At 42.1% G+C, this 72,089-nt stretch overlaps 1 protein-coding gene and 1 pseudogene across 1 annotated transcript; both read left to right on the forward strand.

Annotated features, from left to right (window-relative positions):
* The window catches only part of LOC133754850 (vacuolar protein sorting-associated protein VTA1 homolog), a 1,912-nt pseudogene extending 768 nt beyond the window's left edge, over positions 1-1,144 (forward strand).
* A 23,413-nt stretch (positions 1,145-24,557) lies between these two features.
* LOC133754832 (uncharacterized) lies at positions 24,558-39,351 on the forward strand. The gene is given in 10 exon segments (XM_062185220.1): positions 24,558-24,567; positions 33,529-33,965; positions 35,677-35,867; positions 36,242-36,356; positions 36,656-37,225; positions 37,603-37,796; positions 37,827-37,914; positions 37,916-38,328; positions 38,330-38,965; positions 38,967-39,351. Coding segments are annotated over 10 exon segments (3,039 nt in total).
* The last annotated feature ends 32,738 nt before the right edge of the window (positions 39,352-72,089 follow it).

Raw genomic sequence — 72,089 nt, forward strand, 5'->3', positions numbered from 1 at the left:
AAATCATCTCATGCTGTGAGAATTTAAAGAACATCTCTTAAAATTGATTAGTAAATCCAGTGGTGGGAATAGACCTAGTAAAGGTGGTTATATGGCTTTGGGGTTGATGCTTTTTAAAATGATTGGCTAAAGTGTAGGGTCCAAGCCATGAGGGTGTATATTCCAAACTGCAGGGTTTTGGGATGTTATCAATCACCTTAATGGCCTAAAAAGACACCTGTAAAAGACAGCTGGATAGCAGGTATTTCCCTGCTATCTGCTGATTGGCTGTTGCTAGGGGAGTTTATCACAAGGGGAGTTTATTTTTCTTCTTTTGGGAGATTTTGCCAAAGGGTTCAGGGTCTGGTCAGGCCTGAGTTACAAGATGGAGGCCTAGCCTAAAATAGCTGTGCCTTGATCCAGGCTCAGATTCTTCACAAAAACAACAAAAAGAAACAGTGGGGGTGATAATGAAGCTATTACCCAAGGAGTAGTTGGTTCTGCCCATTTGGGGAATTATTCTTGGAAAATGTTTATATATGCAGACAATGAACATTGTGCTGGAGATTTCACAAAAAACATGATCGTGTTCTTCTATACTGCAAGTCTTTTAACAGATGTCATAACTGTGCTTGACATAACACTGATGAAAATGTGAAACACACAAAGTATGCAAGGTGGAAGGCAACATATATCCATAATTGCTTAAAGAATGAGGAGACTACTCAAGCAGGCCCTATTGCAATTGAGGAAGATACTGATGGTGAAGAAAATGAAGATGCTGTAGTAGCATCTCTGCCCATTCAACACACCTCTGCCATTATCATCTTCAGCATTTGACCCAGGCAGCATGCCATCAGACAGCTATAATTTAATACAGAGTCCTCTGGGTGCACATGCCCCAGCCAATACACCAGCAAAAGTGCCCCATAGCATGGGTGTAACAAAGAATACTATCCAACCTACTCTATAGACTATTCCAGCCATTGATCCTGCACTTTTCAGTATAGTTTCCCAAGGCCATATCCACCTCAAACCTGAGGACTTTGTGAGAGCTCAGAAATACTGCAAATATGCTAGCAGTGCTTTACAATATGAAGATGTAAACACTGCCATTCAGAATATACAGAAAGACCTCAAGTTACTGATGACTGACAGAGAATGAAGCCTTTGTACAACAAATCCATGTCTCTTTGGCATAAAGAATTAACTCCATTACTGTCTTCAGCCTATCAAGAGTACAGTTTCAAGAAAGACTTCAGTTGAGTTGAATATGACAATAAAATCTGTGTGTATCAGATTCCTTTTGAAGCATTCATCAGTAGCCTCAACCAGTTTTTATTGTCCATTTAATGGCTTTGGTAATTTATGGGTACAGAGGGCTGATGTTGGCAAGATCCTAAAAACACCCTTTGAACCCTGCTCCAGCAAATGAAAACACAGAAAATATATATTGGAAATAAGCTTTATTAATTTACATACATGAAGAGAATTTTTTAAAAGGCATACTATTTGGACAAACAGATCATATTACTTTGCTTTAAAATTCTAAATCTAATGAAAGATTCCAGAATTGTCTAGACTAGAGATTATCTTTTTGTTTTCCTTAAGGCTTATAAAACAAATACAAATGTCCTAAAGTGCTAGATTAACCTGAAAAAATTATGTTCAAAACACAATTTTTATTCATTAGAGTTTAACATTGACAGAAAGGAAAGTTATTCAGTAAAGAGGTAGAAATGCTTTCAGACTTAGTATTAATAATGTTGGTTTCCCAAATGCTTTTTCTTATCCATTAAGCTTAAGGTAAATTGGTATTTGCTGCATCAGCAGTCTGACTGCATGTCTTAGAGAATGAAAAATAGAGGCATGTAGAGATGCCTGAAGAGTTAGTGCTTTTAAGTTAAGATCCTTCTCAGCTGCTGAGGAGTTCATTCCATTGAGTGCATAACTATGAATGATTCAGAAGATTTATAAGACTTAAGATACTCAGTTGTTAAGTTTATGAATTTTGTGGTAAATTATGGACTTACTGTGTCACCCAAATTTGCTGTGTTAAAAAAATAAATACAAAGATTCTTTTTAAATAAAACTTAAAAAAAGTATAGGCTTGTATTGAACAAGATGTATCTAAACTTCATAAAATGCTGTTATTTTAATACAAAACATACATAAGCATATGTTTTAAACATAATTAATTGATTATAAAAGTTTGTATTTCTACTCAAATACACTTGTGAAAAGAAATTACAATTTATCCACAAAATAATCTAGAATTTCCTAATAGTATCTAACTTAAATAATGAAGTAAAACATCCTAAAACATCTTTTGTTTGTGTGAATTTAATTACAGTACCTTAAATTAGTATTCTCCATCCCAAAGGTTATTAAAAGTTTTGAAAGGGAGATAAACTCCATGAGGTTGGTAGATTTTCTGTTCTAAATTCTTCATGTACTTGGGGCTGGTGATGTGGTGCAAAGGCTAATCCTCTGCCTGAGGTGCTGGCATCCTTTATGGGTGCCAGTTCTAGTCCCAGTTGCCCCTCTTCCAGTCCAGTTCTCTGCTATGGCCTGGAAAAGCAGTGGAAGATGGCCCAAGTGCTTGGGCCCCTGCACCTGCATGGGAGACCAGGAAGAAGCAGCTGGCTCCTGGCTTTAGATCTGTGCAGCTCTGGCCATTGCAGCCACCTGGGGAGTGAACCAATGGAAGGAAGACCTTTCTCTCTGTCTCTCTCTCTGTCTGTAATTCTACCTCTCAAATAAATAAATAAAATCTTAAAAAATATATTCTTTTTTTTTTTTGACAGGCAGAGTGGATAGTGAGAGAGAGACAGAGAGAAAGGTCTTTCTTTCTGCCGTTGGTTCACCCTCCAATGGCCGCTGTGGCCAGCGCATCTCCCTGATCTGAAGCCAGGAGCCAGGTGCTTCTCCTGGTCTCCCATGCAGGTGCAGGGCCCAAGGACTTGGGCCATAGCAGAGAGCTGGCCTGGAAGAGGGGCAACCGGAATAGAATCTGGCACCCCAACCGGGACTAGAACCCAGTGTGCCAGCGCCGCAAGGCAGAGGATTAGCCTGTTAAGCCACAGCGCCAGCCAAAAAATATATTCTTTATATATTCATATTAATTACAACCTCTTATTTTAGAAAAATGAGGGTTAATAGTTTATGACTTCTGCTAGTCTGTGATTGTTACAAAGTAAAACTTCTAGTCAAGGTATGATTTTGTAAATTCCTTATTAGCAATCAAATTATTATAACAAAAATTGTGGTACTAAGTTAATAGTCTTTAAATAAACACAAATTAGGAGAATATTTAGCAACTTAAAAACACCTGGCTATCAAAATTATTCAGATGCAGACAAGATAAGCCTCCTTGTGGGGTAACCACATGCTGAATATCTGTTTTTTTTATTTATATGTCTCACTGTCACAGGCTGAACAGCAACAGAACACAGTATGAGAATGATGAGCACTCCTCTAATTCTAGAGACATATGTGCCCTGTCAGGACTTCATTGGCCTAATTCATCAAAAGACTCAGGAATAAATGTTTCTGTTTTCAAGAGCATTGTGGGGCCGGTGCCATGGCGCAGTAGGTTAATCTTCCACATGTGGCACTGGCATCCCATATGGGCACTGGTTCTAGTCCCAGCTACTCCTCTTTCACTACAGCTCTCTTCTATGGCCTGGGAAAGCAGTAAAATATGGCCCAAGTGCTTGGTCCCCTGCACCCATGGGCAACTGGAAAGAGGCACCTGGCTCCTGGCTTTGGATCAAGCAGCTCTGGCTGTTGTGGCCATTTTGGGAGTGAACCAATGGTTGGAAGACCTTTCTCTCTGTCTCTACCTCTCACTGTCTATAACTCTGCCTCTCAAAGAAATAAATAAAATCTTTCAAAAAGTCTGTTAAAGTGAATTACAACCACCATTGTATGTTTTCTTTCACAACTTCAAGTGGGCATAGCTCATAAAATAAAATAAATCATAGGCTGATGCCATGGCTCACTTGGCTAATCCTCTGCCTGTGGCACCAGCACCCTGGGTTCTAGTCCCAGTTGGGGTGCCGGGTACTAGTCCCATTTGTTCCCCTTCCAATCCAGCTCTCTGCTGGGCCCAGGAGGGCAGTGGAGGATGGCCCAAGTGCTTGGGTCTCTGCACCTGCATGGGATACCTGGAGGAAGTACTCTGCTCCAGGCTTCAGATCTGCAGAGCACTGGCCATAGCGGCCATTAGAGGAGTGAACCAATGGAAGGAAGACCTTTCTCTCTGTATCTCTCTCAATGTCTATAACTCTACCTGTCAAACATAAATAAACAAATAAATAAATAAATAAATAAATCATAGTTTCATAAATACTAAAGCTTAGACAATTGGTACCAATGAATAGCTTCTTTCATAGTGTCTCTTTATAAATACTTAATAAACCAATTATTTTCTTCCTACTCTGCAAAGCCAGTCAACACAATTGATTTCAAATTTAGAATTTTCAAATCACCCAGAAATGCACAATGTTAATGCTTTTGCAGCTTTAAGAACATAAAATAATAGCAATTTTTAATTCTTGCACTTTTTAACAGCAGGCAATGTTCAGCCTGAAGCCAGGATCCCAGAATTCCATGAAGGCCTGGGTGAGTTCAATTAATTATGAGGACACACAGTCTTCAGTGACACCTGTCTTTATAAAGACACATCTCAATACAAAATAAAACTCCCTACTCAGGACTTTTGAGATCCAAGAGAAAACTCAAATATTTTGCAGATGAGTGCAAAGCAGAAATCTGGAGACTCCTGTGAGCCAACAAGTTCCCTGCCTACCTGAGAATCAGCTTGTCACCAGGGAGATCAAGGGAAGAGGACCAAGCAAAGCCACTTGGAACCTGTGCCCAGAGTCTTATCTCTTGAGTGAGCATAAAGGCAGCCAAGTCATTGGGCACTGGCAGTTTTGGACCACCTTAATCCTGAAGTGGGTACACAAACTAGTCCAACTCAATTTGGGCTGAGTTATCAGACTGGAAATTTGGACAAAGATTGTCACCCATTAAGGAATCTGGACACAGGAATGGCCAAAAAAGAACCATCAGGAGATGCGCACAATAGGAGTCAGAGTACTAAGTGGGTAATAAATGCACAGATCCTAGACCAAGGCAACAGGCAATGCCAACCTTCTCTTTTGTTGCAAAGTTTTCTTATTTTATCTTAAAGGCCTTGAGAAACAGATCTGTAGACATCTCATGTGTAAGACAAACATGGATCATTCATAATTGGCCTATAAATATTAGCATTCTTACCCTGATCAATGAGCCTCAGGAACTAGCTCAGGGAGGGGCAATTAAAGAGAATCACTTCAGTTTCATTTCTAGGGAAGTATACATCCTCTATGAACTGATTATTATAAAATATTTCTCCAATTTTCCAGGAGAAATACATCAACTCTGAAGAGGCTACTTTTTTTTTTTTCCAGAGAGTCCAACACCTGTCTTGGGAATCACCTGTGATACCAGGTAGATGGATAAGAAAGCCAATTGGAATCATCAACTAGAAGACATGATACTTTACCCAAATCACTATATTTCACTCTACAGAAAAACACAAACTGAATCACAAAGAACTCCAGTCAATCAATCCCCTGGTTTAATCAAAGGGCATATTCGCATTACTCCAGATATGCATGCCTCTCTTTCTGTTGTACCCTCATGTGGACTATCTGCATAGGGATACAGAGTGAGGGGGAGGCTGCAGTAGTAAAAATGGTCAATGTTTCAATTATGAAACTGATTTTTAATTATCTCAAATTCAGTCATAAAAATTCTGCTCTAAGCAAGACACATAAAGCCAAGCTCATCCCTTTCTTAACAAAAATTTAATGCTAACTGCATATTTAGGAGTGTACTATTGCATTTAATTCCAGTACTTCTCTACATCTTATTTTTTAAGATTTTATTTATTTGAGAGGATGAATTATAGACAGTGAGAGGAAGAGACAGAGATAAAGGTCTTCCATCTGCTGGTTCACTCCCCAAATGGCTATAACAGATGGAGCTGGACTGATCTGAAGCCAGGAGCCAGGAGTTTCTTCTCTGTCCCCTCCTTGGGTACAGGGGCCTAAGCACTTGAGCCATCTTCTACTGTTTTCCCAGGTCATAGTCATAGCTGAGAGCTGGACCAGAAGAGGAGCAGCTGGGACTAGAACCGGTGCCCATATAGGATGCCAGTGCCACAGGAAGAGGATTAAACTACAAAGCCACAGTACCAGCCCCTCTACATCTTATAAGCATATCTTATCTGTAAGAAGAAAACTGAAAAGTGAGTCAAGTATATCACAAATTATGTTAGAAATTATCTTTAATTTAAAAAAAAAAGGAAAACCCTATAATAGAAATCCTCACAAATGACCTGTGTCCTATTACTTTATCCTTTGGAATACTTTTCAAGATTTCTTCTGGTCTTCTTACCTTCCCTTGTTCCTCATACCCTTTCAATATCACTGCCCTCTCTGTTCCTGCAGCTCTCTCCCTTTGGAAGCAGTCTTGTAGACTGTCAATCATTATTTCAAAATGTTTTGTAGGAAGGGCCTGAATGGCCTTCTAATATCCCTTAAATATATATTTCCATAAAATAGATGATAGAGGGACTGGTACTGTGTCCCAGCAGGGAAAGCTGCTGCCTGCACTGCCGGCATCCCATGTGGGTGCTGCTTTGAGTCTCGGATGCTCCATTTCTGATCCAGCTCTCTTCTAAGGTCTGGGGAAGCAGCAGAAGATGGCCCAAGTCTTGGGCCCCTGTGCCCATGTGGGATAATTGGAAGAGGCTCCCGGCTCTTGGCTTCAGTTCAGGGTAGCTCCAGCCATTGCAGCCATCTGGGAGTAAACCAGAAGATGGAAGGCCTTTCTCCCTCTCTCTCTGTCTCTGCCTCTGCTTCTCTAACTCTGCCTTTCAAATAAAAATAATAATAAAAAAGACAGTAGAGCATACTGGGAAAGCCATTGCCTGTGATGCTGGTATTCCATATTGTGCATGAGTTTATGTCCCAGCTGTCTACTTCTGATCCAGCTCCTTCATGTGCCTAGGAAAGCTACAAAAGATGGTGGTTGTGCTCCTACTCCCACATGGGAAATGTGGAAGATACTGGCTCCTGACTTTAATCCAGTCCAACTGCAGCTGTTGTGGCCAATAGGGGTGTGAACCAGTGGATAAATGATTTATGTCTCTCTTTGTAACTCTGCCTTTCAAATAAATAAATATTTTTAATTTTTTTAAAAAATTTAACAAATGTCCCTATATATTCTGACTCATCTTGACATGTAACAAGAGCCAAGAAAGTTGCTGCTGACTTTATGTAGTGCCTCTTCAATCCGTTCTATAAGAAAAAAAAAATATGTATTTCTTTTGCTATCCGAGCACTCAAATCTAAAAGAAATAATACTACCCAGTACAGCTCTGTTTAAGGCTGCTCCTGCACTGAAGAAAAGTAAAGAAGCAAGGGGCCCAAACCCTGTGTGGCAAGCTGGCAGTCCCCTCCTCATTCTGCATCTGAGTTTCTGGTTAGAGATGGAGACAAAGGCAACTCCAGATACTGCAGCTGTACACAAACAGCCTCAATCACAGACACTCCTTGTGCTGTGCAACAGAAGGAGAGCACAGAGCACTATGTAAGGGAGGAATACATTGAACAAAAAGGAAAGGATGTGAATGGACATAGCTAAGAATTTCCCCACTCTGCTGATCATGATCTCAAGGATGTCCAGGCCAGAATTCCATTTCACTTTGGAAAGCCCACTCCATAAAGTTTTCTCCACCTAGGTGTATTCTTCTGTGAGGAATCTGTCTTCCTGTGAGAGAGGGCACCACCACAGACTGAAAACCAGTCAAAAAGCAGAGTGATGGCTTTAATTCTCAGAGGTGAATGGACAACCACATCTATGAATTCTGCCTTGAAAAATAAGCTTCCTTCTACTCTAGGAATCTGATATAGGTTTGGGCTAAAATGAGAAACACAGAGACCAGTTGGGTCTGTTAGGTGAGAAGAAAGGAAGCTTGATTTCCAGTTGTTACTTTGTAGCATGTAAGTTTTGAGAGGATTTCATTTTCCACTCCTATTTGAATAAATGGAAAGGTAGAATCAGTGCCAGCCTAACACATGGCAGCTGATGACATCACAGCTTGCTACCCAAAAGTGGCAGCCAAAATAAACTCAACAAACTAGAACCAAAATAAAACAGGAGTCTAACATAATACCAACATTTGTTCAGCAGATATTACCAAGATCTTGACACACAAGTCACCAGGATAAAGGGTGGGGCTGGCCTTGTGGCACAGTGGATTAAGCCACCACCAAATAAAATGCTGGGATCCAATATGTGTGTCCACCCTTTAAAAAAGATTCATTTGAAAGTCAGAATTTTGGGGGCCGGTGATGTGGTACAGCTGGTTGAGACACTGGCCTGCATCCCATATGGTCACTGGTTTGGATCTTGGCTGCTCCACTTCCAATCCAGCTGCCTGCTAATGTGCTTGGGAAAGTGGCACAGTATGGCCCAAGTCCTTGGTCCCCTGTATTCATGTGGGAGATCCAGAAGAAGCTCCTGGCTTCTGGCCACAGATCAGCTCAGATCTGGCCACTGTGGCCATTTGGGGAGTGAACCAGCAGACTTAAGACCTCTCTATCTGTCTCTATCTCTATCAGTAACTCTGTCAAATAAATAAAATAAATCTTTAAAAAATGTCAGAATTATGGAGAGGAAGGAGAGTCAGATGGGATGGCATTGTGGACTAGCAGGTAAAGCTGCTCCCTGCAGTGCTGGCATCTGCTATAGGCACAAGTTCATGTCCTGGGTGCTCCACTTCTGATCCAGTTCTCTGCTAGTAGCCCTGGAAAAGTAGAAGATGGTCCAATACCTGGGTCCTTGACACCCAAGTGGGAGACCTGGATGAAGCTCTTGGTGCCTGGCTTGGGCCTGGCCCAGTCTTGGCCATTGCAGCCATCTAGGGAGTACACCAGCAGATGGAAAAACTCTTTCTCATTCTCTCCCTTTCTCTATCTCCTCCTTGCAAATAAATAAATAAATGCTAAAAAAGAGAGATCTTCCATCTGAGATGACTGCAATGGCCAGGGCTGAACCACACAGAAACCAAGAGCCAGGCACTTCATCTGGGTCTCACGCATGGGTTACAGTGGCCCAAAACACTTGAGTCATTTGCTGCTGCTTTTCTCAGGCCATCAGCAGGGAGCTAGGTTAGAAGTGGAGCAACTGGGACATGAACTGCTGCTCATCTGGGAAGCTGGCATTGTAGATGGTGGCTTTCCCCATTGTGCCACAATGCCAGCCCCATGAGTGCCAGTTTGAGTCACAGCTGTTCCACTTCTGATCCAGCTCCCTGCTAACACAACTAGGGAAGCAGAAACAGATGGCACAAGCACCAACATGGGACACTGAGTTGGACTTCCAGGCTGGGCCAGGATTATTCATTGCAGTCTCTTGAGTGAACCAGCAGATGCAAGATCCCCATCCTTCTGTCTCTGCCTCTTTCTCTGTAACTCTGCTTTAAAATAAAATTTTTAAATCTTAATAAAATAAAGAGAAAGTGTGAGAGAGTAGCCACAGTAAAGTAACAGAGCAAAGCTACAGTTGTGCTGTCCCTCAGCAGGCTTCTGCCTCAAGTGAGAAGTCTCCGGCTTACAGACACTGACATAAGACACATTCACAACACATTTCAAAACAAAGATGAGAGGTTTACAAGGCACATTGATTTTATGATGACTTTCATTCATTAGGTACACTGGGTTTAGGTATATGCCTTTTGTGCAGCCAAGTTAACCCAGGGTCTAATTCAAAGAGATGTACTGAGGAAGATGTGCTGCCAGGGGAGAGAGCTGCAATGTCCCATTGCTCTTGTAGCATCATAAAGGGAAGGAAAAGGGCTACTCATGTCCATGGTTATAAGGAGGACAGAAGCACAAACATTTCAGAAGGCAGGAGCAAATTTCAAATATAGTTACTTTAAGAAAATAAAAGAAAGTAAATTTCAGAATATAACGTGGGGTAAAAACACACCATCAGTTCATCAATTCTCACAGGGATCCAGGAAAACTGCCCTGTCTACCCATAAACCAAATGTTTCAAAACACATTTTCTGATTAAATTCAGAAGATTACAGGACTCTGGGTGTTCAAATGCCAAATTAAGTTTTAGTTTCCACTACGGGCAGATGTAGCCCAATCACTCAGAACATGAGAAAAACTTTTCCATAAGGAATATGAAATATTCAGTCACACAGAATAACTGTGCTTAGTGCTCAAAGTGAACCCCAGGATAAGCACCTCCATGGTGTAGCATGTAAAAATTTATTTATTTATTTAAAAGGCAGAGTTACAGAGAGGCAGGGCACAGAGAGAAGTCTTCCATGCACTGATTCACTCTGAAAATGGCTGCAATGGCCAGAGATGGATCTATCTGAAGCCAGGAGCCAGAAGCTTCTGTCAGGTCTCCCATGCAGTGCAGAACTCAAGAACTTGGGCCATCTTCCACTGCTTTCCCAGGCAACAGCAGGAAGCTGGATCTCAAACCAGCACCCATACAGGATGCCAGCACTGTAGGTGGCAGCCTCACCTGCCATGCCACAGTGCCAGCCCTCAAAATAAACCTATTTTAAAAAGCATTTTAAATGAGGGATGGGAGAGAGTTTGTTTATCCAAAGCAAGGATAACATAAAATAACATAACTACTACACAGAAGAAGCTCCTGGCTCCTGGCTTTGGATCAGCACAGCTCTGACCACTGTAGCCAATTGGGGAGTGAACCAGCAAATGAAGACTTATCTCTCTCTGCCTCTCCTCCTCTCTGTGTTTAACTCTGATTTTCAAGTAAAATAAATAAATCTTTAAAAAAAAGTAAGATAACTACTAGTACTCATTAACTTAAAAAATATAGAAATTTAATGAAACTCAAAATATAACCAAAATCATCATCTACTACAAATTATAATCTTTGAGAGTCATATAAGAAAAAATTTAACTCCTCCCCCCCTTTGAAAAATGCACATGGGACTGGTGTAGTAGGTTAAGCAGACCCTGACAGTGCCAGCACCTCACATGGGCACTGGTTTAAGACCTGGCTGCTTCATTTCCAATATAGCTCCCTAATTCACCTGGGAAAGCAAAGGATGATGGCCCAAGTGTTTGGGCCCCTGAAATCAAGTGTGAGAACCAGAAGAAACTCCTAGCTTCTCATTTTAGCCTGGCCCAGCCCAAGTCATTGTGGCCATTTGAGGAGTGAACCAATGGATGGAAGACCTCTCTCTGTCTCTCCATCTCTCTGTAAATCTGCCGTTCAAGTAAATAAAATAAATAATAAAAAAAAAAACCTATACAATGTTGTATTTTGGTTATTCCCTCATACAAAGAAAGCTCAGATAAACTGTAGATGAATCCTCCTGGCTTGATGCAATTCAGAAGGAGGATTGCTTTCTGCCACCCTGTGCTAGACATCAATGAGAGTTATTAATGGGAAGATGAGTGGACACATCAGACTGCTTCCTCACATGGCACATTTTCTTAAATACATCACTGCTACATTATCAGATTATGTCTCTCATATGAAACATGTCTCCCCTAAAAATTTTAAAGAACTTGCCAGAAACTTCTAGCAGAGCAGGGAATGATGTGCCAAGAACAGTGAGTTAGCCTGAGTAGTCCAGGAATCCTGTTCTTGGCTGTTTTCAAGTTCGTATTAATGTACACACAACATAGTTGCTGAGAAAGTGTCTTACAGTTGCTTCCTGGGTATGAAGCAACTCTTTTCAGCAGAAACACATAACTGCTTGTCCACTCACCAGCACTGTGATAGGGAGTACATGGGAGAAAAGGTCAAAAACACACTGGGTTTGAGAGGAAGAATGCTGTTACCCTAGCAACCTCTATCCAGGATTCCCTTTCTATTTTTACTTCCTAGGTAACCTTACTATGCTAAATGAGTTTCACAGATTAGTAATCTGGTGACAACAGGACTCTAACAGAATCTGTGAATAACTCAGTTAATCAAGTGAAAACTTCATTATACTGAAAGTTAGTCTATAGCAATAGTTTTCAGGGCCACATTGCTCTTTTTTTAAAAGATGTTTTATTTATTTATTTGAGAGGTAGAATTACAGATAGTGAGATGGATAGACAGAGAGAAAGGTCTTCCTTCTGTTGGTTCACTCCCTGGTTGGCCAAAATGGCCAGAAGAACTGCACTGATCTAAAGCCAGGAGCCAGGAGCTTCTTCTGGATCTCCAACATGGGTGCAGAAGCCCAAGCACTTGGGCCATCTTCTACTGCCTTCCCAGGCCATAGCAGAGTGCTGGATCAGAGGAGCAGCTGGGACTCAAACAGGTGCCCATATGGGATGCTGGCACCACAGGCAGAGGATTAACCTACTGAGCCACAGTGCCAGCCCAAAGCCACATCTTTTATCGTACTGTGTGAGCATCTCTGTGGGGGGAGAGGGGCACATTTTCCCTTTTCTTCCTTACCCCTCTTCACATTAACACCTTGTACAAAGGCTTCCACAGACCAGTCATTTTGAAAATCTATCACTAACATCCTCCCATGTTGAAAATGCCATGGGGTTAAACACAGAACCCAGAATAAGAAAAGTAACTTGAAGCTGGTGTTGTGGCTGAGCGGGTAAAACCATATGGGTGCCGGTTCAAGACCTGGCTGCTCCACTTTTGATCCAGCTCTCTGCTATGGCCTGGGAAAGCAGTGGAAGATGGCCCAAATGCTTGGTCCCCTGTACCTGTGTGGGAGACCTGGAAGAAGGTCCTGGCTTCTGATCCATGTAGTTCTGGCCATTGTGACCATCTGGGGAGTGAACCAGCAGATGGGAGATCTCTCTCTCTCTCTCTCTCTCTGTCTGTCTTTGCCTCTCTCTAACTCTGCCTTTTAAATAAATAAAAAAAAAAATTTTTAAAGTAACCGGCCGGCGCCATGGCTCACTTGGTTAATCCTCTGGCCGGCATCTCATATGCACACCAGATTCTGTCCCAGTTGCTCCTCTTCCAGTCCAGCTCTCTGCTGTGGCCCAAGTGCTTGGGCCCCTGCACCCACGTGTGAGACCAGGAGGAAGCACCTGGCTCCTGGCTTCGGATCAGCACAGTGCGCCAACCATAGTGGACATTTGGGGGGGGTTAACCAATGGAAGGAAGACCTTCCTCTCTCTCTAACTGTGCCTGTCAAATTAAAAAAAAAAAGTAACTGGCCCTCTTAATTAAAACCATATGGACTGTAAGATAATCAACTTGGTGGAGCATTGAGTGACTGTAAAGAACTAGACAAAAAAAAATTGATACTTTTCTGTATTTATGTTTTTGTAGCTCTCCACTATGAAAATCCAGATTGAAGTAGCTCATTATTAACTCACATGGTAGACTTGCATTAATTTCAGTTCACTTCTCACTTTACAAAGGGATTGGCAGCAGGTAATAAAAGTTGACATCCCTAATAACATAAGAAAGAAGGGTTGAAGACAGAAATTGAAAAGCAGGAAAATAAATCAGCTACGTTTCCATGGCCTCAAGCTCCAGATTAAAAAAGAGTCTGTTAATTATACACAGAAGAGAGATCACTCCACAAAGCTACTGCACAAGCTTCACGTGCTGCTGGGAAAGTCAGCCAAACACATAGCGCCCCAGCTGTCAAATGTGTCCCCGGGGTCCAGCATGGGGGCCATGAGCCAGATCCTACTCTGATCTTCCATCTCCACCTCTCCACTGCCTCAGGCTCCGGCTGAGGGCCACCGAGCCCCACCCAGCTGGAAATACCAGGGGATATAGCCTGAGGCCCAGCCACAAGGCATTCTCTGACCCACCCAAAGTGAGAACTGGGCTTATTTAAATGGGAATCCTTCCTTCGCCATGCTCTCAACTGCCCTGCTTGTTCCTCGTCCAGTGTACTTTAAGGAGAATTTGAGCGAGGCAGCCGTGGGACCGGCCATGCGTCGGGAGACTAGGAAGTGGCTCTGGGAGACACAACACCTGGGCCCCAGCCTTGACTCTGCCGGAGAAGCTCCCAGGATCACTGAGAAGCAAGTGATCGAGGTCTGAGAGCCGCCACCCGCCATCGCACCCACCCCTCTCCCACACACGCATAGATGTCCCTTCCTGGTCTCCATACTTGCCGTGGAAAATCTTGGGAGCATGTCCTCTTCAGGACACACAGGGAGCAAAGCGGAGAGTGTGGGACAGGAGAAGTCGCTGGAACTTGGGACCCACGGGTGGCAGATGCAGAGGCACAGAAGCAGAGGGTGGCAGGTCAGGGGTGCGTGCTCCCGAACCGCCTCCAATTGTACTTGCAGAGCAAGACTCCCCAGTGAATGTGGGAGAAGGAGCAGCGCGGCCTCTCAGGGCCCTCTCAGATCAGTAAATGAACTTCTGTTCCCAACCCCAAGCCACGTGGTAAGGAACGCGCATGAGCACGTTCTCCCACATTCACATGCACAGGCGTTCTGAGCAGGAAAAGTTAGAGCACCGGGTGACTCTGGGAAATGAAGTCCATGCCAGGGCATTCCTGGATAGACTTACTGGCCCTCTCCTAGGGTTGCAGTGTGGGGTGGGTGGAGACAGGCTGGGAACCAGAGCTTTTGCTTTTGTTTACATCCCTCCTTCCCTTCCTTCCCACCCCAAATCTCGAGGGTCAGGTGCTGTTCTTCCTTTCTTGAACAAAATCTTTAAGAAGTAACAGCCACTACTGCTGAGTCCCAAATCACAGGTCCCTCACACATGCTGTTTCTCAGAAAAATCCCCCTGCTGCTTTATACCTGGACAGCTTCTCTCAACTAATGAATGACAAGGATTTCAATGTAACTCTTAGCACAGGTGCACACGGCATAGTTTAACATCTAGATTTGAGAATACAATTTTTATTTGTGTCTTTTATTTGTGGTTCTTTTCAAAGTATTTTACACCACCCTCTAATTCACCAAGTACAAAAAACAAAGAAAGAAAGAAAAAAAAAAAGAGAGAGAGAGAGAACTGGATACAGGACTAACATTGCCAAGTATCTTCTAGGGGCCAGATTACCAGAGTAAATGCCTTACTTTGTATCAATTATACTTCAGATTAATTCTGGAGACAGTATTCTCAATTTACAAAGAGAAAGCTGAGGTGGAAAGAGATTAGATGCCCATGGAAGTATGGTAAAAATGTCTAGGTTAAAGGCCAACCAAAGTGAAATATTGGTTTAAGAAATCTTTTGGGACCAGCACTGTGGCATAATGGGCTAAGCCTCCTCCTTCAGCATCGACATTCTATATGGGGGCTGGTTCAAGTCTCTGCTGCTCCACTTCCAATCCAGCTTTCTGCTCTAGCCTGGGAAAGCAGAAGATGGCCCAAATGCCTGGGACCCTGCATCCACATCAGAGACCCAGAATTTCCTGGCTCCTGGCTTTGGATCAGCTTAACTATGGCTATTGTAGCCATTTGGGGAGTGAACAAGTGGATGGAAGACTTTCTCTCTCTGCCTCTGCCTCTCTGTAACTCAGCCTTTCAAATTAAAAAAAAATCTTCTTTAAAAAAAGAAATATTTCTTTTATCTTGGGACTGAGTTTCTAAAACCCCAGATTTCTCATCTCTAAAATAAAAAGTGAGGAAGAGGAAGAGTGTCTACAATCCTCACTACAATCTTCACTGTAGAGAAACACATAGGATTATAACTTATCTAAAAAAGAAAGGAGGTTCAAACTTGCTATTGCTGTATGGTTATTTTTCTCATGTTTAATATCAAGATAGCATATAAATATTATGCATTCTTAGGTATATGTGTGGTGTTTGATTTTTAAGATTTTAAGTAGAAATGTAAATGGAAGCAGGATGACATGGAGTTCTGTTTGTGGTTACTTCTGTCAATTATAATTCAGGGGATTAGAATTGCTGTATTAGGAATGCTTAAATGTATCCATTCATTTCACACTAATGTTTATTATGTCTTTGTGTAGACTGCTTTTTCTTGCCAGATTGAAAATTCAGGAGGGCAAGAAACATGTTTGCTTTGACATTAAAACTCAGCATCTTGATATTCATTCTTTTAGTTTAATGAATAAATGAGGCTATAAAAATTAAACAAATACAATTTCTGATCCCCAATAACTACCTAGTTGAGGAGACAATGAAATAGATATCTATTTGATAACAGACATAATTAGATGAATGTATAATTTGTTGCTCAGAGACAACTTTGATAATAAAAAAGACATGTTAATGATGACACAGGGCTGAAATATATAAACAGAAACCATCCAGGGCCAAGCAGGTTAAATGTTCACCCTAGCTTTGTAAGGCTTTCCATTCACTATTTAGTAAGCATTTACTGAGCATTCTTTTGTGTGGTGTGTTGAAAGAACTACCAGCCACATGATTTTCCTAGATATTGGAATAAGAGAACCTGAGCAATCAGAAAAAGGTTGGGATGAACTGAGAGGCTTTTGATACAAAGGTAAGAAAAACAAAAGGCAGAGGGGTCAATTAAAAAGTATATCAATGGTAATTTAGTAGGATCTGAACCAAGGTATGGTGGTAGTAGGAATGAAGAAGAGGCAACAGATTACAGGGAGATCCAAAAGGCAGAAACAACAGGATTTCAGTGGTAGATGAAGGCAGGAGGGAACTCATGTGTAAATCTTCATTTGGATTTTATTATCTAATGGACAAGGAGTTCTCAGTACATTCATGTTCATCAGTAATAAAAGGCTACCTCCAACTGACTTATAAACTTCCCCTAAATCCAAGACACAATCTCATGGGTAGCTACTATCTATAAGCCTTATGTTGATCATCAAGCCAAATATTTTTAACTGTTACAATCTACAATGGTCCTCATTGTGATGCAGTTACTTAGAAACTAGAAGACATAATCCATGTCTATAAGAGAGGTCTAAATAAAAAAGTAAAATTCAGGGGCTGGCGCTGTGGCGCAGCAAGTTAACACCCAGGCCTGAAGTACCGGCATCCCATATGGGCCCCTGTTTGAAACCCGGCTGCTCCACTTTCAATCCAGCTCTCTGCTATGGCCTGGGAAAGCAGTAGAGGATACTTGGTCCCCTGCACCCACATGGGAGACCTGGAGGAAGCTCCTGGCTGCTGGCTTTGAATCAGCACACCTCTGGCCATTGTGGCCAATTGGAGAGTGAACCATCAGATAGAAGAGCTCTCTCTCTCTCTCTCTCTCTCTGTGCCTCCCCTCTCTCTGTGTAACTCTGATTTTCAAATAAATAAATAAATGAATAAATATTTTTAAAAAAGAGTAGTAATGGTCAATATTTATTAAAAAAAAGTTAAGTTACAAAACCAATAAAATCATATAATTCAAAGCTAAATTTGGCATACCTCACTAATTCACAATTTATATATTCACCAACTTTAGGTAACTAAAGCACAATTAAGCAGGAAAGAAATTTAAAAAAAAAATTTCCCTAGAGAGGGGCCGGCACTATGGCATAGTGGGTAAAGCTGCCACCTGCAGTGCCAGCATTGGTTCAAGTCCTGGCTGCTCCACTTCTGATCCAGCTCTCTGCTATGGCCTGGGAAAGCAGTAGAAGATGGCCCAAGGCCTTGGGCCCCTGCACCCATGTGGGAGACCTGCAAGAGGCTCCTGACTCCTGGCTTCAGATTGACACAGCTCTGGCCATTGCAGCCAATTGGGAATGAACCAACGGATGGAGGACCTTTCCCTCTCTTTCTTCCTCTCCTTCTCTCTCTGTGTAACTATTTAAAATCAATAAATAAATCTTTAAAAAAACAATTTCCTGGAATAGCCAAAATGCACATTATAAAGTCCAAGTAAAGTGTCTAGCCACTGGCTCACCATCCTGACTCATAAAAACTCACTCTGTCCTGGCTACTCTGATATGAGTGGATGGACACAAAGCAGAAAAGAAAGCAATAGGTTTGAGCAGTGAATAAATGGAAAGGGCTCCAACAACAATGCTGCAGAGCTCTGTGGCTCCTAACTGAATGTGATATGCAGGCAGGCATTTCCTTAATTTCTGCCATGCTCTCACTTGTTCTAGGACCATAGAACTGAGCACAACAATCAGAGCTTTCAAGTCCAACATCCACAATTCACTTAGTGATAGTGGAGCACTAAGCTTTGTTTCATGAGTACAACTAAACCTCCACACTTTATATGTCATCCTGTTTGGATCCACTGGAATTGGAGAGCATATGGGGTTAGAGGGAGTATAGGAGCATGGTGTGTGAGGGTCTCATGGTGGTGGTAGCTGTGCAGAGGGAGGGGTGGAGGAGGAGGAGAAGAGCAAGAGCCCCTAGCACTGTGGGAATGAGGAGCCGAGGATGAATGGAGACAGGGATGACTTGTCTGTATTATGCCTGGTACTCTCCTGGGTATAATTGATGCAACACAAATAATGTGAATATCATGATTACCCTAAAGGCAATTTCAGTCCTGGTGTATGGATGACAAGGACATAGATAATTAAAAACAATGTGACAAAAATTGTAGGTGCACAATACAATCACCTACATCATTTGTGGATGCCATGCCCATCAGGCAGGAACCACCAGGTTAAGGTCAGATCTTAGGGCTGGCATTGTGGTGTAGAGGGTAAAGCCACCCCCAACAGTGCCAGCATCCCATATGGGCACTGGTTCAACTCCCAGCTGCTCCACTTCTGATCCAGCTCTCTGCTGTGGATTGGGAAAGCAGATGGCACAAGCCCTTGGGCCCCTGCACCCTCATGGGAAGACCTGGAGGAATCTCCTGGCTCCTGGGTTCTAAGCAGTGCAGCTCTGGCTATTGCAGCCACCAACTGTGAAGTGAACCAGTGTATGGAAGACCTCTTCTCTCTCTGCCTCTCCTTCTATCTCTGTGTAACTGACTTTCAAATAAATAAATAAATAAATAAATCTTAAAAAAAAAAACAGTCAGATCTCAGAGGTAGCAGAGCCCAGAAATGACAACATTGTATGAAATGAAAATAGGCAGATGGTAGGTAGAAGCTTGGTAACTAAAGCTGGGATCAGCACATGAATCTTGACTGGCAGGCTGTCAAAGCAATCATTAATCTGGACTAGGCTGGGATCTCCCAACTTCTATCCCAGTGCCCATGTCTTTGCAGAGAGGCATAACCAAGAAAGAGAAAATCATCTCTGGCTTTGGCTGAGGGGACTGTGGGAGCTCCCCACATTTGAAGCCAGAATCTTTTTAACCCTGAGATTCCCTCTTTCATAGGAAGGCTCTTTTCTGGCCTTGTCTTCTTAGCATAAACCTCTCAAGCCACTAGACCTCCCATAGCCCCACATCACAGGGCACATGTGAATGTGAATGGCTGAATGAACAGAATCTTGAGGTATCATGTAAATGGAAGACTCATGAATCTATTCTCACCTTATGGGTATACTTGAAGGGGAGAAAACTGAGGCAGAGGACTTTGGTCATGCTCAACCATAGAGTCCTCCTTACAAAGCAGAAAAAAAAATCCTGTTCACACTTCAGAAGTGCCCAGTCTCCCACCCCTGAGTACGTGCTCTAACAATGACAAATCCCCTAAGACCAGAGTTGGGCAGGCACTGTCTTGACTGTGTAGAAAACATTTGGGGAGGAAAAGTCCTGCCCCTCTAGAGCCCATTGGTCAAAGGACCCAGCAGAAGACTAGGAGGCTTGCCGCATCACACATCTGCCCACAGAGAAGGATGGTCACAGATGTGCTGTGAGCTGTGGCCTCATGGTACTGGCTGCCGCTGTTGACACATCAGGGATGACTGGTGGCAGTGGTTTGAGCTAATCCTGCCTCTGCCTGGCCAGCACTGCAGTATGCATGGAGCGAGTCTGCTCCTGGACTGCCAGATGAGGCCAAGGGATGTGTGTAGACCTACAGTCAGAGGAAGTGTGAAGCACTGGCCTCAAGGTTGGAAAGCTGCCATAGCAACAATATATTCAGAAGGTGATGTGGCAGGGGTAGCCCTGAAAGGCAGCGTGGCCTCCTGACTACTCCTTCCCCTTATGCACCTCTGAACTTAGATGAGCCTGAGTTGAGTGCAAGAACCTGGGTGGGTGATGCTGAGAGACCACCAGATGAGATTCTGGTTAATGTATGCAGGTTGTGGGTCATAATGACAATCAAATGTGCAATGTTGGGTGCTGTCCCATGTGTTCACTCACATGCCTGATATGAGTGAGGGTCAGACAGAGGGAGAGTGGGCCAAGGGATTTTCAAGAAGGACCTGTGAGCAAGTGAAGCAGGCTGATTTCTTACCTGGGGCTACTAGAGAAGAAGAAAGGTTTGCAGGCTAGAAAATGAGCAAAGAGATAGGAAACACTGCATCTCTTTTGCTCCTTCCCCAAGATGCACACCCAAGGTTAGCAATTGACCTCTTCTTAAATCTGAATTGATGGTAGTAATGATGTTGGAACTTGTGAATAAAGGCCCTAATGTGGCTAATATTCTGCTTGTCTTTCCTACAAATGGCTCAACAAATGATATTTGCTTAAAACAAATATAGGCATGCACATAGCTTGAGACTTGACTGAGAGTTCTTGCAAAATGTAAGTACTCCTTGCTGACTTGAAAGATGCTAAATGTGTGGCTCCATATTGAGGATTTGGAGTTCTGTCATTAGAGCTGGATTTTGCCTTTGGTGGTGCACATCATTTTCTCTACTAGGTCTCTGACAACTCCTATGGCATTTACCCTTGCTAGACATTTCCTCAGGTTACCAGCTGAAAGGCAGCCAAACATGAATCCCATTATCGAAAGACTGACATCTGTGGTCTTTTTGTGTGAGACCCTCAGCTGTCGGGATGGAAGAGCAACAGCATCTCTCCACAAGAAACACTGGAGACAGGCCTGATGAGCCTGTCTGTTTATTAGCAATCAGGCTCAGAATTTATAGGCTAAGAGGGGAAGAAAAAAACCTTGGGTGGCAACAGCAAGTCTATAGAGCAGAAGGGGCAACATGCCAAAAGGCCTCTAACTAATTGACTTATAGGTCACGTAGGACACATAGGCCCCTGGGCTCCTTTGTGCAACCAGCCCACGTCTGGGAGTTGCTTATCAGCTCTCTGTTTATGAACCACAAAAGCATAGCCACAAGGCTTCCAACAGGAAGAGGGGATGGAGGAAATGGGTCTGGAGCTCCTGCCACCTGCCAGCAGCCAGGCTGTGGGGGTCCCTCCTGGGATAGCGCACCATGCCCTCTCAACCTCCCACATGGACAGGGCAGGCAGTCCCATGGGATCACCCACAGAAATCTATCCGAACTGCAAAAGATTGTGATTGGCTAAATTGTTATTATAGAATTTATATCAGAAATTTCCCACCAAAATCTGCTTTATTCTGACTTTGTCATACACATTGATGGAGAAAGGACAAAAACTCTTATGTCCATGTTGATCTCTCACCTACACAACAAGCAGTCCCCCATTTCTCTGACTTGCTAATACAGCCTCTCCCCCCACCAACCCGCATTGACCAGCCTTGCCCTGCCTCAACTTTTGGGCACAGCACTATGTGAAAACTCTGCTATCAGCCTGAGATCTCCCCCACTCCTCCCAAGCTGTCTCTCTCTATCTCAGCACTCAGCCTCAGAGTCCAGCCTCAGCCCAAACCCCTCCCAGCTCACACTGTGACCTCAAAGGACCTTTAAATCTAGCCCAAGCACTTCTCTATCTCAGCAGCCCTGCTTTCGCTCAGACCTCCAAGCTCCTTCTTACCACTTTGTGCTATATAAAGCACTAGCCTGTAAGACAGGGGGTTCTCTCTTTGCTGTGTTTGCTGGGATCACTCTGCCATGCCTTGGAGTGAATCAACCTTCTGAATAAACATGGACTGCCTGTGGCTCCATGCTCTGTCTCCTCTTTCTTGGCACACAGCTTGTCTTGTTTTGTTTTATGGACCCGTGCTTGAAGATTTAAGATTACTACCCCAATCCCCGACCATTTAAAAGCTAATTTATAAATATGGACTTAGAATGTGGCTCCATTAATGTCTGTCTGTGATCTTAGAAGTTCTTTTGGCTGCTTTTATTGGGAGGTGACTGTCAGGAAATAAACTGCTAGGAAGAGATTGATGAAATTTCCTTTGAATTCTGTGGTGCTTCACTGAAACTTGGAACATTTTGGTGATCTAAGATTAAAAGCTCATTAACAATTCTTACTCAAAGATGCTAAAAATAATCAGCTATCTAGATCATAGACCTTGGATAAATGTTCTCTCCAACTTGAAATTTCTTTTCTTTTCTTTTCTTTTTTATTTGACAGGTAGAGTTATAGACAGTGAGAGAGAGAGAGGCAGAGAGAAAGGTCTTCCTTCTGTTGGTTCACTCCCCAAATGGTCACCATGGCTGGAGCTGCACCAATCTGAAGCCAGGAGCCAGATGCTTCTTCCTGATCTCCCTTGTGGGTTCAGGGGCCCAAGCACTTGGGCCATCCTCTACTGCCCTCCTGGGCCACAGCAGAGCTGGACTGGAAGGGGAGCAGCTGGGACTAGAACCTGGTGCCCATAGGGGATGCCAGCACCGCAGACAGAGGATTAACCAAGTGAGCCATGGTGCCGGCCCATCCAACTTGAAATTTTTAAAGACTTCACTTAAATGTTTTTAGCATTGATGTTTTCAGAAAGGAAATACAAAGAGCTACCCTTTCTCTTTGGCTTAGCTGAACTTAGTTGTGGGAAGGAAGGGGAATGTGGAACCCAGTGACTGGTGATGTCTGGAGACCTAAGCTCCTAATGGCTACTCCCATGATTTCCTACAGCTTTTATATCTGAGTGAAATCAGGTGAGAAACTCTAGTGTGCAAGCAAAGCACTCTGACAATCAATATGTTGTCCACAGTAGAGACTAGTAACTGAGGAGTCAATATAGTCATTTTTCAGCATGGTGATTGCCTTTAGAGCCATGAGCTTCAGCCCCCTGGGTGTAAGAAATTCCCAATTTTTGGTCCCCCAAATCCAGAGAGGATTCCATACAGCTCACGACAAGAGAAGTTTTGACCAAACATGTGAAGCCCTTTTTGCATTCTTGATAGAATTTCTCAGGATCAAGGTTCTAAGCATTTTGACCTTGATATTTCTAGCTGTACCCTTGGATATGTCAAAGGATATGCATCTCATCTTATAGAGATAATAGCTACTTTGTCTCTTTGGATTTTATATAAAGTTCTGTTATACAAAATCATGCTAAATGTTGTTATATTAACATGGATATGTTATTGATATAAATGTCATAGAAATTATATAAAAGTGGGCTGGCACTGTGGCATAGCAGGTGAAGCCACTGCCTGCAGTGCCAGCATCCCATATGGGCACAGCTTTGAGTCCCAGCTGCTCCACTTCTGATCCAGCTCTCTGCTATTGCCTGGGAAAGCAGTAGAAGATGGTCCACTCATCATGCCATGAGACCTCTCTGGGACACATATATGTGAATAATCATGACATTCAACAAGTGTGTACTAGCAGGCTGGATCTAAAAAACGTCCCTTTAGCAGGAGTAGGGAACATCCATAGTGTAGGCCATAAAAAGCCCATGAAATCATCTGGTCTGACCCTGCTAAGGCAACTGCAAATGGGATTTGAAATTCAATAAACTATAGCAGGCTAAATCTTTTTTTAAAATATTTATTTATTTATTTGAAAGGCAGAGGGATGGAGAGAAAGCAAGAGAGAGAGAGAGAGAGAGAGAGAGAGAGAGAGAGAGAGGTCTTAGATCCACTGTTTTACTCCCCACATGGCCACAATGGTAGGAGCTGGGCTAATCCAATGTCAGAAGCCAGGAGCTTCTTTTGGGTCTCCTGAGCAGGTGCAGGGGCCCAGGGATTTGGATCATCTTTTACTGCTTTCCCAGGTCATAACAGAGAGCTGAGTCAGAGTGGAGCAGCCAAGACTTAAACCAGTGACCATATAGGATGTTAGCACTTCAGGCAGTGGCTTTACCCACTACACCACAGTGCTGGCCCCCGGGCTAAATCTTACATTGATAATTTTGTATGGCCTGTGAATAATGGTATAGATATACAGATGGCCCTTGGAAGAAACGTCCTTTGCTTTAGAAACTGTCGGGGACCATGCAACATGTGGCCTCTTAGCAGAAAACTACTGAAGTAGAGCTAAGCAGCCCAGGCCAGAAAGTACTGATAATGCCACCCTGTGTCTAAAGACTTTATGACCATTCCCCCACCTGCACAAGCATTGCAGCTGCAAGATAACCTTGTGACCTCCCTCTGCTTGCACAGGCATTGCAGCTACAAGGTAAACTACCCTCCTTCCCCCGCCCAACATCCTGCCTTTACGATATATAAGTGTGTGGTTAAAAAAAATAAATACACAGCTTGATCAGGACTTGACTTTCTGTCATCTTTGTGTCTCCTGTCCCTTTCATTCCCCATTCTAGGTACTTGGCCCTAGTTGATGTCCCGCAGGGCAGGACAACTGGCGCCCAACGTGGGGCTCGAGTGCGGCCCTTGGAGATCGAGTGCCTGTAAGATTGGAGGAATGCCGCCTTCCAGGAGGAAAACTTGGATCCAAGTGATTGTGTGACTGGGCTCAGAACTGCCCACCCAAGATCATTAGCATTGGTCGATGCTGCGGAGTGAAGATGGCGCAAGGTAAGTGATGGCCATGGGACAGGCATTATCGTCATGGGAAATGTTCATTTCGGGTCTCAGGGAGGCCCTCAAGACACAAGGAGTTCGGGTTAAAAATAAGGATCTAAAGGCATTTTTTGAATATGTAGAAAAATTGTGTCCCTGGTTCCCCAAGGAAGGAACAATTGACGAGGTCAAGTGGCAAAGAGTTGAAAATTGTTTAAAGGATTTTCATGATTTCAGTTGAAGTAGATGTTACCTTTGTAAAGTAAATATTACTATGTGAAATGAGGAATTGTGAGGCCGGCGCCATGGCTTAACAGGTTAATCCTCCACCTTGCGGCGCCAGCACACCGGGTTCTAGTCCTGGTTGGGGTGCCGGATTCTATCCCGGTTGCCCCTCTTCCAGGCCAGCTCTCTGCTATGGCCCGGGAAGGCAGTGGATGACGGCCCAAGTGCTTGGGCCCTGCACCCACGTGGGAGACCAGGATAAGCACCTGGCTCCTGGCTTCAGATCAGAGAGATGCGCCGGCCGCAGGGGCCATTGGAGAGTGAACCAATGGCAAAAAGGAAGATCTTTCTCTCTGTCTCTCTCTCTCTCACTATCTACTCTGCCTGTCAAAAAAAAAAAAAAAAAGAAATGAGGAATTGTGGTGAGAAAGTGTCTGGACTGCCCATTCTGTTTTTGTATTATGTACTAACTCTACCCTTATTATTGATAGGAATGCTTGGGCAGATTATGCTTGGTTTGCTTTACAAAAAAAATGTAAATCCAAATATTCCACAAATGGTTAAGATTCCACACACCTGCAAGAATGTAACAATTACGGGGGTGCAGAGCCAAGATGGTGGATAGTGAGGACGTGTCTGGGAAAATATAGTTTCATAAAAGTGGAATTACTGTAGCCTCAGGAAAAGACTCAAGAAAAAAACGGCAGAGGAAACGCTTCTGGATATAGTGGAAATGACACAGAGGACCTACAGGGAGCCCACCGTGTGGAAGCCAAGCCATGGGAGCCGAGCCGCAGAATCTCGCCAGCACGGGAATGGAAGGGGTAGATCAAACGAATACTCACAGAGGCCAGATTTCAACTACCCTCAATTCCACTCAGCTGTGTGGAATTACTTCCCAACTGAGTAAAAAAAAAAAAAAAGATCAAGCAAGGAGCAAGGGAGAGAACAATCTGGGTGGGTGAGTCACTTTTTGCACAGCCTTAAACCTGAAGAATCAAGCAGAGCTCTCTGGCCACACCCATCACAGCCTCTAAGGATCCATCAAAGCAGACAACCCACTTAGAGGCATAGTATAACGAAAATAACCCACAACAGCAAAAAAAAAAAAAACACATAAATTATCTCCAACATGCCAAACAACAAACGTAGAAGCCGAGGTAACAAGAGCAAGGAAGACACTATGATGCCCCCAAATGAACAAGACACCCCAATTCAAGATTATGAAGATGAAGAGATAGAGGAAATGCAAGAAGCAGATCTCAAAATATTGATAAGAACATTAAGAAGTTCTCAAAAATAAATTCTTGAACTACAGAAATCCTTAATGGATAAGATAGAAAATCTCTCTCGTGAAAGTGAAATATTAAGGAGGAATCAAAATGAAATGAAACAACTACTAGAACATGAAATTGTGATAGTGACAAGAAACCATAATGAAATGAAGAACTCAATAGATCAAATGGCAAACACATTAGAGAGCCTTAAAAACAGAATGGGTGAAGCAGAAGAGAGAATATTGGAATTAGAAGACAGAGAACAGGAAAGGAAACAGGCAAACCAAAGAAAAGAAGAAATCAGAAATCTAAAAAATACTGTCAGGAATCTACAGGATACTATTAAAAAACCCAACATTCGGGTTCTAGGAGTTCCTGAAGGCATGGAGAGGGAGAAAGATTAGAAGGTCTTTTCAGTGAGATACTAACAGAAAATTTCCCAGGTTTGGAGAAGGACAGAGACATCCTAGTACAGGAAGCTTATAGAACCCCTAATAAACATGACCAAAAGAGATCCTCACCACGACACGTCGTAATCAAACTCACCACAGTGAAACATAAAGAAAAGATCCTAAAATGTGCAAGAGAGAAACGCCAGATTAATTTCAGAGGATCTCCAATTAGACTCACAGCAGACTTCTCATCAGAAACCCTACAAGCTAGGAGAGAATGGCGAGATATAGCCCAGGTACAAAGAGAGAAAAACTGCCAGCCCAGAATACTATATCCTGCAAAGCTCTCATTTGTGAATGAAGGTGAAATAAAGACCTTTCACAGCAAACAGAAATTGAAAGAATTTGTCTCCACTTATCCAGCCCTGCAAAAGATGCTTAAAGATGTGTTACATACAGAAACACAGAAACATGGTCACCAATATGAAAGAAGGTAAAGGAAGGAAACCTCACAGCAAAAGATCACAGGAATCTCAAACCATATATTAGAAAATATCTTTGGCAAATGACAGGGCAAAGTTACTCCTCTTCAATAGTCACATTGAATGTTAATGACCTGAACTGTCCAGTTAAAAGACACCGATTGGCTGATTGGGTTAAGGAACAAAACCCATCTTTTTGCTGCTTACAAGAAACTCATTTTTCCAACAAAGATACATACAGACTGAAAGTGAAAGGCTGGAAAAAGATATACCATGCCAACAGAAATGAAAAAAAGAGTGGGCATAGCCATCTTTTATCGGACAACATAAACTTTACCACAAAAACTGTTAGGAGAGACAAAGAGGGGCACTATTTAATGATTAAGGGATCCGTTCTACAGGAAGATATAACTATTATCAATGTATATGCACCTAATTACAGGGCACCAGTTTATTTAAAAGACTTGTTAAGGGACTTAAAGGGAGACTTAGACACCAATACAATAGTTCTGGGGGACTTCAATACTCCACTCTCAGAGATAGACAGATCAACAGGACAGAAGATCAACAAGGAGACAGTAGATTTAAATGACACTATAGCCCAAATGGATCTAACAGATATCTACAGAACATTTCATCCTACACAGAAAGAATTTACATTCTTCTCAGCAGTACATGGAACCTTCTCTAGGATTGACCACATAATAGGCCATAAAGCAAGTTTCCGCAAATTCAAAAGAATTAGAATCATACCATGCAGCTTCTCAGACCACAAAGGAATGAAGTTGGAAATTAGCAACTCGGGAATCCCTAGAGCATATGCAAACACATGGAGATTGAACAACATGCTCCTGAATGAACAATGGGTCATAGAAGAAATTAAAAGAGAAATCAAAAATTTTCTGGAAGTAAACGAGGATAAAAGCACAACATACCAAAACCTATGGGTTACAACAAAAGCAGTGTTAAGAGGAAAGTTTATATCAATAGGTGCCTACATCAAGAAATTGGAAAGGCACCAAATAGATGAGCTTTCAAGTCATCTCAAGGATCTAGAAAATCTGCAGCAAACCAAACCCAAACCCAGTAGGAGAAGAGAAAAATTAAAATCAAAGAAGAAATCAACAGGATTGAATCCAAAAAAACATTACAAAAAATCAGCCAAACGAGGAGCTGGGTTTTTGAAAAAATAAACAAAATTGACACCCTATTGGCCCAACTAACTAAAAAAAGAAGAGAAAAGACCCAAATTAATAAAATCAGAGATGAAAATGGAAACGTAACAACAGACACCACAGAAATAAAAAGAATCATCAGAAATTGCCACAAGGACTTGTATGCCAGCAAACAGGGAAATCTATCAGAAATGGACAGATTCTTGGACACATACAACCTACCTAAATTGAGCCAGGAAGACACAGAAAACCTAAACAGACCAAAAACTGACACAGAAATGGAAACAGTAATAAAGGCCATCCCAAAAGAAAAGCCCAGGACCAGATGGATACACTGCTGAGTTCTACCAGACATTTAGAGAAGAACTAACTCCAATTCTGCTCAAACTATTCAAAACAATCGAAAAAGAGGGAATCCTCCCAAATTCTTTCTATGAAGCCACCATCACCTTAATTCCTAAGCCGGAGCAAGATGCAGCATTGAAAGAGAATTACAGACCAATATCCCTGATGAACATAGATGCAAAAATCCTCAATAAAATTCTGGCCAATACAATGCAACAACACATCAGAAAGATCATCCACCCAGACCAAGTGGGATTTATCCCTGGTATGCAGGGATGGTTCAATGTTCACAAAACAATCAACATGATACACCACATTAACAGACTGCAGAAGAAAAACCATATGATCCTCTCAATAGACGCAGAGAAAGCATTGATAAAATACAACACCCTTTCATGATGAAAACTCTAAGCAAACTGGGTATGGAAGGAACATTCCTCAATACAATCAAAGCAATTTATGAAAAACCCACGGCCAACATCCTATTGAATGGGGAAAAGTTGGAAGCATTTCCACTGAGATCTGGTACCAGACAGGGATGCCCACTCTCACCACTGCTATTCAATATAGTTCTCGAAGTTTTAGCCAGAGCTTAGGAAAGAAAAAGAAATTAAAGGGATACAAATTGGAAAGGTAGAACTCAAACTGTCCCTCTTTACAGATGATATGATTCTTTATTTAGGGGACCCAAAGAACTCTACTAAGAGACTGTTGGAATTCATGGAAGAGTTTGGCAAAGTAGCAGGATATAAAATCAATGCACAAAAATCAACAGCCTTTGTATACACAGGCAATGCCACGGCTGAGGAAGAACTTCTAAAATCAATCCCATTCACAATAGCTACAAAAACAATCAAATACCTTGGAATAAACTTAACCAAGGATTTTAAAGATCTCTACGATGAAAACTGCAAAACCTTAAAGAAAGAAATAGAAGAGGATACCAAAAAAATGGAGAAATCTTCCATGCTCATGGACTGGAAGAATCAATATCATCAAAATGTCTATTCTCCCAAAAGCAATTTATACATTCAATGCAATACCAATCAAGATACCAAAGACATTCTTCTCAGATCTGGAAAAAATGATGCTGAAATTCATATAGAGACACAGAAGACCTCAAATAGCCAAAGCAATGTTGTACAACAAAAACAAAGCCAGAGGCATCACAATACCAGATTTCAGGACATACTACAGGGCAGTTGTTATCAAAACAGCATGGTACTGGTACAGAAACAGATGGATAGACCAATGGAACATAATAGAAACACCAGAAATCAATCCAAACATATACAGCCAACTTATATTTGATCAAAGATCCAAAACTAATCCCTGGAATAAGGAGAGTCTATTCAATAAATGGTGCTGGGAAAATTGGATTTCCATGTGCAGAAGTTTGAAACAAGACCCCTACCTTTCACCTTACACAAAAATTCACTCAACATGGATTAAAGACTTAAATCTATGACCCGAAACCATCAAATTATTAGAGAGCATTGGAAAAACCCTGCAAGATATAGGTACAGGCAAAGACTTCTTGGAAAAGACCCCAGGAGCACAGGCAGTCAAAACCAAAATTAACAATTGCGATTGCATCAAATTGAGACGTTTCTGTACTTCAAAAGAAACAGTCAGCAAAGTGAAGAGGCAACCGACAGAATGGGAAAAATTTGCAAACTATACTACAGATCAAGGGTTGATAACCAGAATCTACAAAGAAATCAAGAAAATCCACAACAACAAAACAAACAACCCACTTAAGAGATGGGCCAAGGACCTCAATAGACATTTTTCGAAAGAGGAAATCCAAATGGCCAACAGACACATGAAAAAATGTTCAAGATCACTAGCAATCAGACAAATGCAAATCAAAACAACAATGAGGTTTCACCTCACCCCGGTGAGAATGGCTCACATTCAGAAATCTATCAACAACTGATGCTGGAGAGGATGTGGGGAAAAAGGGACGCTAACCCATTGTTGGTGGGAATGCAAACTGGTTAAGCCACTATGGGAAGTCAGTCTGGAGATTCCTCAGAAACCTGAATATAACCCTACCATACAACGCAGCCATCCCACTCCTTGGAATTTACCCAAAGGAAATTAAATTGGCAAACAAAAAAGCCATCTGCACACTAATGTTTATTGCAGCTCAATTCACAATAGCTAAGACCTGGAACCAACCCAAATGCCCATCAACAGTAGACTGGATAAAGAAATTATGGGACATGTACTCCATAGAATGCTATACAGCAGTAAGAAACAATGAAACCCGGTCATTTGCAACAAGATGGAGGAATCTGGAATTCATCATGCTGAGTGAATTAAGCCAGTCCCAAAGAGACAAACATCATTTGTTTTCCCTGATCAGTGACAACTGAGCACCAAAGGGGAAACCTGTTGAAGTGAAATGGACACTATAAGAAACAATGACCTGATCAGCTCTTGTGCTGACTCTAGATGTACAATGTAATACTTTATCCTTTTTAGTATCTGTTGTTGTTGCTGTTGTTGTTCTACTACTAGTGGTTGAACTCTATAATTAACACACAATTATTCTTAGGTGTTTAAATTTTAACTGAAAAGTGATCCCTGTTAAATTTAAGAGTGGAAAAAGAGAGGGAGGAGATGTACAATTTGGGACATGCTCAATCGGACTTGCCCCAAATGGTGGAGTTAGAAATGTGCCAGCGGATTCCAATACAATCCCATCAAGGTGGCATGTACCAATGCCATCTCACTAGTCCAAGTGATCAATCTCAGTTCACAATTGATGGCTCTGATAGGTCTAAGAGTCAAAGGGATCACACAAACAAGACAAGTGTCTGCTAATACTAACTGACAGAATCAAAAAGGGAGAGAAGGATCCAACATGGGAAGCGGGATACACAGCAGACTCATAGAATGGCAGACGTCCTAAACAACACTCTGACCTCAGAATCAGCCCTTAAGGCATTCGGATCTGGCTGAAGAGCCCATGAGAGTATTGTAAGCATGGAAAACCAAGACACCATGGAAAAGAAAGAAAAGAAGACCTAAATGAAAGATCTCTGTTAGTGAGATCCCAGTGGAAAGAACGGGGCCATCAAAGAAGGAGGTACCTTTCTCTGAAAGGAGGAGAGAACTTCCACTTTGACTATAACCCTATGGGGATAAGATCAAAGTCAGCGAACTCTAAAGGCTTCCATAGCCCTGGCAACTCATGACTAGAGCCTAGGGAGATTACTGACGCCATGAACAGGAGTGTCAAATTGTTAAGTCAGCAGCAGGAGTCACTGTGTACTTACATCCCATGTGAGATCTGTCCTTAATGTGTTGTCTAATGTGCAGAGATGCTATAACTAGTACTGAAGCAGTATTTTTACACTTTGTGTTTCTGTGTGGGTACAAACTGATGAGATCTTTACTAATTATATACCGAATCGATATTCTGTATATAAATATAATTGGAAATTTAAAAAAAAACCTGGTGTTAAATTGGAAATGGCATAGAAAATTAATTTTTTAAAAAAATATTATGTAGGATCTCTGTCTTTAATGTGCTGTACATTTTGATTTAATGCTATAACTAGTACTCAAACAGTATGTTTCACTTTGTGTTGCTATATGGGGGCAAACTGTTGAAATCTTAACCTAATATATACTAAACTGATCTTCTTTATATAAAGAGAATTGAAAATGAATCTTGATGTGAATGGAAGGGGAGAGGGAGCGGGAAAGGGGAGGGTTGTGGGTGGGAGGGAAGTTATGGGAGGGGGGAAGCCATTGTAACCCATAAGCTGTACTTTGGAAATTTATATTCATTAAATAAAAGTTTAATAAATGAAAAAAAAAAGAATGTAACAATTACGGTACTGTTTTTTATGTCCCTGACATGGGTGCCCAAGAAGCTAATTCCCCCTCAGATATGTTTCAATTTACCCTCAAAACACCTTAAATATTATTGTGTTTGATTTCTGAATGTATACTTGTATGAAAAATTTGTATTGTATTCTTATGATGATGTGTTAAGTATGCCTACACCTCGATGCAGCCTTAGGGCCAAATGTAAGGACAGATTTTTGGAATGGAGAGGCTTGTATCTAGGTTTGGCTCTGATAAACAAGCAACTTGTTTGCCAGATAACCTTCTCCTGCTCCTTGGGAGATTTGCCAGTTCCCGGGGAGGAGGATAAAGGAATGTTTCTGATAAACAGGTAGGCATGCTTCCTGTCTCAGCTCTTTCGCCAAGATCTGGGACGGGACACATTGCTTACCTAAAATCTTGGCAATGAGCCACCCTTGTCCTTAGGGGCTTTAAGAGGGAGCCACAACAAGCCTCTGCTACTGCTGTTTCATCCCGGGGAAACACACAGTCAAGCTGAATGTTAAACATGCCTGTGATAATTACTAATAATGTTTAATTCTCAGTATGGATTGAAAATTGCCTAGTGATGCCCACAGTACTGTAAATTCTACCAAACATAAGTACAACACAGGCATGGATCAATTGGCTACTGTGGCTGAGGTGTTCTGTGACGGTCCTTTTCATGAGAGATTAACAAAATGAATTCATTTAAAAACAGGACATTCAGGACGTGTCGTTCTGCATGGTATGTCATTACAAAAATCAACAAGAAGGGTAATGCTCAACAAAATGAGGGTGCTATAAATGTGGGCAGCAGGGACATGTGCAAAAATCATCCAAAAGCTAAAAATCAAAATAAAATTCCTCCTGGGATTTGCCCCCAGTGCAAAAAGAAAAGGCATTGGGCCAATAAATGTGGCTCCAAAACTGATAAAAAAGGTAATTCATTAAAGAACAAAGGTCGGGAAACTGGAAGAGGGGCCAGCCCCTGGCCCTGGTATCTCAAAGGACAAACCCTGGGGCAGTACGGTTTGTCCCTTCCCAGCCTCAGGCTCAGCAAATACCTCAGCAATCGCTTCCCTCCAATGAGCAACCCCAGGTAGTGCAGGACTGGACCTCTGTGCCGCCTCTGATACAATATTAGATTCCACCCAGGGCCCACAAATTATCCCTACAGGGGTGCAGGGCCCCTTACCTTCAGGTACCTGTGCTTTTATTCTCCATCAATCATCAGCCACGCTTAAAGGCATTCCAGTTTTTCCCGGTATTATTGATGGTGACTTTACCGGGGAGAAAAAAATCCTAGCAGCCGCTATTAATGGAGTAGCTGTCGTTCCACAGGGCACCCGTCTAGCACAACTGGTTCTTCTGCCTTTAATTACTGGAAATACATCCTCAATTTCTTCCAGGCCCCGAGGCATTACACCTTTGGGCTCCTCAGATGCTTATTGGGTCCAGCCAATTACAAAAAATAGGCCTATGTTAACCCTTACTATTGAAGGAAAGGATTTCAAGGGTATTTTGGATACAGGGGCAGATGCCACAGTCATATCTCAAGATCATTGGCCTGCCCATTGGCTGCTGACCACATCTCTCATCGATTTGCGAGGTATAGCCAGTTCAACAACCCCCAAGTCAGCTCAAGGGTATTACACTGGAAAGATAAGGAAGGCAATCAGGGCACTGTGACTCCTTTTGTATTACCAGGCCTGCCTGTTAACCTGTGGGGATGTGACATTCTCTGCCAAATGGAAATTATCCTGTGCAGCCCTAGTGCTGTGGTCACACAACAAATGCTGCGCATGGATTATGTGCCTGGCACAGGACTTGGAAAAATGAGACAGGGCATAACTCAACCTATTACAGCCCCCTCTAAAACAGATAGACATGGGCTCGGATATTTGGATTTTTTTTTTTTTTTGACAGGCAGAGTGGACAGTGAGAGAGAGACAGAGAGAAAGGTCTTCCTTTTGCCGTTGGTTCACCCTCCAATGGCCGCCGCGGTAGCGCGCTGCGGCCAGCGCACCGCGCTGTTCCGATGGCAGGAGCCAGGTGCTTCTCCTGGTCTCCCATGGGGTGCAGGGCCCAAGGACTTGGGCTATCCTCCACTGCACGACCTGGCCACAGCAGAGAGCTGGCCTGGAAGAGGGGCAACTGGGACAGGATCGGTGCCCCGACCGGGACTAGAACCCGATGTGCCGGCACCGCAAGGCGGAGGATTAGCCTAGTGAGCCACAGCGCCGGCCGGATATTCGGATTTTTAGTAACGGCCACTGGCCTTCCTGTACCCCATGCAGATAAAATCACATGGAACACTCAAACTCCTGTTTGGGTGGATCAGTGGCCGCTTACCCAAGAAAAGCTAAATGCCGCTACAGCGCTTGTACAGGAGCAGCTCACGGCTGGACACCTAGAGCCTTCCAATTCTCCCTGGAATATGCCCATTTTTGTCATAAAGAAAAAATCTGGTAAATGGCGCCTTTTACAGCATTTGTGCACTGTTATTAAGGTCATGGCACCTATGGGAGCCCTCCAACCTGGCATCCCAACCCCTGTGGCCATCCCAAATGGTTATTACAAAATAATTATAGATCTCAAAGACTGTTTCTTCACTATTCCTCTGCACCCGGATGATCGGCTTTATTTTGCCTTCAGTCTCCCCCGTGTTAATTTCCAAGGACCGATGCAAAGATTTCATTGGAAAGTTTTGCCCCAGGGGATGGCCAATAGCCCCACCCTTTGTCAAAAGTTTGTAGCACAGGCTGTGGACCCAATTCATTTACGCTGGCCGCACATTTATATTCTACATTATATGGATGACATTTTACTGGCGGCTCAAAAGAAGTAAGACTTACAAGATTGCTTTACAGCACTTTCTAAAGCCTTTCTTGCTCTTGGTTTACAAATTGCTCCTGATAAGGTCCAGTTACAAGACCCCTTTACCTGTTTGGGTTTAAAATTACAACAGGAATTGGTTTTTGTGCCCCACATCCAGTTCCGCTTGGATTGCCTCCATACCCTTAATGATTTTCAAAAACTTCTAGGAGATATTCAATGGCTCAGGCCCTATTTAAAAATGCCTAATAATGTCCTTTTACCCCTCAATGACATTCTGCGAGGAGACCCAGATCCCTCTTCCCCCCTGCGAGCTCACCCCTGCCGCAGGAGATGCATTAAACCAAGTAACGCAAGCCATTAGCCAACAGTTTGTCTCACAAATTTCTTACACTCTCCCCCTACTTTTTGTAGTGTTAGCCACACCACATATGCCCACTGGAGTTTTTTGGCAAAAATACCTCTTGCCCAATAAAAAAGGTCAACCTCTTTTCTGGGTCCGTTCCCCATTTCCTCATCCAAAGTAATTGCAATATATTTGTCTCAGGTTGCTTCAATAATCATCAAGGCTCGTCTCCTTTCCCGCCAATATTTCGGAAAAGGCCCTGATGTTGTAGTAGTGCCATATACCCGAGAACAGACCCAGTTCCTTCTTCAAACTTCTGATGACTGGGGAATAGCCATGTCAGGATTTATGGGAACCATTGACAATCACCTCCCTGATGACCCTGTGTTACAGTTTGCCCAATCCTATTCCTTTATTTTTCCAAAAAATACAAAAAACAATCCCATTCCAAAGGCTGTTACAGTATTTACAGATGGGTCATCCAGTGGGATGGCTGCCTTTGTGGCAGACAACTGTTCCCATGTTTTTAAAACATCTTATCAGTCAGCCTAGTTGGTTAAGCTGTATGCCATACTTCAAGTCTTTATACAGTTTTCCAGTCAAGCTGTAAATATTTATACTGATAGTGCATATGTAGCTCACTCCATTCCGTTGCTTGAAACTTCTCCTTTTCTTAAAACAACTTCCAATGCTACGCCCTTGTTTATATACAAATTCAAAAGCTAATATGAGAAAGACAACAGCCCTTCCATTTGGGACATATTAGGGCACACACAAGTCTACCAGGATCACTCTCAGAAGGTAATGCCCAGGCAGATGCTGCTACAAGGCTTACCTTCCCCATAACTGTGGGTCAGTGCAAAAAGCTCAAAACTCAGAAGGTAATGCCCAGGTAGATGCTGCTACAAGGCTTACCTTCCCCATAACTTGGGATCAGTGCAGAAAGCTCAAAACTCAGAAGGTAATGCCCAGGTAGATGCTGCTACAAGGCTTACCTTCCCCATAACTTGGGATCAGTGCAGAAAGCTCAAAACTCAGAAGGTAATGCCCAGGTAGATGCTGCTACAAGGCTTACCTTCCCCATAACTTGGGATCAGTGCAGGAAGCTCGAAACTTGCATAGGTTGCATCACTTAAATGCTCAATCTCTCCATTTGTTTTGTAAAATTTCATGAGAACAGGCTCATGAAATAGTCAAAGAATGCTCCTCATGCATTACAAGCCAGCCTGTACTGCATTTGGGGGTCAATCCGCATGGTCTTCGCCCTAATCAACTGTGGCAAATGGATGTCACACACTTCCCAAAATTGGGCAAGCTAAAGTATCTTCATGTCTCTGTAGACACCTACAGTGGCTTTGTCTTTGCCTCCCCCCATACAGGGGAAGCTACTAAGGATGTTATCTCGCACCTTATCATGGCTCTTTCTGTACTGGGAAAACCTGTTAAGATTAAGACAGATAATGGTCCTGCTTATGTCAGCGCTAAGTTTAAACAATTTTGTGAGGTGCTCCATATTAATCACATTACAGGAATCCCCTACAATCCACAGGGTCAGTGGATCATCGAAAGAACCCATCAAATGCTGAAAACCTGGCTCACTTATCTTGAAACCACTTCCTTATCCTTTGTCTCTCCCCGTGACCGATTGAATCATGCGCTCTTTGTTCTAAATTTCTTAACCTTGGATAATAATAATCATTCCGCTGTGGACTGTCATTGGCATCCTTCCCCTGAAATGGCCCCATTTATGGTAATGTGGCGAGACCCCCTCACCAGTAGCTGGCACGGCCCAGATCCAGTACTCATTTGGGGACGGGGGTCAGCCTGCGTTCTGGATCAAAAACAATCAATGCCAAGATGGCTGCCTGAAAGATTAATTAAACAAGTTAATTCGTCAAACTCTTCTAATATTAATCCTACACCAGAGCCTACATCCGGCCCTGAGGATATTTTCCCCTTGTGTTTACAGGAATGAAAAGACCCGGCTGGACGCTACTGGGACTCATTACAGGACTCCTTGTTATTGTCGGCATTGTTGCCATTGTTGCTATTTGTGTATCTTATCTTCTCTCTAGTCTCTCCTCCCCTGCCACATTTCCTGAGGGCTCACTGATTAACCCCTCTAAGGGCCCTAATAAAATAGCCCTCTTCCTTGCTCTCCTGATGATGGCAATCTACACAACCCATTGGGCTCCACCAGTCTTTGTAGGGTTGGAGGACCCCCAGGCCATTCAAAAACTCCTTCAACAGCATGACCCTTGTATCTGCTCGAGATGCATAATAGTATCCTTCCCACAAACATCAACCTCCTACAGATCTGTGTCCTCAATTGTAAGCCGCATTTTACACAGTAAGCCGCATTTTACACATCCGGCTGCCAAGGATTCCAAATGGCACTGTATTCTCAAACCTAAACTAGACTCTTCCCGCCCTGGGGAATCAATGCCCATCAGAGTGCAATAGTACTATCCATTACTCCATGCACTCCTCCTGTTCTACATGGTATCAAACCTGTAATGAGGGGGATCAATATTTATTGTTTGCCACTATAACAGGAGATTATGGGGGAGCATTTGGAGGAGACTTGTCTTCTTCACACCTCAGCTCTCCTCCCTGCCCCCCTAAGGGACAAGTAGCCTGCTGGTACCCTATAGCCCCTGTGGGAGTGTCTGATGGTGGAGGCCCTCAGGATACCCTTACACAATTAAAAACATAAAAAACACTCAAAACCCTATTTGAGAGCCTTTACCCTTCCCTTCAGTACCACCCCCTGGCTAAAGTTCATTCCAGAGGAAATGAAGACTTGGATGTCAATACCATCAATATCCTTACCAACACCGATAAACTGCTTAATCTCTGCCACAGACCTTGCAAAAGGCTGCTGGCTCTGTTTACGCCAGGGACCCCCCCTCCCTCTTGCCATTTTTCTGCCGCTTAATGATACCCTTGGGTTTAATATCTCCTTTGGTTGCCCCTCTATACAGCCTTTTCCTGTTCTTCCTGTCCTAATGGAAAATATCACTTGCCTTTATAAATCTCCTAACGATTATTCCTTCAATATTGATGTAGGCCTTGCTCCTTTCTGTACAAATAGTATAACAGTAGATTACCCTCTTTATGCCCCTAATTCCACCATTTTTGTATGTAGGAATAATTTAGCTTATACCATTTTACCAACAAATTGGACCGGTAATTCCATGCATGCTATGCTTCTTCCCAATGTAGAAATTATTGATGGAAATACCCCTGTCCCTACTCCCTCCTTTGATTATATTGCAGGAAGGCAAAGGCAAGCTGTTTAATTTATTCCTTTATTGGCCACATTGGGAATTTCCACAGCTGTGGTTACAGGATCCACAGGGCTAAGGATCGCGGTCCAAAAATATAGAGACTTGTCCCAACAACTTATTAATGATGTACAAACCCTACCCACCACCATTCAGGACCTTCAAGATCAAATTGATTCCCTTGCGGAAGTGGTTTTACAAAATCAGAGGCTTAGACTTGCTTACTACTGAACAGGGAGGTATTTGCTTGGCTTTATGGGAAAAATGTTGTTTTTATACTAACAAATCTGGCATTGTTTACGATAAAATCAAGACACTTCCAGAAGATCTGGAGCATTGTTGACGTGCCATGGCTAAAAATCCCTTTTGGACAGGATGGAATGGACTGCTTCCCTATTTACTACCACTTTTAGGCCCCATTGCTGGTTTGCTTGTTATACTATCTGTAGGTCCTTGTCTTTTCAATAAGCTGATGACTTTTATCAAACAGCAAGTAGATAATTTAGCAGCCAGGCCAATTCAAATACATTACCAAAGTCTGGCCATGGAAGATCCCCTGGAGAATGTTATCTCTCTCTCTGGCTGGTGAGGTCTGGCCAGTGAGGTCACAGTCCCTCCAACTACTGACTCTCCCCTTTGGTCTGCCGTTGCCCCAGTCAGGAGCCCAGGAAGGGCCCCAGGCCTATCAATAAGATGAGCAGTAAGCCAATGATGGGCACCTTCCTGGAACCTCACCCACCTAAGACAGGAGTCCTTGGGGACTGGCAAGGATATCCAATGATGGGTAAGAGGTGATAGAGCTCCGGGTTGATTCCTAAGACAGGCACTGTTTGTTCATCACACTTGGCCTAACCAGTAGCCATTTCTGTTTAATTGATAAGAAAGGGGGAGATGTCGGGGACCGTGCAACATGTGGCCTCTTAGCAGAAAACTACTGAAGTAGAGCTAAGCAGCCCAGGCCAGAAAGTACTGATAACGCCACCCTGTGTCTAAAGACTTTATGACTATTCCCCCACCTGCACAAGCATTGCAGCTGCAAGATAACCTTGTGACCTCCCTCTGCTTGCACAGGCATTGCAGCTACAAGGTAAACTACCCTCCTTCTCCCGCCCAACATCCTGCCTTTATAATATATATGTTTTTGTTTAAAAAAATAAATACACAGCTTGATCAGGACTTGACTTGCTGTCATCTTTGTGTCTCCTATCCCTTTCATTCCCCATTCTAGGTACTTGGCCCTAGTTGACGTCCCGTGGGATGGGACAAGAAACTACAATCCAGAAACAATCATGGGTGGAAACAGTTTCACAGACAAGAATCACATGCTGACTATGCAGCAGTAACTCCCCAGGAAACTTTGGAAGGAGTAGCATTGCTACAAGGTGTCTTAGCACAGAATACTAAACTCAAAGCCCTCACCCATGCCTATGTCTAAGAGAAAGTAAGAGTCACAATTCACAATGACTTGAGTTAGGAAAGAGGGATGTTGATGGTCTGAATATTGATTAAAGACATATTTTGGGCCTTCCCTGGGTTCAAGAAAGATGGAAAAGGTATACAGAAATCTGTGTTACCCAAACTTTCTTTGTAGCTAGTCCATATCTCTGTTCCATTCATATGAAAACTAGCTATTCATCTTTGTTCTATAGACAAGACTGGAGAGTGTGATTTTGCACATTAAACACTGGCAAAGTGTTTTCAACATGTCTTAAAATGCTATGTCTAAACCAACTCTAAGGCTTTTTTTAATATAAAGATTTATTCATTTACATGCAAAACAGAGTTACAGAGAGAGAGAGAGAGAGAGAGAGAGGCAGAAATATCTTCCACCTGCTGGTTTATTCCCCAAATGACTGCAACAGCCAGAGCTTGGCTGACCTGAAGTCAGGAGCCTGGAGTTTCTTCCAAGTCTCCCAAGTGGGTACAGGGGTCCAAGCACTTAGGCCAATCTCTGCTGTTTTCCCAGGTATCTCAGCATGGAGATGGATCAGATGTGGAGCAACTGAAACTTGAACCTGTGCCCATCTAGGTCACAGGCTAGTGAAGCAGGTGGTGGCTTTATCTTCCACACAATAGTGCCAGCCCCATCCACACTAAGCCTGAATTCATAACTCTACTCCTGGTTTGGACTGGAAGTTTTCTGGCAGAAAGATTATTAACATCTCTGGCTTTCATTATAGGTATAGAAATAGTAGTGTGTTCTTGGTTTCATTGATATAGAATGGTGATGCAACTGCAGGATAAAGCTGTGCAGAGGGGCTGGCACTGTGGCATAGTGGGTAAAGCTGCCACCTGCAGTGTCAGCATCCCATATGGGCACTGGTTTGAGTCTCAGCTGCTCCACTTCCAATCCAGGTTTCTGCTATGGCCTGGGAAAGCAGAGGAAGATGGCCCATGTACATGGGCCCCTGCACCTGTGTGGGAGACCTGGAAGAAGCTCCAAGGCTCTTGGCTTTGAATCAGCTCAGCTTTGGCCATTGTAGCCATCTGGGGTGTGAACCAGCAGATGGAAGACCTCTCACTGCTTCTGCCTCTCTATAACTCTGCCTTTCACATAAATAAATAGATCTTTAAAAAAAACTGTGCAGAAACTGGCAATGCAACACTTTGGGGTGCTCTGCTATGAGCTGCTGGTGGGAAATCCACCCTTTGAGAGCATCTCTCACACCGAGACATACAGACACATCCTTAAGGTGGATGTGAAGTTTCCTGTAACAATGTCTTTGGGAGCCCGAGACTTGATATCCAGGCTTCTGAGATACCAGCCATCAGAGTGGCTGCCCCTGGCCCAGATCCTGAGGCACCCCTGGGTCCAGGCCCACTACTGGATGGTGCTGCCTCCTTGTGCTCATCCAGCTTTCTGAATCCTGTCTGCCTCTGTCTGCATTTGTGCAGGGAGCTCTCCAGGCTCTGCTAACTCATCTATTTTTTTTGTGCGTTTCCTTTTTAAGATGCAAGATATAAATTAATAAAAGCTGAATTGTTTAGTACCAGCTGAAAAAAAAATGCAGAGGATCTCTACAGCTAAACCCAAGACTAGGAACTTTATTTAAAGAAATGCCTACAGGGATGGTGTTGTGGTGTATGAGGTACAACTGCCATCTGTGACTCAGCATCCCATATGGTGCTGATTTGAGTCACAACTGTTCCACTTCTGATCCAGCTCCCTGTTAATGGCCTTGGAAAGCAATGGAAGATGGCCCAAGTTTTTAGGCCTCTGCATCCAAGTGGGAAGAAGTTTTGGCTCCTGGATTCAGATCAGCACAGCTCTGGTCATTGTGGCCAATTGGGGAGTGAACCAGCAGGTGGGAGACTTCTCTCTCTGCCTTTTCTTCTCTCTCTGTGTAACTCTTTCAAATAAATAAATCTTAAAAAAAAGAGTTGTATGTATACTTATTTCAGAATATCTGACTGATCACCTAATGAAGATTTATCAAATTTATAAAATAAAAATCATCAAATTTATAGTTTATACAAATTTATAAAATCATCAGATAGAATAAATCTGGTTTATAACTGGTTGGATCACTCTAAGTGGATGGATGTTATTTCAAAATTAATAGGGAGTTTATTTTGACCAAATATTTTAAGCCCCTTTGGCATCCTTAACAGATTTCTCAGAATCAAGGTTCTAATTTTTTTCACTTTGAGATTTCCAACAGGAACCCTTGATGTTTCAAAGGATATATCCTATCTTTTTTTTTTTTTTTGACAGGCAGAGTGGATAGTGAGAGAGAGAGACAGAGAGAAAGGTCTTCCTTTTTGCCATTGGTTCACCCTCCAATGGCTGCTGCAGCCGGCGTTTCATGCTGATCTGAAGCCAGGAGCCAGGTGCTTCTCCTGGTCTCCCATGTGGGTGTAGGGCCCAAGCACTTGGGCCATCATCCACTGCCTTCCCGGGCCATAGCAGAGAGCTGGCCTGGAAGAGGGGCAACCGGGATAGAATCCGGCACCCCAACCGGGACTAGAACCTGGTGTGCCGGCACCACAAGGTGGAGGATTAGCCTGTTAAGCCATGGTGCCGGCCAGATATATCCTATCTTGTAGAGGTAATACCTGATTATGCAGTTTAGATTGTATGTAAAGTACTGTCATGAAATTATGCTCAATTTTAAATTATATTAATATAGATATACCATTGATATAGAAATTTCCTAAAAGTTATATGTTTTAAAATCTGATAGTTCTGTTGTGTTGTTACCAGTCATGATGGTTATCTTGATAAAAAGGAGACCCAGAGGACTAAGGAAGACAATAGGTTTGTAAAATCATTCTGTTTCTTTCTTTCCTTTTAAAAATATTTATCTATTTGAGAGGCAGAATTCCAGAGAAGAAAAGAGAGGGAGAGAGATCTTCTGTTAGTTCACACCCCAAAGGGACACAATAGCCAAGGATGGGCCAGGCTTCGGTGATCATGTCTGCTTTATTAACAACTATGTATACTTTTCAAAGGGCTGGCAGCGGGAGCATAACTAATTCAGGGCAATACCAATTCTATAGGATTAAGCTGACATTGGCACTGCTATGCTTCTCCATTCAGCTGGAAGAGTAGATTTCCAGGTGGGCCTGGGCCACACCCAGGAGCAGTTTACCTGATTGATGGTGGTTAGGGGAAACGCACTCAAGGATCCCATTGCTTGCCAGGAGGGAGGCCGTGGGGTCCCTCCCAGGAGGCATGGTGCACCATGCCCTTTCAACCTCCTGCATGGGCAAGGCAGGCAGTCTGACAGGATCACCCATACCTCCCAAAAGGGTGCAGGAGCCCAAACACGTGACCATCCTCTGCTGCTTTTCCAGGTGCATTAGCAGGGAGCTGGATCAGAGTGGAGCAACCAGGACTTGAAGTGTAACCCATATGGGATGCCGGCATCAGAGGTGGCAGCTTAACATGCTATGCCACAATGCTGACCCCCTCTTTAGTTGCTTTGTAACATGCTGTATGGGATGAATGTAAATGGCTCATGACAATTAATCAATTTCATTTTAACCATGTATATTCAAAGATTTGTGCTATCCATAATTTTGTATTTTCTAAAAACATTTGAAATCAGTTTAACAGAAAATATTCTTAAATACAGATCTTAGGCTACTTTAGACACTAATTTCCAGAATGCTGAGGGAAAGAAAAAAACTAAAAATCCCATTAAACTGCTAGTAGAGGGGCCAGTGCTGTGGCATAGTGGGTTAAAGCCCTGGCTTGATGCTCCAGCATTCCATATGGGTACCAGTTTGAGTCCTGGGAGCTCCACTGTTGATCCAGCTTCCTATTAATGTTCCTGAGAAAGCAACAGAGGATGGCTCAGGTCCTTGGGCCTCTACATCTACATGGGAGACCCAGAAGAAGCTCCTGGATCCTAGCTTCAGATCAGCTCAGCTCCAACTGTTTCAGCCACTTAGGGAGTGAACCAGCAAATGGAAGTACTCTCTCTCTCTCTCTGTCTCTCTCTGTAACTGTCTTTCAAATACATATATTTAGTTACATGAGATTGAATTAATCATATTTTTGGATTTCTATGCTTTTATTTAAATTTTTTGGTTCTGCATTTCAGTGTTTCATCTAGATTCAGGAAGATTTCTACAATTTCTATTGGTTACTATACTTTAGTATAGTTTTGTAAATAGATGGAAATTTTTACCTTTCCACCTACTTAATTCCTCTAAAATGCAAAACTTTTTTTGATTTCTTGTGGCAACGTTATTGTATGAGCTCAGTAAGAATCCATTATCAGGGCCAGCACTGTGGCATAGCAAGCAAAGTCGCTACCTGCGGTGCTGTCATCCCATATGGGCAAAGATTCAGGTCCCGACTGCTCCACTTCTGATCTGGCTACCTGCTATGGCCTGGGAAAGCAATGGAAGATGGCTAAAGCCCTTGGGCCCCTGCACCAGTGTGGGAGAACCAGAAGAAGCTTCTGGCTTCAGATCAGCCCAGCTCTGACCTTTGTGGCCATTTGGAAGAGTGAACAAGCAGATGGAAGACATCTTTCTCTCCCTCTTACCTCTGCCTCTTTGTAATTCTTGCTTTCAAGTAAAAATGAATAAATTTAAAAAAAGAAGAATCTATTATCATCATACCACAATATCCTTGAAAACATTAGCATGCACAAAAATTATGCACAGAATATCTGGCATCATGAACTCCTAGCATTGCAATTAGTGAACCCCAAAACTTGAAAATACCAGATATTGCAGTTAAAAAAGAAAATATAAGCCTGTCTTGGATTCAATTTTTAACTTTCAGAATTTTTGGATTAGACATTATACATATTTAATGTAAGTAGTTAGCACACTGTAATACTCCTTCTTTCAGATCACAACTCTGTTCATTTTTTTTTATTTCAAAGATTTAGTTTTTCATTTATTTGAAAGGCAGAATTACAGACAAAGAGGGAGAGACAGAGAAAGAGAGGTCTTCCATCCATGGTATACTCCACAAATGGCTGCAATATATGGAATGGGGCAAGGCTGAAGCCAGGAATCAGGAACTTCATCTGAGTCTTCCCCATGGGTGACAGGGGTCCAAGCACTTATATCATCTTCTACTGCTTTCCCAGGTCCATTAGCATGGAGTCAAATCAGAAGTGACTCAAATTGGCACTCATATGGGATGTAGGCATCAAAGATGGCAGCTGAACCACTGGACCACAATACCAGCCCATGTTCATGGGCCTGAAAACTTTCACTGAGGTTAATAAGCATTTCCTGTGTACTTATATGATGTTAATTATGGTATTCTGCTATTCACTTGTAACCTTGTTCATTGTTTTAACATATAACTTCTGCATAGCTTATATGCATAGATGTAACTCAATTTGTTATCATCTTGTTGGTTTTGTTAAACACTTTCATTTTGAACTTTGGGCCTATTGAATGCCATACTTCTACAGAAGTACAATTCCCAGCAAAATAATCCTGGCTAGGTAATTCGGGGCGACGACTTCTGTATACAGAATAGATATATCTAAGTTTAGCAATGGACTACAAATAAAGTTAGCCTGAAGACCACTCCTAAATCTTCATTGTTAATCAAATGTGACTAAAAACATATTTATACTGACATCTTATCATCAAATGTTTCTATCTTGACATGGGTCTGCATGAAAAACCAGGTCAAATCCAACTTTGCAACAAGAGACAGATGGAACATGATTGATCAGCTGTGATTTCAGAAATAGCTCTTGATCATAAGGAAGAAACAAAAGTCAAGATGTAGTGAGTCACTGGTGTGAACTCTAAAGCAAATTAGATAAAGCAAAGAAGTTATAAAGATTTTTAATGAATGATGGATAGTAACTGGCACAAAAAGACTCTACTAGAACTACAATCTCTAGAGTGCCCTCCCATTTTGAAAAAGAGATGAGAACTAGATATGATACTTAATATTCTCACACCTAATGCTACATCTATATGCTATTTAAAATGATTGTCATTCTATGAGTCTGCTGTGTGGACTGCTTCCGAATTCATCATGTCTTAAAATGCAATGTCTGGCCTCATTCTAAGTCTTGTTTATTTTTGCTAAATATTTATTTATTTATTTATTTATTTATTTATTTATTTATTTATTTGAAAGATAGCCTTACAAAGAGAGAGAGGGAGAGACAGAGAGATCTTCCATCTGCTGGTTCACTCCCCAAATTGCTGCAACAGCCAGAGATGGGCCCACCCAAGTCAAGAGCCAAGAGCTTCTTCCAGGTCTCCCAAGTGGTTGCAGGAGCCCAGGACTTGGGCCATCTTCTGCTCATTTCCCAGGTGCATTATCAAAGATGGATCAGAAGTGGAGCACCTGGGACTCAAACCCATGTTCATATGATGCTGCCAAGGCAGGTGGTGGCTTTATCCTCTACACTAAAGTAGAAGCCCCATGCACACAAAGTCTTAATCAGTGACTCTTCCTGGTTTTAAACTGAAAGTTTTCAGGCAGAAAAATCACTAATTTCTCTGGTTTCATTTGAGGTACAGAAATACTAGCATGTTGCTTTTATTACTGATGTAGAATGGTGATGCACCTGCAAGATAAAGCTATGCAGAAACTGGCTGTGTAAACCTTCTATTTATGCAGAAGATCACTACAGATAAACCCAGAAATAGGGAGTTTTTTCTTAAAGAAACACCTACAGCAGCTGCTGTTGTGGTGTAACAGGTGAAATTGCCAACTATGACTCCAGCATCCCATATGAGTACTGGTTTTAGTCTTGGCTGCTGCACTTCCAATCCAACACTTTGCTAATGGCCTTGCAAAAGCAGTGGAAGATGACCCAAGTACTTGTGTCCCAGCCACCCAAGCAGGAGACCATGAAGAAGCTCCTGGATCCTGGATTTGGCATGATCAAGCCCTGGCTGATACCACCATCTGGGGAAGTGAGACAGCAGGTGGAAGATCTCTCCCTCTCTCTCTCTGTTAATTAATAAGTAAGCAAATAAATAAATTAAAGAAATGCCTACAACCTCCTCTCTTTTCATCCTTAAAATACCCTCACATTACCCCATAAATTTCATGAAGCACTCTAGGCTCTCAATGTTATCTGGATAATTTCTCTTCAAATGCAAAAAGAATTGGTTGACTTTTCCAAACACCTTGTATTGAAAAGACTACTCATTTTTCTAGACACCTTAAAAATCAATTGACTATGGGTTAATGACTTGTTCTCTATTCTGCCCCATTGCTTAATGCATCTGCTTTAATGCCAGTGATAAACTATTTTGATTACTATAGTTTTGTAAAATATATTAAGTAGTGTGACCATTCCAGCATTCTTCTTTTACTTCAATATTGACTTGACTATTCATTATCCTTCACAGTTCTGTGCAATGCAATTCTGGGGACTTTAAAATATTTTGTTAAAGAGGGGCTGGTTGGCACTGTGGTTTATTGGGTAAAACCACCACCTGCAGTACCAGCATCCCATAAGCTGCCAGTTCAAGTACCAATTACTCCACTTATGATTCAGCTCTCTGCTATTGTCTAGGATAGCAGTGGAAGATGGCCCAAGCCCTTGGAGACCTGGAAGCAATCCTGTTTCTTGGCTTTGGATCAACACCCTGCCCCAGCCTTTGTGGTCACCTGTGGAGTGAACCAGTGGATGGAACACTTCATTCTCTGTCTCTGTCTCTCTGCAATTCTTTCAAATAAATAAATCTTTTAAAAAGTTTTGTTAAAGAATAGCATTGAAACTTTGCAATTGCACTGAGTCTTTATATTGCTTTGGATAGTAAGAATATCCTAATACTATTCTAATTTAGGAATGTGAGTAATGTGTCAATTATTTCTGTTGTATTCAATTTCTTTTATCAACATTATAAGATATTCAGCATTCAGGTAATTATCTTCCTAGATTAAATTCACTCCTATATATTTATTTTTTCTGCTAGAATTTGTTTTTCAAAAAATTTGTTCTTAGGTTATATAAATTCTCTTAATTTTGTATTCTATAATGGCTGCAAAGAAAAAAGCATCTGGCAAAACAAACCCAGATTCATTATTTAAAGATTTCAAGAGAGAGGGCCAGGGGCTGATGCTGTGGTACAGCAGATTAACACCCTGGCCTGAAGCTCCAGCATGCCATATGGGTGCCAGTTCTAGAACCAGCTGCTCCTCTTCCAATCCCCCTCTCTGTTGATGGCCTGGGAAAGCAGTAGAAAATGGCCCAAGTCCTTGGGCCCTTGCACCCAAGTGGGGACCTGGAAGAAGCTCCTGGATCCTGGGTTTGGATCAGCAAAGGTCCAACTGTTGCAGCCATCTGGGGAGTGAACCATTGGATGGAAGACCTCTTTCTCTCTCTCTTTCTCTCTCTCTCTCTCTCTCTCTCTCCCTCTCTTCTCTCTGTGTAACTCTATCAAATAAATAAATGTCTACAAAAGAGAGAGCGAGACAGGGCCAGTGTTGCAGTACAGATGGTTAGGCCACTGTCTACAGCATCAGCATCCTACATGGTCACTGATTCAAGTTCCAGCTGCTCCACTTCTGATCCAGGTCTCTGCTACTGTGCCAGGGAAAGCAGCAGTGGATGGCCCAACTGCTTGCACCTATGTTAGAGACTTGGATGAAGCTCCTGGCTCCTGGCTTTGACCTGGCCCAGCCCTGCCATCAGTTGGGCATTCATTTGGGGAGTTGAACTAGTGAATGGAAGATCTCTGCCTCTCCTCTCTCATTGTAACTCTGACTTTCAAATACTAAGTAAATATTAAAAAAAAGAAATGTATCTCAATAAAATAAAGGCCATAAATGACAAGCTCACAGCTAACACCACAGTCAACAGTGAAAATTTGAAAACTTTTCCTCTTAGGCAGACATCGTGGGATACTGGCTAAAGTCGCCATCTAATGCCAACCTCTCATATGGCATTGGTTTGTGTCCCAGATGCTCCACTTCTGATGAAGCTCCCTTTTAATGACCAGGAAAAGTCAGCAGGAGATTCTCCAAGTACTTGGGCCCCTGTAACCCATGTGAGCCCCAAAAGAATCCCCTGTCTTTGGGCTGGCCCAAGGCTGGACATTGCAGCCATCAGGAATGAACCAGAGCATGGAAGATTTCTCTCTGTCTCTCCTGACTCCTTGAAAATATAAACATTCCCAGGTCCAGTGCTGCGGTGCAGTAGATTAAAGCCCTGGTCTGAAGTGTCGGCATCCCATATGGGTACTGGTTCTAGTCCAGCTGCTTCTCTTCTGATCCAGCTCTCTGCTGTGGCCTGGGAAAGCAGTAGAAGATGGCCCAAGTCCTTGGGCCCCTGCACCCAAGTGGGAGGCCCTGAGGAAGCTCCTGGCTCCTGGCCTCTGATGGCACAGCTCTAACTGTTGCAGCCATCTGGGGAGTGAACCAGCAGATGGAAGACCCCTCTATCTCTCTCTGCCTCTCCTCTTTCTGTGTAACTCTAACTTTGAAATAAATAAATAAATCTTTAAAAAAAGAAAAGAAAAACATTTCCTATAACAACAAAAAATACAAGGATGTCTACTCTCATCACCTCAATTGTGTATAGGACTGAAACATCTAGTGGGAGCAATTAGTGACAAAAAGAAATAAAACTGGAACTTAGCTATTTAGAAATGCTAATGATTCCATGAGAGGCTATTCATTGTCCTGAATTGTGCAGCATGTCAAGCCATCGTTTGTGTTGCCAGCATTCCATATCAGAGCACCAATTCTAATCCCAGCTACTTTGCTTCTGATCCAGTTTCTTGCTAATATGCCTGGGAAAGCAGTAGAGGATTGTCCAAGCCTTATGTGCCTGTTACCCAATGTAAGAGACAATGATGTATTTTCTGGCTGCTGGCTTCAGCCTGCCAAAGATCTGGCTGTTGTAGCCATTCAAGAAATAAACTGTCATTCTTACTCTCTCTCCCCATCTGTCTCTGCCTATCTCAGAGTCTCCAGCTTTTAAGATAAATAGGGGCCAACACTGTGGCAGAGGAGGTTAAGTGGCCTCCTGTAATGACAGCATCTCATATGGATACCAGTGTGGGTTCCATCTGCTCAACTTCCATTCCAGTTCTCAGGTAATACACCTGGGTCCAAGGTCCAAATGCCTGGGCCCCTGCAACCACATGGGAGACCTGGAAAGAAGCTCCTGGCTCCTGGCTTTTGCCTGTCCCAGACCTGGTTATTGCAGAAGTGAGCCAGCAGATGGAAAAACTGATTCTCTCTCTCTCTCTCTCTCTCTCTCTCTCTCTCTCTCTCTCTCTCTCTCTCTCTGTAACTGCCTTTCAAGTAAATAAATATTATAGCAAGCAAACATAGCAAATAAATATTTTTCAAGATTTCTTTCATTTATTTGAAAGGCAGAGTTACAGGGAGATAGAGAGATCTTTGATCTTGGTTCACTGCCCACATGTCTACAGTGGCATGGCTGGGGAGCCAGAAGCATAGGTTGCAGAGGCCCAAGCACCTGAACCATCTTTCCCTGATTTTCCAGTGCATTAGCAAGAAGTTGGATAGGAAATAGAGGAGCCAGGACTCTAATCAGTGCACACATGGTATAGCGGAATGGCAGGTGGTGGCTGGACTAAAATAGATATATCTTTAAAAAGGAAAATTTAAAAAAAAACTATTAAATCCAAAAATGAATTCCATAGAGTTGCAGAATACAAAATCAACCAGGTTGTAGTAATTGTGCTACATCAAAAATGTTTGAAGCAATGCAGATTTATCTTGGAGAAGGACAGTCTGAAAGATTAATGCCAACCAGCGTGGCAGCTCAATAGGCTAATCCTCCACCTGTGGCACTGGCACACCAGGTTCTAGTCTCGGTCGGGATGCCAGATTCTGTCCCAGTTGCCCCTCTTCCACTCCAGCTCTCTGCTGTGGCCTGGGAGTGCAGTGGAGGATGGCCCAAGTGCTTGGGCCCTACACCCTCATGGGAGACCAGGAGAAGCACCTGGTTCCTGGCTTCGGATCAGCGTGGTGTGCCCGAGACCAGCTCCAGGCAGTCCAGGGTCCCCAAGGTGTGAGAGGTGTCGACGCTTGAAGAAATGAGAGACACTCACAGCAAGGCTGATGGCATGGCTCTGGCTTTCGAGCACCAGACTTTATTTTTATATTATAAGCCATATATTGATTTTTTCTTCTTACAATGAAAAGCCTGTTGTCCATTTTTTCTAATTACAGTTTTTTTTTATTTTCAAGGGCATACTCAGAGCATGGGTTACAATCACAGACAGGTGCAAGATAACAGGCTGCCCACACAAGCCAAGGCCTTGAGTGCTGCTGAACTATGCAGAAATTGGCTACATAAGCTAGAATAGTACCTTCCTAATCTTTACTAGAAGCCCCAAGTTCAAAGCAGACCCTTTCTTCTACACTAACATTCTGCGTGATTAAAATTCTACAAGGCAATTGACATTTTGGAGGTTATGAGACTAAGTGCTCTTCCGTAAAATTAGGAATACAGAAATCATTAGCAGGACCACCAGGAAGCTCCAGCTTGCTTATGCAGAGTGTAGTTCCCATCAAACCTAAAACCACCAAGAGGACCGCAGCTGTCCTTCTCATGCCTTGCTGAGACAGACCTTCTGCTGTGACTTTGTCAGCCAGCTGAAGTTGTACTGGCCACAGTGCACCGGCTGCAGTGGCCATTGGAGGGTGAACCAATGGTAAAAGGAAGACCTTTCTCTCTGTCTCTCTCTCTTACTGTCCACTCTGCGTATAAAAAAAATTAATGCCTTGCTAGTGAATAAATGTGGAATCTGATGTTTCAGAGTAAAAGATGGAAACATATGAACGTGTATTGTTTCCTAGGCTGCCATAAAATCATGACAAAATAGGTGAATTAAAACAACTAAAATGGGATAGGCATATAAAAATGTGGAACAAATATATATTCTTTTTCTGTTCTGGAGGCTGGAAGTCTGATATCAGGGTGTTGGCGGGGTCATGTTCCTTCTAATGGCTCTGGAGAAGAATGCCTCCTTGCCTTTACCTAGCTTTTGATGATTTCCTGCAATCATTGGCATTCAGTGGCTAGAAGCTGTATCTCTCTAACTTCTGCCCTGGTTGTCATGATGTCTCCTTTCTGTGTGTCTTCATATGGCTTTCTTTTTTTAATATTTTATTTTTTTGACAGGTAGAGTTACAGACAGTGAGAAGCAGAGACAGAGAGAAAGATCTTCCATCTGCTGGTTGACTCCCCAAATGGTGGCAACAGCTGGAGCTGGGCTGATCCAAAGCCATGAGCCAGGAGCTTCCTCCAAGTCTCCCACATGGGTACAGGGGCCCAAGGACTTGGGCCATCTTCTACTGCTTTCCCGGGCCATCAGCAAAGAGCTGGATTGGAAGAGGAGCAGCCTGGACTAGAACTGGTGTCCTTATGGGATGCTGGTACCACAGGTGGAGATTAAACTTCAGTGTCACAGCACTGGCCCCTATATGACTTGCTTATAAAAACAATACATAGAGCGGCAATATGGCAGAATAGGAAGGGAGCACACTGATAGTCCGGGAAGAGACAGTTTAATAAAAGTGGAGATACTGCAGGTTCAAGGAAGAGTAGGGGAAGAAACAGCAGAGGAAACTCTTCTGGAACTCATGATTCACAGTGGACCTGTGTGGAGAGCGTGGGAGCCCAAGTTTGGGACACCAGCAGCAGACTCAACACACCAGCGCTGGAACGCGAGGTGAGCCGAACCTCAATAGCCCGAGACACTGGCAAGGAAGCGGAAAGAGGAGACTAGAGGGAACGAGGCTTGAAACCCCATGGGGAAAATTTCACCAGGCTAACTAGAAGAGAGAGAGAAAAAAAAGTGACCGATACAGACACGAGTTTCTCTCTCTCCGCTCACCCCTCAAAGGCTAAAAGACAAAGAGCAGGCGCCATTTTGGACATACGTCATAAGCAGGGTGACCTCAGGTCTGCACCAGCCCTGAGCCTAGCAGAAAAACCTGACTCTGTGGGGAGGGGTGAAATAACAGGAGATTAGGATCTAACTTGGCAACCCAGTGGGAGACTGCAGGAGAATTGGAGCCCACACTGAGGGCAGCAGAGATTCCCTGTGTGGTCCTTGGGAAAGAGCTTCTGATCTCTGGCTCCTGTGGGTATATCATTCGCCTGCTAACTACCTCCAATTCCATTCAGCTGTATGGAATTACTTCCCTTTTGAATAAAAAAAAAGATTGAAAGAAAGAGAGATTTGCCATGCCTAGCCTGGGAGTGTCACCTTTGGCACACCCTCAACCCTGAGGAACCAAACAGAGCTCTCAGTCCACACTCATCTCAAGTCTCTAAGGCTCCTTTGAAATCAGACAGTCCACTTAATCTAGAGCCATAGTATAACAAGAAAAAACACCACAGTGAAGAAACCAAATATCTCCAACATGCTAAACAACAAATGCAAAAACCGAGGTAACAAGAACAAGAAAGACATTATGACGCCCCCAAATGAAAAAGACACCCCAATTCAATATTATGAAGATGATGAGATAGAAGAAATACAAGAAGCAGATCTCAAAAAATTGATAAGAACATTAAGAAGTTCTCAAAAACAAATTCTTGAACTACAGAAATCCTTAATGGACAAGATAGAAAATCTCCCTCATGAAAATGAAATATTAAGGAGGAATCAAAATGAAATGAAACAACTACTAGAACATGAAACTGTGATAGTGATGAGAAATCATAATGAAATGAGGAATTCAATAGATCAAATGACAAACACATTAGAGAGCCTTAAAAACAGAATGGGCGAAGCAGAAGAGAGAATATTGGAATTAGAAGACAGAGAACAGGAAAGGAAACAGGCAAACCAAAGAAAAGAAGAATAAATTAGAAATCTAAAAAATATTGTCAGGAATCTACAGGATACTATTAAAAAAACCAACATTTGGGTTCTAGGAGTTCCTGAAGGCATGGAGAGGGAGAAAGGATTAGAAGGTCTTTTTAGTGAGATACTAGCAGAAAATTTCCCAGGTTTGGAGAAAGACAGAGACATCTTAGTACAGGAAGCTTATAGAACCCCTAATAAACATGACCAAAAGAGATCCTCACCACGACATGTTGTAATCAAACTCACCACAGTGAAACATAAAGAAAAGATCCTAAAATGTGCAAGAGAGAAATGCCAGATTAATTTCAGAGGATCTCCAATTAGACTCACAGCAGACTTCTCATCAGAAACCCTACAAGCTAGAAGGGAATGGCGAGACATAGCCCAGGTACTAAGAGAGAAAAACTGCCAGCCCAGAATACTATATCCTGCAAAGCTCTCATTTGTGAATGAAGGTGAAATTAAGACTTTTCATAGCAAACAGAAACTGAAAGAATTTGTTGCCACTCATCCTGCCCTGCAAAAGATGCTTAAAGATGTGTTACACACAGAAACACAGAAACATGGTCACCAATATGAAAGAAGGTAAAGGAAGGAAACCTCACAGCAAAAGATCACAGGAAGCTCAATTTCTCTTTGACATAGAATTAAACTCTGATGCTCTGTTAAAGCAATGTGTTAAAGTAATCTATTATGTTCTCTTGATGTCTGTTCAATTCTAATTGTTCAAAAACAGCTGAATTTTTATTAAGAGCTATGGGTTATTTAAATATGTGCTTATTTTCAAAGATTTGAATAATCACCTTGTAACAATGATGAAATTTGTTCTATGTTACGTTATGATTTTAAGGAATCTTATTTCAACCAGATATTTTGGATTTTGAGCCTTCTTGGCATTCTTGACAGGCATTCAAAAAATCAAAGTTCCAAGCAATCTGGACTCTAAAATTTCCAGTAAATCTTGGACTTTGGTTTTTCCAGTTTGGGCCCAACTGAAAAAAATCAAAGTACCTATGTCTCTCATCTTATAGAGACACCAACTAATCAGTCTATTTGGATTATATTAGAAGTACTGTCAAGATGTGATGTGGTACCAGACTTTCAGTTTCTATAATGGAAAATGCTATTAATACAAATGTTTGAGAATTAAAAAGTCTAATGATCTTGTGTTACTAGACATGATAGTTATCTTAATGAGAAAGCCCCAGAGGCCTAAAGGGTTAAATACTTGTAAAATCCTACAGGTGCTTTCAAAAATACTGTGAAGTAAGCAAGTGCCTCTTGTTGGTTGATGAGTTTATAATTTTAAACATGGCAACTTAAAGTGTTTTGTCATCCACAGTTATATATGATTTGCTGCTCATAAAACTAAAGCGTTGTTGGTTCTGTGTTCAGCTGTCCTCCTATCGGTTACTATGGACTTTTCCAGCAACTTCTATTGTATTCAGTACTTTGGGATGGCTCTGTAAACAGATGAAGCCAATAATGTGTTAACAGAACCAACTGAGAGAAAGTATGATTAACTGAGGTTACTAAAAACAAAAAGCAATTCAAATAAATTGGCAATTTACAAAAAGAGTTAAAGATTTTAAAAGCTATTATTAAAATTGCTATATTGGTCTATTATGTTATGTTATATGTGTGTACATATTGTATGTCCACATGGGAAAATTTTATTAAGAATTTTATTTAATTGGCTTATAGATAAGATTGTCCATAAATTTAAGCTGCTAAAATCAATCAAAGATACATTTTAATTTGTGTGACCTGAATCTGTGTATCATATGTTTTAAACTTGTTGGTAGAAAGAAACTAAAAACATTTTATATGGTTGTGCTTAAGTTTACTGGTTAAACAAACTACACCATGTTAGATATTTAAGAGGTGTTTTCAAATACATGATTCTTAAAATTTATAGAAGCCATTGGACCTTCTGGTAAATGTTTTCTTAAGTTGTTATCTAATGGTTGAAACGGTTTGCCAAATATTCATGTAATATTGCTATTGTCAGCAAGCGATCTAGGACTTGCTCCCTCATTTCTCTATTCTAAGTCCAACTTGTTCTTTCATTTCTCTATTCTCTTCAAGGTAGGAAACTAACTCTATTATGAAGGAATCTGTAGGATGCACAATTTAATCTTTAGACCTTATAAAAGAGATGGCTAACATTTTTCTGTAATAGCATAGCCAAAATAAGAGCTTAAATAATAATCTCGGAGGAGCGGCAAGATGGCGGAATAGGCAGGGAGCACACTTAGTCCGGGGGGAGAGAAAGTTTAATATAAGTGGAGATACTGCAGGGTCAAGGAAGAGTAGGGGATGAAACAGCAGAGGAAACTCTTCCGGAACTAGTGATTCACAGTGGACTGCCACGCCCACAGCTGTGATACCCACGTGGCAAAATGTTGCTACGTCGGAAGTCTAAAGCTGCAGGGTTCTTTGGGGTGAGCGCTCTGTGGAGTTTAGCCCCAGGCGATTCCTGTGCAGTCCACGGTTGTAACGACCCCCGACTCACATTATGGAAGCCAAGACTGTCCTTGCTGACCTTGAGGACACTATGCTCTGCTGATGATCTCATTATGCATTATCTACCAGCTGTGTTTACACTTTACTGCTTACCCTCATAATTCTCAAAAACTAAAAAAATTAAAAAAAAAGAAGTTTCCCGTAAGCCAGAAATGCAAGTCAAAACATATCATTAGGTTCCCATTGTAGTAACAAAAAAATGTTAAGGTTACTCAGAGGTTATCTCCAGGTACCTAGAGGGCAAGCAAAACCTTGGACAGTTATTCCCCTAAACAGTTCAGTAAACGAAAACTAAGCCAAAGGTCAATTCTCATCCTCAGTAAGCAAAACTAAGCCAAAGGTCAATTCTCATCCTCAGTAAACGAAACTAAGCCAAAGGTCAATTCTCATCCTCCGTAAATTGTCTAAAACCACTCATATGACATCATTGTTTTAACTCATTTTGTCAACCTTTGTGATAAAAGTTTTACATTTGCCTGCAGCATTGTTCTTTACTATATAAACCCAAGCCTTACTACAATAAATCGCAGCAGTAACATACACATAACGTGTGTGTCTGTCTGTCATTTCCCCGCTGATTTCTGACTCTCCTGGCTTTCGTCCCTTGTTCTCCCCGGTCTGAGACTCCGCGAGAGCCGGTCCGCGGCAGGTGGTGCCCGAACAGGGACCTGAAGGACAGGTAATCTTTCTCTTTCTTTCCTCAGAGTTAGAAACGGCTCTTACGAAGGATCTGCAGTCCTGCCGGCGAAAATTTACCGGTTAAGAGTAAGTAATCTTGGGAACCATGGGGCATTCATTGTCAAAGAAGGAAAAGATGCTAGTTGTCATGCTACGGAAGATGCTGACTAAATCTAAATTTCCTGTGTCGGTAAAAACAGTAAAAACTTTTGCAGGTATTAGACAGGGAATGGAAGAGCCTTATCAGGATTTCATTTCCAGATTAGAAGAAGCAGTAATGAGGATGCTGCCCCCTTCTGAGGGGACAGACATGCTCTTAAAACAATTGGCTTGGGAAAATGCTAATCCATTGTGTCAGGATTTAATTCGGCCTATTAGAAAGACAGGAACTATTCAAGATTATGTAAAAGCATGTTTAGATGCCTCACCAGCTATAGTCCAGGGAATGGCCTATGCTGCAGCTATGAAAGGTCAAAAGTTCAGTACATATGTTAAGAAAACATACAGAGGAGGCGCCAAATCATCATCTATGGATGTTTGTTATAACTGTGGTCAACCAGGGCATATGCAAAGGGAATACAAACATCCTAAGGAGGATGCTAAGAAGCAAGGGCCGCCAGGGCTGTGTCCTCGGTGTAAGAAGGGAAAGCATTGGAAATTTAAATAAACAGCATTTTACATAGAGGCCACTGCAAAAAATTTGGTAACAGATAAAATAAAATGGCTGACTCAAGAACCTGTGTGGGTGAGTCAGTGGCCCCTAACAGAAGAAAAAATACAGGCTCTTGAGCAGCTAGTACAAGAACAACTAGAAAAAGGGCATTTAGTAAAATCAAAAAGTCCTTGGAATACACCAGTATTTGTTATAAAGAAAAAATCAGGTAAATGGAGGCTCTTACAAGATTTAAGAGCAGTCAACATTTTGCTTTTAGTGTGCCTTCATCAAACTTTAAACAACCTTATAGAAGGTATCAGTGGGTTACTTTGCCACAGGGCATGAAAAATTCTCCTACTTTGTGTCAAAAATTTGTCGATAAGGCCATGCAAATAATAAGAAAAAAATATGCTACTGCATATATAATTCATTATATGGATGATATATTATTGGCTCATAAAAATTCTGCTATACTAGATAATTTGTTGTATGATACTATTCAAACTTTAACTGCTCATGGCTTGGTTATAGCCCCTGATAAGGTGCAAAGAAATCGACCTTTAAATTATTTGGGACAAATTATAAAAGATGATTATATTGTTTCACAAAAAATATCAATTAGAAGGGATAGGCTAAGAACATTAAATGATTATCAAAAATTATTAGGAGACATTAATTGGCTAAGACCTCATTTAAAGATTACTACAGGAGAATTGAGTCCCTTATATTCCATCTTGCATGGTGACTCTAATCCTAAGTCTCTAAGGACATTGACACCAGAGGCTTTACAGGCATTACAATTAGTTGACGAAGCCTTATCTAAGGCACGTGTACATCAGATAGATTATGTTGTGCCCTGGTGTCTTTTGATTTTTGCAACAGCTTATACGCCTACAGCTTGCCTATGGCAGGAGGGAATCTTGGAGTGGCTTCACTTGCCTCATACACAGGCAAAGATGCTTGCAGATTATCCTTATTTATGTGCTTTACTAATTACCAAAGATAGAGCTCGCTCTAAAGAATTGTTTGGCAAGGAGCCAACCACTATTGTCACACCCTACAATAAAAGTCAAGTAGAGGAGCTAATGCAAAATAATAAAGATTGGGTCATAGCGCTGCAAAACTATGCAGGGCAGATAAAATATCATTATCCAAAACATCCTATTATAAAATTTACAAGACATGTAAAATTGGTATTTCCAGTCTGGTTTTCGCCACAACCTTTAGCTAAAGCTCAAAATATTTTTACTGATGGGTCATCTTCAGGTTGTGCTGTGGTTTATTCTGAAGAGCACGGTGTGTATGTTAAAAGTGGTAAAAAGACTTCCGCCCAGCAAGCGGAAATTAAAGCAGTCATATTGGCCTTTACAAAGTTTCCACAACCATTTAACCTTTATTCAGATTCTAAGTATGTGGTTAATTTATTTCCGGCCTTAGAGACAGCTCTGTTATCAGGAAAATCACCCATTCTTACTCTATTAAGACAATTACAAAAATTAATAAGAGAAAAAACAGCAAAGTTCTTTATTGGACATATAAGAGGCCATAGTAAATTGCCAGGGCCTCTGGCAGAAGGAAATGCCATTACAGATATACACACTCAACCTATCGTGGCTACTGTTCAGGAGGCAGTAAAAAGCCATAAAATTCATCATCAAAACGCTGCCTCCCTGCGTAAAATGTTTTCTATCACTAGAGAACAGGCAAGGCAAATAGTCAAACAATGTACTCATTGTCCATTGGCATATCATCCTCCCAAAATGGGTGTAAATCCCCGTGGTCTCAAAGCTAATGTAATTTGGCAAATGGATGTGACTCACGTATCCTCTTTTGGTAAGTTGGGATATGTACATGTGACTGTTGACACCTTTTCTCATTTTGTGCATGCTTCTGCTAGAACGGGAGAAGCAGTAAAAGATGTTATTCAACATTTAATTCAGTGTTTTCAAATTATGGGCATTCCTTCTCAAATTAAAACTGATAATGGACCAGCTTATATCTCTAAAGCATTTGTAAATTTTTGTGCCCAATGGCACATAACTCATATTACAGAAATTCCTTATAATCCTCAAGGACAGGCAATCATTAAAAAAACTCATCAAACATTAAAACTACAATTGAAACGCCTTCAAACTGCTAATTCTTATTTCTCACCCCATCATATATTGTCTCATTCATTGTTTGTTTTAAATCATTTAAATGCTGATGGAAAGGGCCTTACAGCGGCCCTACGACACTGGGACAGGGAGGTCTATAAAACCCCCCTGCCCAAAGTCCTCTGGAAAGACCTGTTAACAGGAATGTGGAAAGGTCCGGATGTGCTAATCACCTCGGGACGAGGCTATGCTTGTGTTTTCCCACAGGATGCCGACTGCCCCATCTGGATCCCAGATAGACTCATCAGGGCGGTCCCCGGCACAGCGCCGCAGGCAGCGACGCTGAAAAAAACAAAAAAAAAACACATAAAACATCAGATAAAAAAATTGAAAATAATCCAGCAAAGGCAAAAAATCACCTGGACGATGGTCCGTCACCTAGCTCGGAAAGCCAAGGAGCTTCTCGCTGAGCAGGGGAAGCCTCGCACAACCTCTTATCTTTTTGTGGCTTTTCTTGCCTTGATTTCAACTCCAAAGACTGAGGGGACTTCATATTGGGCTTATGTTCCTAATCCACCTATTGTGCAACCTGTGGGGTGGCTGGATAGGGAACCTGTAAAAATGTTACAATGTTTTCTGCTCATTGTCATAGTAACTTTAAGTCAATCTGTGTTACTCCGCTACCATATAATTCTTCAAAATCTTGGGAGAAAGTGAAAGCGCATTTGCAGGGTGTCTGGCATAATAATGATGTTACGCATGATTTAAACGCTTTACAAAAGAAAATTACTGTTGCTAGTCAATCAAGGCTACAAATAGGGGATTTGCAGGATATAGCTACTAGTTTAGAAGCAGGAATCAAGAATTTAAACCCCATAAATTGGAAAAACTACCTCATTTATATAGGGATAGTGGCATTAGTAGTATTGCTAATTATAATTTTTCTTCCTAAAATTCTAAAATACATATTTAATTCTTTACAAAGCGTCCAGCAAAAAGTCTTCGAGCTTCATTTAAAAAAAAAAAAGGAAAAATTGCCATGCCCACAGCTGTGATACCCGCGTGGCAAAATGTTGCTACGTCGGAAGTCTAAAGCTGCAGGGTTTTTTGGGGTGAGCGCTCTGTGGAGTTTAGCCCCAGGCGATTCCTGTGCAGTCCACGGTTGTAACGACCCCCGACTCACATTATGGAAGCCAAGACTGTCCTTGCTGACCTTGAGGACACTATGCTCTGCTGATGATCTCATTATGCATTATCTACCAGCTGTGTTTACACTTTACTGCTTACCCTCATAATTCTCAAAAACTAAAAAATCAAAAAAAAAGAAGTTTCCCGTAAGCCAAAAATGCAAGTCAAAACATATCATTAGGTTCCCATTGTAGTAACAAAAAAATGTTAAGGTTACTCAGAGGTTATCTCCAGGTACCTAGAGGGCAAGCAAAACCTTGGACAGTTATTCCCCTAAACAGTTCAGTAAACGAAAACTAAGCCAAAGGTCAATTCTCATCCTCAGTAAGCAAAACTAAGCCAAAGGTCAATTCTCATCCTCAGTAAACGAAACTAAGCCAAAGGTCAATTCTCATCCTCTGTAAATTGTCTAAAACCACTCATATGACATCATTGTTTTAACTCATTTTGTCAACCTTTGTGATAAAAGTTTTACATTTGTCTGCAGCATTGTTCTTTACTATATAAACCCAAGCCTTGCTACAATAAATCGCAGCAGTAACATACACATAACGTGTGTGTGTCTGTCTGTCATTTCCCCGCCGATTTCTGACTCTCCTGGCTTTCGTCCCTTGTTCTCCCCGGTCTGAGACTCCGCGAGAGCCGGTCCGCGGCAGTGGACCTGCGTGGAGAGCGTGGGAGCCCAAGTTCGGGACACCAGCGGCAGACTCAACGCACCAGCGCTGGAACGCGAGGTGAGCCGAACCTCCATAGCCCGAGATACCAGCGAGCAAGCGGAAAGAGGAGGCTAGAGGGAACGAGGCTTGAAACTCGGTGGGGAAAAGTTCACCAGGCTAACTAGAAGAGAGAGAAAAAAAAATAAAAAAAGTGACTGATACGGACACAAGTTTCTCTCTCTCTGCTCACCTCTCAAAGGCGAGCAAGACAGAGCAGGCGCCATTTTGGACATACGTCATAAGCAGGGTGACCTCAGGTCTGCACCAGCCCTGAGCCTAGCAGAAAAACCTGACTCTGTGGGGAGGGGTGAAATAACAGGAGATTAGCATCTAACTTGGCAACCCAGTGGGAGACTGCAGGAGAATTGGAGCCCACACTGAGGGCAGCAGAGATTCCCTGTGTGGTCCTTGGGAAAGAGCTTCCGATCTCTGGCTCCTGTGGGTATATCATTTGCCTGCTAACTACCTCCAATTACATTCAGCTGTGCGGAATTACTTCCCTTTTAAATCAAAAAACAAAAAAACAAAAAAAAAAAAGAGAGATTTACCACACCTAACCTGGGAGTGTCATCTTTGACACACCCTCAACCCAGAGGAACCAAACACAGCTCTCAGTCCACACTCATCTCAAGCCTCTAAGGCTCCACTGAAAGCAGACAGTCCACTTAATATAGAGCCATAGTGTAACAAGAAAAAGCACCACAGTGAAGAAACCAAATATCTCCAACATGCCAAACAACAAACGCAAAAACCAAGCTAACAAGAACAAGGAAGAAACTATGACACCCCCAAATGAAAAAGACACCCCAATTCAAGATTATGAAGATGATGAGATCGAAGAAATGCAAGAAGCGGATCTCAAAAAATTGATAAGAACATTAAGAAGTTCTCAAAAACAAATTCTTGAACTACAGAAATCCTTAATGGACAAGATAGAAAATCTCTCTCGTGAAAGTGAAATATTAAGGAGGAATCAAAATGAAATGAAACAACTAGTGGAACAAGAAACTCTGATAGTGACTAGAAATCATAATGAAATGAAGAGTTCAATAGATCAAATGACAAACACATTAGAGAGCCTTAAAAACAGAATGGGCAAAGCAGAAGAGAGAATATCAGACTTAGAAGACAGAGAACAGGAAAGGAAACAGGCAAACCAAAGAAAAGAAGAAGAAATTAGAAATCTAAAAAATATTGTCGGGAATCTACAGGATACTATTAAAAAAACCAACATTCGGGTTCTAGGAGTTCCTGAAGGCATGGAGAGGGAGAAAGGATTAGAAGGCATTTTCAGTGAGATGCTAGCAGAAAATTTCCCAGGTTTGGAGAAAGACAGAGACATCTTAGTACAGGAAGCTTATAGAATCCCTAATAAACATGACCAAAAGAGATCCTCACCACGACATGTTGTAATCAAACTCACCACAGTGAAACATAAAGAAAAGATCCTAAAATGTGCAAGAGAGAAACGTCAGATCACTCTTAGAGGATCTCCAATTAGACTCACAGCAGACTTCTCATCAGAAACCCTACAAGCTAGAAGGGAATGGCGAGACATAGCCCAGGTACTAAGAGAGAAAAACTGCCAGCCCAGAATACTATATCCTGCAAAGCTCTCATTTGTGAATGAAGGTGAAATTAAGACTTTTCATAGCAAACAGAAACTGAAAGAATTTGTTGCCACTCATCCTGCCCTGCAAAAGATGCTTAAAGATGTGTTACACACAGAAACACAGAAACATGGTCACCAATATGAAAGAAGGTAAAGGAAGGAAACCTCACAGCAAAAGATCACAGGAAACTCAATTTCTCTTTGACGTAGAATTAAACTCTGATGCTCTGTTAAAGCAATGTGTTAAAGTAATCTATTATGTTCTCTTGATGTCTGTTCAATTCTAATTGTTCAAAAACAGCTGAATTTTTATTAAGAGCTATGGGTTATTTAAATATGTGCTTTTTTCAAAAATTTGAATAATCACCTTGTAACAATGATCAAATTTGTTCTATGTTATGTCATGATTTTAAGAAATCTTATTTCAACCAGATATTTTGGATTTTGAGCCTTCTTGGCATTCTTGACAGGCATTCAAAAAATCAAAGTTTCAAACAATCTGGTCTCTAAAATTTCCAGTAAATCTTGGACTTTGGTTTTTCCAGTTTGGGCCCAACTGAAAAAATCGAAGGACCTATGTCTCTCATCTTATAGAGACACCAACTAATCAGTCTATTTGGAGTATATTAGAAGGACTGTCAAGATGTGATGTGGTACCAGACTTTAAGTTTCTATAATGGAAAATACTATTAATACAAATGTTTGAGAATTAAAAAGTCTAATGATCTTGTGTTACTAGACATGATAGTTATCTTAATGAGAAAGCCCCAGAGGCTTAAAGGGTTAAATACTTGTAAAATCCTACAGGTGCTTTCAAAAATACTGTGAAGTAAGCAAGTGCCTCTTGTTGGTTGATGAGTTTATAATTTTAAACATGGCGACTTAAAGTCTTTTGTCATCCACAGTTATATATGATCTGCTGCTCACAAAACTAAAGCGTTGCTGGTTCTGTGTTTAGCTGTCCTCCTATAGGTTCCTATGGACTTTTTCCAGCCACTTTTATTGTATTCAGTACTTTGGGATGGCTCTGTAAACAGATGAAGCCAATAATGTATTAACAGTACCAACTGAGAGAAAGTATGGTTAACTGAGGTTACTAAAGAGAAAAAGCAATTCAAATCAATTGGCAATCTACAAAAAGAGTTAAAGATTTTAAAAGCTATTATTAAAATTGCTATATTGGTCTATTATGCTATATTATATGTGTGTACATATTGTATGTCCACATGGGGAAATTTTATTAAGAGTTTTATTTTAAATGGCTTATAGATAAGATTGTCCATAAATTTAAGCTGCTAAAATCAATCAAAGATACATTTGAATTTGTGGGACCTGAATCTGTATATCATATGTTTTAGACTTGTTGGTAGAAAGAAACTAAAAACATTTTATATGGTTGTGCTTAAGTTTACTGGCTAAACAAACTACACCATGTTAGATATTTAAGAGGTGTTTTCAAATACATGATTCTTAAAATTTATAGAAGCCATTGGACCTTCTGATAAATGTTTTCTTAAGTTGTTATCTAATGGTTGAAATGGTTTGCTAAGTATTCATGTGATATTGCTATTGTCAGCAAGCGATCTAGGACTTGCTCCCTCATTTCTCTATTCTAAGCCCAACTTGTTCTTTCATTGCTATTGTCAGCAAGCGATCTAGGACTTGCTCCCTCATTTCTCTATTCTAAGCCCAACTTATTCTTTCATTTCTCTATTCTCTTCAAGGTAGGAAACTAATTCTATTATGAAGAAATCTGTAGGATGCACAATTTAATCTTTAGACCTTATAAAAGAGATGGCTAACATTTTTCTGTCATAGCATAGCCAAAATAAGAACTTAAATAATAATCTCATAGCTAGATTTACTTTGCCATCAGCGAAGTAAACAGTAAGTAGAAAAACCTCCCTTTCAGACCAAAGGGAAAGAAAGTTTTAAAGTGAGAATATAATTTTCCTCATGGGCATTGTCTACCTCAGAAAAACTACTACAGAACATGCCTGTGACTATAGACTTGTAGTTCAGGCCACCGAAGATTAGAGATGGGATACGGGCACTCCCTTGACTTGCATCCTCTGGTCTGCTTTAACACAAACCAGGAGGAAAAGAAAGCTAGGCATCAGAAGCAATGCGTGGCAGGCCTATTAATGGCTGATCTGTACAATGATCTGCCCTCAAGGAGACCCAACAGGCCAGTCCACTGCAGTGGCTTTCAATGTGGTAAGCCTGGGCTTCAGCAGAAGTCAGCTTGTGAAGAGCCCTGGCAGCTCTGCCAAGAGTTGGATCACTGGAAATGGACCTGCCCTGGAGTCGAAGGATGCCCAGGTCAGAGCCACAGATCTTATTGGCTCTAAGCTGAAAAGCCCTTCACTCAGCCCAACTTCCAAAGTGACCACTGCAGCTGAGGGGATGGTCAAGTAGGGTCAGCAACATTGCAGGCAGAACTGTAAATTTCTTGTTAGAGATGCCCCCTGCCTTGACCTGGCCAGCTCTCCTCCCAGCCCAGCCAAGTAATGAAAGTCAACAGAGTGCCTTCCCCTAGGAGGTTCACACCTCCCTTAGGATATACCCCATGGGAAGAGATAGATAGGTCTGGGCCTCTCAACTTACAAGGCCTAAAGCCCAACAGATTATTATCAAGCCCCTTCTATCAGGTTCTATTTGTCTCTCAATCGGAAAACTTAATTGTAGTTTAGACAGCACCTTTCTTAGCACATCTAATAATGACTCTGTCCTTTGTTCTAGACCCTGTCTAGCACACTTGGGCCTCATTCCTTTGTAATTATAACCTCTACTCTACCACCAATGGCTCTACTCCCAACCTGTGTGTACTGATGGTCCTCTTCCCCACTTAATGCTGTATAATTGTTCAAACCTGGTAAATGCCACTCTTAGGATTATTGGTTACTATCCTCACTCTGTCTTTTATGACCTTGTCTAAATATGATCAGAGTCGGTGAACTTGGAAGGCTTCCATAGCCTTGGCAACTCATGACAGCCTAGGGTGGTTACTGGCGCCATAAACTAGAATGTCAATTTGTTGGGTCAACAACAAGAGCCACTGTGCACTTGCTCCTCATGTGGGATCTCTGTCCTTAATGTACTGTACATTTTGATTTAATGCTATAACTAGAACTCAAACAGTATGTTTCACTTTGTGTTTCTGTGTGGGTGCAAACTGTTGAAATCTTTATACTAAATTGATCTTCTGTATATAAAGAGAATTGAAAATGAATCTTGATGTGAATGGAAGGGGAGAGGGAGTGGGAGAAGGGAGGGTTGTGGGTGGGAGGGAAGTTATGGGAGGGGGAAGCCATTGTAATCCATAAGCTGTACACTGGAAATTTATATTCATTAAATAAAAGTTAAAAAAAAACAAAAAAAATAATAATCTCATAGCTAGATTTACTTCGCCATCAGTGAAGTAAACAGTAAGTAGAAAAAACCTCTCTTTCAGACCAAAGGGAAAGAAAGTTTTAAAGTGAGAATATAATTTTCCTCATGGGCATTGTCTACCTTAGCAAAACTACTACAGAACATGCCTGTGACTATAGACTTGTAGTTCAGGCCACCGAAGATTAGAGATGGGACTTGGGCACTCCCTTGACTTGCATCCTCTGGTCTGCTTTAACACAAACCAGGAGGAAAAGAAAGCTAGGCATCAGAAGCAATGCGTGGCAGGCCTATTAATGGCTGATCTGTACAATGATCTGCCCTCAAGGAGACCCAACAGGTCAGTCTACTGCAGTGGCTTTCAATGTGGTAAGCCTGGGCTTCAGCATAAGTCAACTTGTGAAGAGCCCTGGCAGCTCTGCCAAGAGTTGGATCACTGGAAATGGACCTGCCCTGGAGTCGAAGGATGCCCAGGTCAGAGCCACAGATCTTATTGGCTCTAAGCTGAAAAGCCCTTCACTCAGCCCAACTTCCAAAGTGACCACTGCAGCTGAGGGGAAGGCCAAGTAGGGTCAGCAACATTGCAGGCAGAACTGTAAATTTCTTGTTAGAGATGCCCCCTGCCTTGACCTGGCCAGCTCTCCTCCCAGCCCAGCCAAGTAATGAAAGTCAACAGAGTGCCTTCCCCTAGGAGGTTCACACCTCCCATAGGATGTACCCCATGGGAAGAGATAGATAGGTCTGGGCCTCTCAACTTACAAGGCCTAAAGCCCAACAGATTATTATCAAGCCCCTTCTATCAGGTTCTATTTGTCTCTCAATCAGAAAACTTAATTGTAGCTTAGACAGCACCTTTCTTAGCTCCTCTAATAATGACTCTGTCCTTTGTTCTAGACTCTGTCTAGCACACTTGGCCTCATTCCTTCATAATCATAACCTCTACTCTACCTCCAATGGCTTTACTCCCAACCTGTGTGTATTGATGGTCCTCTTGCCCACTTAATGCTGTATAATTTTTTAGACCTGGTTAATGCCACTCTTAGGATCATTGGTTACTATCCTCACCCTGTCTTTTATGACCTTGTGTAAATATGATCAGAGTCGGTGAACTTGGAAGGCTTCCATAGCCTTGGCAACTCATGACAACAGCCTAGGGTGGTTACTGGTGCCATAAACTAGAGTGTCAATTTGTTGGGTCAACAACAGGAGTCACTGTGCACTTGCTCTTCATGTGGGATCTCTGTCCTTAATGTGCTGTACATTTTGATTTAATGCTATAACTAGTACTCAAACAGTATGTTTCACTTTGTGTTTCTATGTGGGTGCAAACTATTGAAATCTTTACTTAATATATACTAAATTGATCTTCTGTATATAAAGAGAATTGAAAATGAATATTGATGTGAATGGAAGGGGAGAGGGAGCGGGAGAGGGGAGGGTCATGGGTGGGAGGGAAGTTATGGGAAGGGAAGCCATTGTAATCCATAAGCTGTACATTGGAAATTTATATTCATTAAATAAAAGTTTAAAAAGAAGTATGCAGGGTTTAAGCTTTAGAGAGCCCAAGGGTGATACAGAGGAAACACAACACCTAACCAATCTAACCCTGAGAGTCCTTGCCAATGGGTACAGTGTGGATTTCAGAGGAAGGACACTGCAGAGGGCAGAGACATGTGCAGCAAGGCTGCATAATCAAGGCCTCCATGAAGAGTGTCTCGTGTGAACTTAGAGGTCTCTCCCTACTTCTGCCCCCAAAATGGGCAGATTGCTATGATTCCCCTCCATGCTCTAAGCCTCTACATGGGGTACACAGAAAGAACGTAACTTATTTCTCTGTGAACAGGTCTATGGACCAAGGGTAGCTACCTCAGGGGATAACACGGGTGCCTGGCATTATTCAAGATTCTGGATTTGAGTGCAATATGGGACATTATGACTATTGAATTACACCATAAAATATGAGTATCATTTGGATTACCATGAGAAAAAAAGGAAAGTTGGGAAGGCTATGAATGTCCAAAGAAAGCAAAAAAGATAGGTCTGACGGTTAAGTTCTACCAAAACCAGGGCCATGCTGAGAAATACAGATGAAAAAGATTATCAGGGCCGGTGCTGTGGCGTAGTGGGTAAAGCGGTTGCCTGCAGTGCTAGCATCCCATGTGGGCACTGGTTTGGCGAGTCTTGGATGCTCCACTTCCAGTCCAGCTCTTTGCTATGGCCTTGGAAAGCAGTAGAAGATGGCCCGAGTCCTTGGGCCCCTGCACCCACATCAGGGACCTGGAAGAACTCCTGGCCCCTGGCTTCAGATCAGTGTAGCTCTGGCTGTTGCATCCAACTGGGGAGTGAACCATCAGATGGAAGACTCCCTCTCTCTCTCTCTCTCTCTCTCTCTCTCTCTCTCTCTCTCTGCCTCTCCTGTGTAACTCTAACTTTCAAATAAATAATAAATAAATCATTTTTAAAAGGAACTTATGGGATATGTACTCCATGGAATACCGACAGAGGTTAAAAAAATCATTTAACTTGCAACAAAATGGATAAAACTGGAAAACATCATACTTACTTAAGTAAGCCAGTCCAAAAAGGACAAATACCATATGTTCTCCCTAATCTGTGATAACTAATAGAGCACCTAAGGTAATCTATAAAAATGAAATTTACACTTTGAGAAGCAATGACTGAATAGCCCTTGTCTCAACTATTGAGGAAGAGTTTTTTTTCATATTATTTGTTGAAATCTTTAATTAGTATAGTTAATCATATGTGTAAAAAGTTATTTGCAAATAGATCTTAGCGAAAAAGAAGAATGCAAATAGGAGAAAGAAAGGGTGTAGGAGTGTGGGTGGGAGGGTGGGTAAGGTTGGAAGAATCACTATGTTCTTAAAGTTTCAATTATGAAATGCATGAAGTTTGTATTCTTTAACTAAAAGGTTTCTGGGGAAAAAAGATAGAAGAGCATTCCAGGAAATTTTTCATTTTGATGATTTGGGTCAAGGCTACTTGGTAGTAATATTTAAAAAGAAAATAAATTATGTGTTTTTCATCTTATTTATTTTTAATGATTAACTGGTTTGTTTTGAAAGACAGTTTTGGGAGAGAGGAGAAGACAGAGAAAGATCTTCCAGCTGTTGCTCCACTCCCCAAATAGCTGTAACAGCTGGAGCTGGGCCAGACTGAAACCAGGAGCCAGAAGCTTCATCTGGGTCTCAAACATGGGTGGCAGGTGTCGAAGCACTTGGACCATCTTCTGTTGCTTTCACAGGTGCCCTAAGCAGGGAGCTGGATCGGAAGTGGAGCAACCAGGAAACAAACCAGAACCCATAAGGGATGCTGGCATCCTAGGCAGCTGTTTAATCCACTGTACCACAATGTCACAATGTCAGCACCAGGTTTTCAATTTAGAATTGTGTGGCATGAGGTGCCATTTGGACAGCTACAAAGAAACACTCAACAGGGCATAGATATAGTGGTATACATGCTGTGCAAGAAATACAAGTTGGAAGGAAACAGACATGTCAGACCAGATAGGGTCAAACCTGTCAAGGTGAATTGCAGAGTGGAATCAACAAGATACCAGTAAAAAGAGAAGAAACCATCCGTGATGTCATGATACAAACAGGATGGCTTCCAGAAGGCTGTCTAGTAGTTTCAACTATGGCAAGGCAAAAGATTCTAGAAGTGAGGCAGTCATTTAGGCTAGTGCCCTAGACCTACAATAACATTTCTGGTTGTCTTTCCAGCACTGGCTCCTAATTCTAGACTTTTGCATATCTACACACCAGAAGTCAGTGTTGACAACTCAAGCAAGTAGGCTTCTGCATCTCAAATGAGAGGCCAGGACTACATTATTGTCTCTCAGCTATGACTTTGTTCCAACCCTGTTTGCTGTGGGGCATTTGAAGTGTGAATCAGTGGATTAAAGGTCTCTCTCTCTCTCTCTCTCTTTCTGTGGCATAGCAGGCTAAGACTACACCCATGGTGCCAGCATCCCATATGGGCAAAAGTATGTGTTCCTGGAAGCTATTCTTCTTCTTTTTAAGATTTATTTATTTGTTTGTTTATTTGAAAGTAGAGTTACAGAGATGGAGAGACAGAAAGAAAGGTCTTCTATCCACTGGTTCACTCCCAAAATGGTCACAAACAACTGGAGCTAGGCCAATACAAAGCCAGGAGCCAGAAGCTTCTTCCAGATCTCCCATGTGGACGCAGTGGCCTGAAGACTTTGGCCAACCTCTACTGCTCTCCCAGGTCATAGCAAAGAGCTGGATCATTAGGGGAGCAGCTGGGACTCAAATTGGTGCCCATATGGGATGCCAGCATTGCAGGCAGAGGCTTAACATATTAAGACACAGCACTAGCCCCAGTTGTTCTTCTTCTGATCCAGCTCTCTGTTTATGGCCTGGGAGACCCAGAGGAAGCTCCTAGCTCCTAGCTTTGGATCAGCCCATCTCCAGCAGTTTGGGCCATTTGGAGAGAGAATCAGTGGATGGAAGACTTTTCTGGGGCTGGTGCCGTGGCTCAATAGGCTAATCCTCCACCCAGGTTCTAGTCCTGGTCGGGGCACCAGATTCTGTCCTGGTTGCTCCTCTTCCTGCCCAGCTCTCTGCTGTGCCCCAGGAGTTCAGTGGGGAATGGCCCAAGTGCTTGGGCCCTGCACCTGCATGGGAGACCAGGAGAAGCACCTGGCTCCTGGCTTTGGATCAGCGTGGTGCGCCGGCCACAGTGCGCCAGCTGCAGTGGCCATTAGGGGGTGAACCAATGGAAAAAGGAAGACCTTCCTCTCTCTCTCCCTCTCACTGTCCACTCTGCCTGTCAAAAAAATTTTAAAAAGACTTTTCTGTCTCTCCTCTCCCTGTAACTCTGCCCCTCAAATAAATAAATAAAATCTTTTTTCAAAAAGGTCTCAATATATTTCCATTTACTTCTTCTTTTCTTTCAAGTATATACATATTTTAAGATGGCAAAATATTCAAGTAAAGCAAAAACTAGAGAATTGTCTTTGGCTCTGATTATAGTTGATGCCATTGATAAATGTTTTGAAAAATGGAATAATTTGGCTGGCGCCGTGGCTCACTAGACTAATCCTCCACCTGTGGCACCAGCACACCAGGTTCCACTCTCGGTTGGGGCACTGGGTTCTGTCCCAGTTGCTCCTCTTCCAGTCCAGCTCTCTGCTGTGGCCAGGGAGTGCAGTGGAGGATGGCCCAAGTG

The sequence above is a fragment of the Lepus europaeus genome, unplaced genomic scaffold (assembly GCF_033115175.1).
Source record: "Lepus europaeus isolate LE1 unplaced genomic scaffold, mLepTim1.pri SCAFFOLD_29, whole genome shotgun sequence".
NCBI classification, from domain to species: Eukaryota; Metazoa; Chordata; class Mammalia; order Lagomorpha; family Leporidae; genus Lepus; species Lepus europaeus.